Raw genomic sequence first — 72,089 nt, forward strand, 5'->3', positions numbered from 1 at the left:
AAGTACTATCCTCATCTCCATTTTAGAGATCTGTAAATAGAGGAATTGAGAAATCAAGTTCTCGACTAAGCATTCACAGGACTAAACAGGAGGGGAGATGGTGTTGGGATTTGAATCTAGGCTTTGAATCCTAGCTCCAGAGCCAAGCCCTAAACACTTTGGCTCTACCACACACTATACATGCATATATTCTAGTGAGACTGCCAAGAACCTTGTGTGTGTGTGTGTGTGTGTGTGTGTGTGTGTGTGTGTGTGTACAATTCAGTTAAAACACACTGGTAGGTTAAAGACTATTAAAATTGGCTATAAAGTGTCCAGTAGGTAATTTGTAAGCCACTTTGCAGCCCTGATTTTCTCTTCCCTTCTGAGACTTTACAAAAGCTGTTCCATTGCATGAAATGCCCATGGATCTTCCCAAGACTGGCTCTCTTAAATACTTATGAGATATAATTTACATATGATAATATAACCAGATTTTAAGTATACAGTTAAATGAGTTTTGACAAATAAATACATTGCCATAGCCACCTCTCCTACCATGAATATTTTTATCACTTAAAGTCTTTGATGTACTTAATCAACCCACTGTATCCTTTCTGCCTGGGTGATCATTTGATTTCTATTAGCATAGTTTAATTTTGTCTGTTCTAGAATTTTATAAAACAAATTGGATGGTATGTGCTCTTTTGTGTCTGGCTTCTTTTACTCACCATAAAGTTTTTAAGATTCATTCATGATACTGTGGAGTGTGTGTGTGTGTGTGCGTGTGCGCGCGCGCACACGCGCATGTTTGTTTTGTTATTAAGTCCATTGTATGAACTTATATTTTAAAATTAATTTATCTGTGAATGGCTATTTGAAGGTGTTTCTAGTTTTTGCATACTGTAAATTAAAGCTTCTATGAACTTTTTTTTTTTTTCTACTGTTTGTGAATACCTGTTTTCTTTGGAGTAAATATCTAGGAGGAGAATTGCTGGTAAATATATGATTAACCATTGTTTCCTAGAGTGGTGGTGTTGTTTGGGTGTCTCACACCAGCAATCAGTCTGTGATAGTTCCAGTGGCTCCATATTCTCATTGCAACACTTTGCATTGTTGGTCTTTTTAATTTTAACTATTCTAGTGGTTGTGAAGTGGTATCTCATTATGGTTTGGTTTGTAATTCCATAATGACTAATGATGTTAAATATTTTTTCATGTGCTTCTAATTCATTTATCATTTTTGATAAATGTATGTTTGAGTCTTCTGCCCACTGTTTGTCTAACTTAAGAAACATATAGTTCTTTGCATATTCTGAATTCATTTTTTATATCTATGTCTTAACAATTTTTCCCTAATCTGTGGCTTATCTTTTATTTTTGTTAAGTGTCCTACTCCTATTTTGAAGAAGAGAAGTTTTAAATTTGAATGAGATTCAATTTAGCAATCTTTTCTTTTATAGCTAGTTTTTTTTTTTTTTAAGATTTTTATTTATTTACTTGACAGAGAGATTGCAAGTAGGCAGAGAGGCAGAGAGAGAGGTGGAAGCAGGCTCCCCGGTGAGCAGAGAGCCTGATGCGGGCTCGATCCCAGGACCCTGAGATCACGACCTAAGCAGAAGGCAGAGGCCCAACCCACTAGGCCACCCAGGCGCCCTCTTTTATAGCTAATTTTTGAGTAACCTTGCCTTTACCAGGGACATGGAGATATTTTCCATCATTTTTCTCTAGCAGTTTTATAATTTTTTATTTTATGCTTAAGTCTGTGATCCATCTTGAGTAAATTTTAGTGTATTGCTTGAAGGTAGGAGTCAGGAATGAACTTGTACTATATTGAGACTATATCATACTATATCAAGGTCAGAATTTTCTAGTAGTATTTGTAAAAAACATAATTTCCCTATGGAAAGCTTAATTATATGTATGTGAGTCTGTCTTAGATCAAAGGGAAGAAAATAGACCAATCCGTGTATTCTTTACATATACCACACTGACTTGAGTATTATAGCTTTGTAGTAAATCTTGAAATCAGGTTATATAATTCTTTCAATTTTGTTCTTTTTCAAAATTGTTTTGACTATTCAGAGTTCTTTGTATTTTTAAATAAAGTCTTAGAATTAGTTGGCCATGCCTCCTGAGATTTTTGACTAGACGAATTTGGACAGACTTAACAACTTTGCAATATTGTATCTTCAAATTCATGAATAAGGTTTATTTTATCTAAATTAATTTGCCATCTTCAGTTTCTCTCTGTAATGATACTTTGCGGTGTACAAGTCTTGTACATTTTTGTTAAATATATTCTAAAGTATTTTGATTTTAGATGATATTTTAACTGGTATTTTTAATTTTAATTTTCTATTTTTTCCTACTACATATAAATGCAATTAGTTTTGGATATGGAACTTGTATCTCATGTCTTTGCTAAATTTTCTTATTTTTAGTAGATTTCTTAGGAGTTTCTATGTAAACAATCATGATGTCTGTTACTATAGTCTAAATTTAATGCTTTTTACCTTTTTATCTTATTACACTGGCTAGAACCTCTGGTACAAAGTTGAAAAGAAATACTAAAAGTGGACCAAAATGTCCTATTCCTAATTGTAAAGTTATTTAATATTTCATTATATTAGCTATAGGATTCTTATAGGTATGTTTTTTCAGACTCAGAAAATCCCCTTTAGTTTGCTGAGATAAACATTTTTAAACACAAATGATTTGCTGAATTTGGTCAAATGCTTCTCTGCATCTATTGTGATCATTTTTTTTTCTTTATTCTGTTAATGTAGTGTACTTGAATTAATGTTAAGTATTGTACCAATCTTGCATTCCCAGTATAAGCCTCAGTAGACATGATATATTACCATTTTATATATTAATGTAATTTGCTATTACTTTATTTAGAACTCTTGTGCCTATATTAGTGTAGGTATTGGTAAATTCTTTTAAAGATTTGTTATCAGGATTTTGCTAGACTTACAAAATGAATTGGGAAACAAATATTTTCTGAAAGCATAGAAGTATTTGTATATTAATATGGTTAATAAAATTTTCTAGTTCTTCTTGTTCTAGTCTTCTTGTTTTAGTAAGTTGTGTTTTTAAAATAATTTGTCCGTTTTACCTAAACAAATTAGTTTGCATAATGTTCATAATATAACCTCATTTCCTATGACTGCAAGATCTGTAATGATGCAGAGAATTTGTCCTTTCTCTGTCTCTTGATTAATCTATCCCTGAATTTATCAACTTTATTAATGTTGCAAAAAACTATTTTCTTTGTTGATTTCTTCAGCTTTTATCAATCATGCTGATGTTTTCTATTATTTCCATTATTTTGTTTATTTTAGTTTATTTTCATTTTTAGGTTCTTAAAGCATAAAATAAATGATCTGTACTTTAATCTTCTCTACTGCAAACATTAAGGCTATAAAATTTCCTTTGAGGACTGCTTTAGTTATGTCATTAATTTAAATATGTTGTAATTATCCCATTAAATATGTTTTTAAATTTTCTTTGTAATATCTTCTTTGACCCATGGGTATTAGATGTTTATTGCTTCATTTTCAAATATATGTATATTTTGCTGTATGTAGTATTACTGATTTATAATTTAATGTTATGGTCAGAGCATATAATCTTTGTGATTTCAATTCTTGAATTTGTTAAAAATTTTTATGATCCAGCATAGGGTCCATTTTTGTGAATTTTTTTTTCACATGAACATGAAAAGAAAATGTATTCCATAGTTATTAATGGTAGAGTCCTGTAAATGTTGATTTTACTGAATTGATAGTGTTGGTCTAATCTTCTAGATTTTTTTTTTCTATTTCTCTCATTAGTTACTAAGAAAGGAATGTTGTAATCTCTAGCCATAATTATTGATTTGTCTATTTCACTCTTTGAACTTTGCCAGGTATCACTTCCTATAATTAAATAAACATCATTTATAACTGTATGTCTTCCAGGTGAAGTGATCTTTTTATTATAAAATTTCCCTCTCTCCTTTTGGTAATATTCTTGAAGTTAACATTGTTTAATACTCCAGCTTTTAAAACATTAAAACTCCAGCTTTCTTATACTTAATGTTTTCATGGTATATCTTTTTTCAAATCTTTGAATTTTAATCTGATTGTATTTTTTTATAGTCAAAGTACAATTCTTATAAACATCATATAGTTAGGTCTTGCTTTTTTTGGCCTGGTCTGACTGACTATGGGTGTTTGTAGTAATTGCATGTTGGACAGAAATGGAGGTCTTTGTCATCCTTCTACATTTTAAGCAGAAGCAGAGCTCAGATGGGCTAATTCTTAATTTTTACTTGAATTAGTGATTACCTTAACAGGACATCACCCATGATTCCCTTAGATATGGTTAGGTATTCTTTATTCATGCTCCAAGAGCATGGTGCCCCTCTCCCACCGGTAGCATTGTATCACATTCTGTGCGTTTTAATAGTCTGTTACACATACTTGGCTGGAAACATTTTGGGAAACAATTTATTTTTGTTTAGTGTTGTATCCTTGATACCTAGCATGTGCCCTGGCCTCGAGTATGGGCTGAATTTATAATAGCTGAATAAATGGATAATGAATGTGTGCCTTAAGCGATGTGAAGTAAGCAGGTAACATTCAGTATATGTGTATGTATCTGCAAGCTTGTGTGTATGTGTGTAATTTTTTTTAGATCAGAGGTAAGTGGAGATACTACAAAAGACATCAAAGAAGAGATAAAAATATTAATTGGGCCATGCAGTATGAATAAAATATTCAGGCATAGATTGAATAAGACATAACAAAACATTCCAAAATTTCCCTTAGAATACAGTAGTTTCTCAAAAACTGTTCTGGGTTTTGTGAAGGCAGACACCAAGTCTGTGTTGTTTATTGCTATATTCCTGAAGTCTAGGACAAATCCTGGTACAATGTGGGTTTTCTTTCTCCCTCTAAAATCCCATCTATCCACTTAACACACATATATGAGTATATAAAAATATAAGTAAATGTAATTTTAAATGAATAAATGTTAGGGATAGGAAATCTGCAATTATCTGCTGTTATTCAGGAAAAATCTGAGGTTCATAGATGTGAAGTCACTTGTCCAAGGACACACAGCAGGTTAGGAGCAGGAACAGGACTTGAAAACTCCTTAATCAGCACTTGTTTTCTTTCACCATAACATGTCTCTTGTCATCAGCTTTCTGGATAGAATTCTGTTACAATATTAATATTGGCTTTGGATTTCACTTCTGGTTTTTATGGGAGTATTAGGAACTAGATTTAGCCTTCCACCTGAACCAACCCAAAAACTGGATAAAATCTATGAATTGATGGTTTTCAAGGCACCATGCATCAAAGAACGGTGATCCCTGAGAGACAGGAAAGAGATGAGGTCAGCTCTAAAATTGTTTCAGCTTACTGCCCTGAGAGGGCCACTAGGTAGTGGTGCAGAGAGAGAGAAATCAGGTGGAGGTCAATGTGAGGTGACACCAAGAGCTAAGAAGACAGAGTTGAGAGTATGAAGTGACTGAGGTGTCCTGTGTTAATTGGACAGAGGACTGAAGAGGAGAGGAAATACATGGAGAGATTTCCGAAGATCTGCAGAGGGTTGCATCTGACTCTTCGGCAGAGAATTGTTCAGCATGTGATGCAGCCACACGAGGCAGGGGAAGAACAACTCAAAAGGATTAGAGGGGAGAACACCAGCTGTGCACAAATGTACCAGGAAAAGTGTTCTCACCTGACTGGAAAACCTAACAATTCCTAGTAACTCAGTGGATATACAGAAGGGTTGTACCTCAGCAGTGAGGAGTAATTAGCCCCAGACTGAGTGTTACTTTATTATTCCCTAATCTTAAAAGCAAGGCTCCAAAGGATCAAATTGACTCCAAGTGACTGAACACTATCCCAGATGATGCTAATGAAAATTTATAGCAATAAAAAAATCCAGTACTCAATGGGTAAAATTCATAATTCTGGTATCCAATAAAAAGTTACTATGTGTTCAAAGGAGAATACAACCCATAAAAGGAGAAAAATCAAAAGTGACCCACAACTGACACAGATGTTAGAATTAGCTGATGAGGACTTTAAAACCATTATTATAAAGGTGTTTCACACATTCAAAAATTCAACAGGAATGGAATATATAAAAAAGAATCAAACTCAACTTTTAGAGAGAAAAACCACCATATGTGTAGTGAAAAATACAGGGTGGAAATAATGACAAATTATATATTACAAAAAAAAAATAAATGAACTTCACCTTGGGGTAGAAACTATCCATAATGAAATAGAGAGAGGAAAGAGTAAAAACGTTGTCAGAGCATCAGTGAAGCTGTGAGACAACTGCAAATTGTCTATGTGTAGTTGCAGTCCCTGAAGAAAAAGTGAGGGAAGATAGAAACGTTTTTGAAGATATAATGATTTCACTTTCCCCACAAATTCCATAGTTGATGAAAACAATTGATTGATCCATGAAGCTCAAAAACTCTAAGCATGAAAAACATAAAATCAACTACACACAGGTGATTCATAATCACATTGATCAATGTTAAAGGGAAAAGCTTCAAAGCAACCAGAGAAAATAAGACACATTATAAACAGAGGGACAAAGATAAGAAATAGAGCAAATTTTCTATCAGAAATAATGCAAGTAAAAGGATAGTGGAGCAAGATCCTGACAGTTATGAAAGAAAACCTGTCAACCTAGAGTTCTACACTCAGAAAAAATATCTTTTAAAAAATAAAAGTGAGATAATGACTTCTCACACATAAAATCTGGAAGAAATAATTACCAGCATACTTGTACTATGAGAAATATTAAAGTAAGCTCTTGAGGTAGAGGGTAAATGTTTGATATTGAATGAAAATCTGTACAAAGGAATGAAGAGTATCAGACATGATCATGGTAATTACATAGATAAATATAGGTTGTTTTTTTAATTTTTAAATTAAAAATCCAGTATAGTTAACATACACTGTTAATAGTTTCAGGTGTACAATATACTGATTGAGTAATTTTATACATTACTCAGTGCTCATCATGGTAAGTGTACTCTTAATCCCCTTACCTATTTAACCCATCCCCCACCTACCTCCTCTTGGGCAACCATCAGTTTGCTTTCTATAGTTGAGTCTGTTTCTTGGTTTGTCTTTTTTTTTCTTTGCCCTTTTGCCTTGTTTCTTAAATTCCGCATGAGTGAAATCCTGTGGTATTTATCTTTCTCTCATCAGTTTATTTCACTTAACATTATACTGTCTAGCTCCATCCATGTTGCTGCGAATGGCAAGATTTCAGTATTTTCTTGACTGATTAATATTCTATTATGTACATATAATACATCTTCTTTTATTCATTTATTGATTGACATGGGCTGCTTTTATATTTTGGCTATTGTAAATAATGCAGTAAACATAGGAATGCACTTACCTTTTTGAATTAATGTTTTCATATTCTTTGGGTAAATACCAGTAGTAGAGTTACTGGACCATATGGTAGTTCTATTTTTAATTTTTTGAGGAACCTCCATAATGTTTTCCACTGTGGCTGCACCAATTTGGATTCCCATCAACATGAGGGTTTCTTTTTCTCCACATCCTCACCAGGGCTTGTTGTTTCTTGTGTTTTGATTTTAGCCATTCTGACAGATGTGATGTGATATCTCACTATGGTTTTGATTTGCATTTCCTGTTGGTTGGTGATGTGGAGCATCTTTTCACGTGACCAATTATTCATCTTTTCGTTGACCATCTGTATGTCTTTGGAGAATCATCTGTTCGTGTCTTTGGCCTAATTTTGAGTTGTTTTTTTTTGTTTGTTTTTTGTTTCTTGATGTTGAGTTGTTTAGGTATTTTTTATATTTTGGATACTAACCCTTTATTGGATCTGTCATTTACAATCATCTTCTTCAATTCAGTAGGTTGTCTTTGAGTTTTGCTGTGCAGAAGAGTTTTATTTTATTGTGGTACCAGCAGTTTATTCTGGGTTTTGTTTCTCTTGCCTTGAGAGACATATCTGAGCAATGTTGCTAAGAAATTAGTTCACTTCTAGTATTGTCTTCTAGGATTTTTATGGTTTCAGGTCTTAGGTTGAGGTCTTTAATCTATTTACATTTTTTGTATATGGTCTGAGAAAGTGGTCCAGTTTCATTCTTTTGCATGTTGCTATCCAGTTTTTGCAACACAATTTGAAGAGACTGCCTTTTTCCAATTGGATATTTTCATCTCCTTCGTCAAAGATTAATTGGCCATATAATCATGGGTTGTTTCTGGGCTTTCTATTCTGTTCTGTTGATCTGTGTGTCTGTTTTCTTTTTTTGACAGTACCATACCATTTTGATTACCTCAATTTTGTAACATATCTTGATATCTGAGATTGTGATACCTCTAGTTTTGTCCTTTTTCAAGATTGCTTGGACTATTTGGGGTGCTTTGTGGTTCCATAAAAATTTTAAGATGATTTATTCTAGCTCTGTGAAAAATGCTGCTGGTATTTTGATAGGATTGCATTAAATCTGTAGGTTGCTGTGGGTAGTATGGACATTTTAACAATATTTGTTCTTTCAATCCGTAAGCATTGAATATCTTTCCATTTGTATTGTCTTCAATTTCTTTTATCAGTGCTTTATAGTTTTTAGAGTATAGGACTTTCACCTCCTTGGCTAAGTTTATTCCTAGTTATTTTATTATTTTTGCTGCAGTTATAAATGGGATTATTTTCTTAATTTCTCTGCTACTTATTACTGTATAGAAATTAAATGTATTTCTGTATATTGATTTTGTATCATGAGCCTGGCTGAATTAATTTATTCTAGTAACTTTTTGGTGTAGTCTTGAGGGCTTTCTATGTAAAGTATTGTGTCCTCTGCAAATAGTGGAAGTTTTACTTCTTTCTTACTGATTTGGATGCCTTTTATTTCTTTTTGTTGTCTGATTGCTGGCTAGGACTTCCAGCACTATGTTGAATAAAAGTGATGAGAGTGGACATCCTTGTCCTGTTCCTGACTGTAGAGGAAAAGCTCTCAGTTTGTCTCCGTGAGTATACTGTTTGCTGTGGGTTTTTCATATATAGCCTATATTATGTTGAGGTATGTTCTCTCTAAACCTGCTTTATTGAGGGTTTTTATCATGTATGTATTTATCCTTTCTCTTGTTAATATGTTGTATCGGATTGATTGACTTGTGAATATTAAGCCACCCTTGCATCCTGGGAATAAAACCCACTTGATCATGGTGAATGATTTTTTTAAAAAGTATTGTTGAGTTTTGTTTGCTAATAACTTGTTGAAGATTTTTGCATCTATGTTCATCAGAGATGCTGGCCTCTAATTCCCTCTGGGGGTGTGTGTGTGTGTGTGTGTGTGTGTATCTCTTTTGTAGTATCTTTATCTGGTTTTGGTATTGTGATAATACTGGCCTCATAGAATAAATGTGGAAACTTTCTTTCCTCTTCTATTTTTTGGAATAGTTTGAGAAGAATAGGTATTAATGTTATTTAAATGTTTGGTAGATTTCACCTGTGAAGCCGTCTGGTCCTGGACTTTTGTTTGTTGAGAGTTTTTTGGTTATTGATTCAATTTCTTTGCTGATTATCAGTCTGTTCAAATATTCTATTTCTTCCTGATTCAGTTTTGGGAGGTTATGTTTTTCTTGAAATTTATCCATTCCTTTGTTATTGTCCAATTTTGTTGCCATATAATTTTTCACAATATTCTTTTACAAGCCTTCGTATTTCTGTGGCGCCAGTTTTTATTTCTTCTTCATTTCTGATTTTGTTTAAGTTTTTTCTCTGTCTCAATGAGTCTGGCTAATGGTTTATTAATTTTGTTGATATTTTCAAAGAAAGAGCTCTTGGTTTCATTGGTCTGTTTTTGTTGTTGTTGGAAGTTTCTATTTCATTTATTTCTGCTCTAATCTTTGTTATTTCCCTCCTTCTGCTGGCTTTGTTTTGTTTGTTGTACTTTTTCTAATACCTAAAGGAACTTTGTTAGGTTGTGTATTTGAGATTTTTCTTGCTTCTTGAGATAGGTCTGTAATGCTGTGAACTTCCCTTTTAGAACAGCTTTGGCTGCATCCCAAAGATTTTGGACCACTATGTTTTCATTTTTATTTGTTTCCGTTTTTTTTTTTTTTTTTAATTTCCTCTTTGATTTCTTGGTTGACCCATTTTGACTGCATGTAATTTAACCTCCATGCATTTGTGCTGTTTCCAGAGTTTTTCTTGTGGTTGATTTCTCATTTCATAGTATTGTGGTTGGATAAGATGCATGGTATGACTTTGATCTTTTTGAAGCTTTTGAGACTTGTTTTATGGCCTTATATGTGATCTATTCTGGAGGCTATTCCATGTGACTTGAAAAGAATATGTCTTCTGTTGTAGGGTAGAATGTTTTGAATATATTTCTTAGACCTATCTGGTCCAATGTGCCATTCAAAGCCACTGTTTCCTTTTTAATTTTCTGTTTGGATGATCTATTCATTGATGTAAGTTGGGTTTTAAAGTTCCCTACTCTTATTGTATTGCTATCAGTTGCTTCCTTTGTTATTAGCTGTTTTATGTATTTGGGGTACCCCATGTTGGGTTCATAAATATTTACAATTGTTACATCTTGTTGGATTGTTCTCCTTGTGATTATAAAGGGTCCTTCTTTGTCTCTTGTTATTCTTTGTTTTAAAGTCTATTTTGTAAGTATTGCTACCCTGGCTTATCACTTTCATTTGCCTGATAAATGCTTATCTATCCCCTCACTTTTAATCTGCATGTGTCTGTAGGTCTGAAATGAGTCTCTTGTAGATAGCAGATAGATGGGTCTTGTTTTTATCCACTATGTCACTCTGTGTCTTTTGATTGGAGAATTTAGTCCATTTACATTCAAGGTAATTATTGATAGGTATGTATTGACATTTTCTTCCTTGTTTTAAGGTTGTGTTTGTAATCTTAGCTGTTCCTTTCTTCTCTTGCTCTCTCATGGCTTTTATTTTTTTTTAGTGACATATGTAGGTTTCTTTCTTATTTTTTGCCTGTTAGCAGTTTCTGATTATTGGTTGCCATTAAGTTTATATATAACATCTTATGCATATAACACTCTGTAGTAAGTTGTTGGCTGCTTATGTTTGAACTCATTCTTTACTCCTCTTTCCTCCCACCCCATCTTTTAGGTATATGGTGTTATAATGTACATCTCTTTGTTTTGTGAATCCCTTGACTAATTTTGATGGATATAATTAATGTTACTGCTTTTGTACTTCCTACTTTTTCTTACTCCTATTTATGGTCTTTGTTTTCCAATCAGAGTTGCCTTTAACTTTTCTTGTAGGCTGGTTTAGAGGTCATACATTCCTTCAACTTTTGTTTGTCTGTGAAACTCTTTGTTTCTCCTTCTATTCTGAGTGATAGCCTTGCCGGGTAGACTATTCTGGATTGCTGTTTTTTTTTTTTTCTTTCAGCATTTTGAATATATCCTGCCACTCCCTTTTTGCCTACAAAGTTTCTGCTGAAAAATCCACTGAAAGCCTTATGTGGTTTCCTTGGTATGTAACTGTTTTTTCTCTTGTTGTTTTTAAAATTCTCTTTATCACTACTTTTTGCCCTCTTAATTACTATGTATCTTGGTGTGGACCTCCTGGGATTGATTTTCTTGCAGGGTCCCTGTGCTTCCTGGGTATGGATTTTTGTTTCCTTTCCAAGATTGAGGACACTTTTAGCTACTATTTATCAAATGATTTTTCTGCCCCCTTTTCTTTCTCTTCTCTTTCTTGGATCCCTATAATGCAAATGTTATTATGTGTAATGTCATTGTGTTCTCTTAGTCTGTTTTCATTTATTATATTATATTTTCTGTGTTCAGTTTGATTACTTTCAATTACTGTCTTTCAGATCACTGATTTCTTCTGTTTCATTTAGTCTACAATTTATTCCATCTAGTATATTCTTAATTTCATTTATTGAGTTCTTCATCCGTGGTTCTTTTTTATGTATTCTAACTCTTTGTTGAAGGTCTCACTGAGTTCCTCCACTCTTTTGTCTAGTCCAGTGAGTATATTTATGACCATTACTTTAAATTCCTATCAGGCAAATTACTTACCTCCATTTTGTTGTGCTGTCTTGCTATGATTTTTGTCCTGTTCCCCTGTTCTTTATTTCATTTGAAAAACATTCCTGTTTCTTCATTTTGACTGACTATGTTGGTTTCTCTGTGTTAGGAATGTCAGCTACATCTTCTTTTCTTTCAAGTAGTTGCCTTATGAAGAAGAGGTACTTTAGTGCCCTGTAGTGCAGTGTCCCAATTCATTGGAAACTGATACTGCTGGGGTATCTCCTATGTGTGATGTGTATACCCTGCTCTTGTGGCTGAGACACATTTGCCTTCAGGTCAGTTGTCTGCAGTAGCTTCCTTTGCCTGCTTTAGGCTGGGTTTGGTCCCTGTGTTAGTGAGCCATTCTTGGGCTGTTGGCCTTATGCTTCAGTTGTCAGACCAGCCATTTGGCAGATGCAGAAACATCAAACAGCAGGGCATTTTCTCTATGTTGTCCCTGAGAAGTTTTCCTTGGTATACAGGGCCTGTAGTCATGTGAGCTCTCTGCCCCCAGCCCATCCCTAGGGCTGCAGTTAGACTGATGTTCATGGCTACCTTCTCATTCCTAGGGTAGGAATCACTTTGGCATGTGCTGGCCCCTGTCTGGGCAGCTTACACACTGTGAGGATTGTGGCACTGCTTTGGATAGACTTCAAATGTTGGAGGGAGCAGATCCATAGGAAAATGCTGGCACAAGGTGTGTGGTGCCAACAAGGTCTGCCGGGTCCATTATGTGAGGAGACCTGTAGCCACCCTGGAAAAACTCCTGCTGAAGCTGTGACAGATGGGGAGATGTTTCTCTGAAGATCCAGAGTGTGTCCAATAGAAGGCACATGGTCGTCACTTTATAAACTTTATTAATTGACTTCTGTGTTTATTGAACAACAACCTGTGTGACATTGGACAAAACATTTCCCTCTCTGGATCTCAGTTTCTATTGCTATGGAATAGGTGGTTTAACTGGGTCTGTGTTTTTCAGACTTTCATAGGAATTCTGAATCAGTTCCAATGAGATCAGACTTTGATCTTTTTGAAGCTTTTGAGACTTGTTTTATGGCCTTATATGTGATCTATTCTGGAGGCTATTCCTTGCTTCTGAGGGTCCTCAGAAGTGCTTGTGGGCAGGGTGCACTGAGCGCAAGCTAGTTGGAGAGTGTTCTTGCTGCACTGGTTGCTGCTTGTGTTCGTGTGTCTAGTCTGACACATGAACATGGGAATGGGGAGGGAAGTGGCACCCGCTAGGTCTTTTGTTTTTGAAGTTCCCAGAGATCCCTTCCCCTCTAGCACATGCTTTAAGATTAGTGAGTAAATCTTCCCAATACCTCAGGCATTTTTTCAAATTGCTGCTTTTTTGATGTATCTCAGTGCGGCTGTTTGTTGTGCTGTCTCTTTAAGGGTGGGGAGTCTGTTTTCTATTGCCCTCCTAGCTCATCCTGAGCCAAGCTGCTGATTTTTAAGATTCCAGGTGTTAAGCCCTACTGATTTTAAGAAATCAAAAAGTTAGGCCTCTCTGGTTTCCAAAGTAAAAAAGTATGGGGATATTTCTTTGCACTGCAGGTTTCCCATGCCTGGGATGCCTGGTCTGAGAGTCTGTTTCCCTCCCCTTTCCATGCCCCTGGTATCCCTCCCTCGCCACAGACAGTCCCATGGGTCAGTTTGGCTCCCAACTACATCCCCCCCCCTTCCTACTCTCTTTGGTGTAGCTTCTTCTCTACATTTAGCTGTGCAGAGTCTGTTCTGCTAATCTTTGGGTTTTCTGGGTTATTTACACTGATGTGGGTATTATCTAGATGTATATGTGGGACAGCATGAGCTTAGGATCCTCCTACTTTGCCATCTTTTCCACAAGTAGTCTATAGATTGTTTTCTTATTTGAATCTCTTTAAAAGGTGATAATTTGAACAGAAATAAAAATCATATAGTGTGGGGTGTATATGTGAAAGCAAAGTGTGTGAGAACAATAGCACAAAAGTCTGAGAAGAGAAATGAAAGTGTACTATGCATGAAATGGTATAATATTTGAATATAGACCATGAAAAAATCTATAACCCTAAAACAATTACTAAAAATCTATAAAAACTAAACAAAAATAAAATTAAAGCTAATAAAAACCCCACAGTGCCACTTTACAAGAATATCAGTTAATCCAAAATAAGACAAAGATCAGAAAATAGTAACAAGGGACAGAACAAATAGCAAAATAATAAAATAAAACTTAACCGTATTAATAATCACATATAAAATACATCAACTAAAAGGTAGAGATAACTGGATAAAAAAAGCAAAAGCAAACTAATTACCTATGAGAAATGTACTTTTAAACTAGTCGTTAATAGAGAAGGCTAGGAAAAGATAATGCATAGTGGAAAAAACTTACAAAGATAGAAAGGATCAATGGAACAGAATAACGAGTCTAGAAATAGGTTCACACTTAAATTTAAGGATAATTGTTTTTTGGAAAATGTGCAATAGCAATCCAGTGAGGAAAGGATGGTATTTTCAACAAAAGATGTGGGAACAATTGCATGTTAAGATGCAGAAGAACAAGCTTTAATGTATATATCATGCCATATAGAAAAATTAACTCTAAGTGTATCATCAACATAAACCAAAAGCTATAAAGTTCCTAGATAAAAATTTTATTACCTTGGATTAGATACAATACCAAAAGCAAAATCCATAAAAGAAAATAATTGATAAATTGTACTTCATAAATTTAAAAACTTTTGCTTTTTTGTAAGACACTGTTAAGAGAATGAAGAGACAAACCATACATTGGGAAAATATTTTTGCAAATCATTTATCTGGTAGTTTTTATCCAGAATATGTAAAGAACATTCAAAACTCAATAATGAGAAAATAAGTAACCCAACACAAAAATAGGTAAAAATTTTCAGCAGATAGTTTACCCAAGAAGATAGACAAGTAGTAAATAAATATGTGAAAAGACCATCAATGTTGTTGGTACTTAGGGGAAGACAAATTAAAACTGCAGCGAGACAATTGTATGTTCCTTTTAGAATGGTTACAATTTAATGGGGTACCCAAATGGCTCAGTCAATTAAGCATCCAACTTTGGATTTCGGCTCAGGTCATTATCTCAGGGTCATGAGATCATCCCTGTGTTGGGCCCTGTGCTCAGCATGGTATTTGCATGAGCTCCCTCTACCCCTCCCCCACTGCTCATTTCCTCTCTCTCTCTCTCTCAATAAAAATCTTTAAAAAAAAGATTAAAATTTAAAATACTGATTGTATCAAGTATTGATAAGGATGTAGAGAAACTTGAACTCTTCTCCATTGTTGGTGGAGGTGTAAAACGTTTAACCAGTTTGGAAAGCAGTTAGGTTTATGTGAAACTTTTTAGAAACTGCCAATCATGTGGTTCAGTCATGCCACTTAAGAGAAATAAAAACATACATCCATACAGATTTGTATGTAAATATTCAGAGCAGCTTTATTTGTATTATTTATATGCATGCCTACATGGATGAATCTCAGAATAATTATGTTGAGTGAAAGGAGACCAAAAAAAGAATACATGAAGTATAATTCTATTTATATAAAATTCTAGATAATACAAACTAATGTGAGTGACAGCAGATCAGTGATTGCCAGGAATGCAAAATAGTGGAAGGTAGAATTACAAAGGTACATAGTAAGTTCATTGGGCGTAACAGATATGTTTATTATTTTGTTTGTGGTGATGGTTTCACAGGTGACTATATGACAGTTTCTCAAATTTGACTCTAAAAATACATGTAATTGTATGTTAGCTTCTTTAGCTGTTTTATTGATATAATTGATACTGTGAAACTTTGATGAGAAATTCATTTTTATATCTGTTTAGTATGAGAGATACTAAGCAAAACAATTTTAAGCATGTCTAGAAATATTTTTTATGACTTAAATATCTGCATGGAAATAAGGCTGAGTTATACAGCATGCTTTCAGACCCAAAGATAGAGAACAGAAGGATATAGGTTCAAGAAACCTGAAACTTTAGCTCACTCAGGCACTTTTTCAGTATGGGTAGTTGGAGCCATGTATTTTCATAATGATGAACATAATTGTTGAGTTGAATTTTAAGTCTTGGGACTAAAATAGCGATCAGTGGGAACTATATGGAGCTCAATTTTAAATGAATGAAATTGTAATTATAAGTTGCTTAATATAATAATTATTGAGGGAGATGTACAGTAATTAGTTTATAATACTAAGATTTTACGTTGTGATTTTTTTTAATACCTTTCAAAAGAGAAGTAGCTGTGGGCAAGCAGAATTGGGTGTGGAACCTGAAGTATTTTTAGGATTTTTCTGCATCAAACCAGGGCTTGTATGTTGGCACGAAGTGCGAGTGACAGAACATTTGGGCTCAGGAATCACAGAGAACAGTGTGCAGTAGTGAAAGAGCTAGATGATAAAACTGGGTGGTGAAATGTATGACTTTTGAGTGGGATGTCAATATGTAAAGGAGTATCTGTGTCAAAACATACAAGTATTCCTACTGATTTGCTAGTAGTCAACTGACAGGTTGCAACAAGTAAGCAAAGCTTTACATCAGCTTCTCGGACTGTCCATAGTCTCAGGATGTAGAATGTGAAGTAGTACCAAGGAGATTTGGGAGTTGGGCAAACTTGGGTTGGAATTCCATGCTCACCACCTATTGGCTGTGTAATCATTAGCAAGATGTGTGGTTTCCTTATTTAAAAAGTGGAAATAAAACCTATCTTTTTAAGGTAGTAGAGCTAGCAGAGATAATGTATATGAAGTACCTAGTACTCCAGGTCACTTTACCCGAACATGGGAATTTGCTCTAGGCTATAAAACAGTCCTGAAACTCGAAAGACCTTTATAACACCCTCAAACCATACTTTGCAGGGTTCTTGTAAGAATGAGAAAGAATTAGAAGTATTCTCTGTAAAAGACCTAGTATGATGCCTTGTACATGGCACAGAGTAAGTTCTTGATAAATGATACTAGTATGTACATTATTAAAGAAACTTGGGTAAGGATCTGAATTAGGCGTCAGAAGACCTGGTCCTAGTTGCAACTGAAGTACCAATAACAGCTGTGTTCCCTCAAGCAACTCCCTTAGCATTTGTCCTTTGGAGCTAATTACCCTAATATCCCTTCTATCTTTAGAATTCTATAGCTTGTTTCCCTTTTACGTTATATTTTTTTTCCTTTTTTCTTTTTAAGTTGAAGTATAGGTGACACACAATGTTCCATTAGTTTCAGGTAGACAGTGTAGTGATTTGACAAGTTTATGTGTTGCACTGTGCTCACAAGTGTACCGTTTGTCACTTTTGAACACTATTACATCATTGACTATATTCTCTATGCTGTCTTTTATCTTCATGACTTATTCATTCCTTGACTGGAAACCTGTACCTCCCTCTCCCCTTCATCCATTTTCTTCCTACTCCCCCACTCTGGCAACCATGTTTGTTTTCTGTATTTTGTTTTTTAGATTCCACACACATGTTAAATCATATGGTATTTTTATTTTTTGTCTGACTTACTTCACCTAGCATAGTACCCTATAGGTCCATCCATGTTGTCACAAATGGCAAAATTTCATTATTTTTATGGCTGAGTAATATTCCTCTGTGTGTATACCCATACCCACACCACATCTTTGTCTATGGATGGACACTGGGGTTCCTTCTGTATCTTGGCTATTATAAATAATGCTGCAATAAACAGGGATACATATATTTTTTCACTGTTTTTGTTTTCATAGTGTAAATATCCAGCGGTGGAATTAATGGACCATATGGTAGCTCTATTTTTAATTTTTTGAGGAAACTGAATACTGTTTTCCACAGTAGCTGTACCGATTTACATTCCTACCAACAGTACACAGATTCCTTTTTCTCCATGTCCTCACCAAATTTACACTTCTTGTCTTTTTGATACAGCCACTTTGACTGGAGTAAGGTGATATCTCACTGCTTTTTTATTTGTATTTTCTTGATGATTAGTGTTGTTAAGCATGTTTTCATGTGTCTGCTGACCATCTGTCACCTTTGGAAAAAAGTCTACTCAGATCCTCTGGTGTTTTTTAAATGAGAGTTTTAGGGTTTTTTGGGGGGGGGTGTTGTATAAGCTTTTGTGGGGTTTTTTTTTTTTGGTATTTTTTGTATTTTGGATATTGGTTAATATCCCTTATTGGATATATCATTTGCAAATACCTACAACTCTTCAGCAGGTTGTCTGTTCATTTTGTTGATGGTTTACTTTGCTGTGCAAAAGGCTTTTTATTTTGGTATAGACCTAATTGTTTATTATTGTTTTTGTTTCCCTCGCCTGAAGGGATATATCTAGAAAAATGTTCTAAGGCTGATGTCGAACACTACTGTCTTTGTTTCCTTTTAGGAGTTCTATGGTTTCAAGTCTCATGTTGAGCTTCTTTAATCCATTTTGAGTTTATTTTTGTGTAGGGTATAGGAAAGCAATTCAGTTTCATTTTTTTGCCTATAACTGTCCAGTTTTCCCAGTACCATTTATTGAAAAGACTGTCTTTCCCCCATTGTATATTCTTGCCTCCTTTATTGTAGATTAATTGACCATATAAGTGTAGGTTTATTTCTGGGCTTTTTTTTTTTTAAGATTTTATTTATTTATTTGACAGAGATCACAAGTAGGCAGAGAGGCAGGCAGAGAGAGGGGGGGAAGCAGGCTCCCCGCTGAGCAGAGAGCCCGATGTGGGGCTCGATCCCAGGACCCCGAGATCATGACCCGAGCTGAAGGTAGAGGCTTTAACCCACTGAGCGACCCAGGCGCCCCTATTTCTGGGCTTTCTAACATATTCCATTGACCCAACGGAATATTACTCAGTCATGAAAAAGAATGCTATCTTGTCATTTACAACAGCATGGATGGATCTAGAGAGTATACTAAGTGAAATAAGTCAGTTAGAGAAAGACAAATAACATATGATTTCATTCATTTGTGGAATTTAAGAAAAAAATTAAATGAACAAAGAGAAAGTAAGAAAAAATAAACTTTTAAATATAGAGAACAAATTGGTGGTTACTAGAGTAGAGGAGGATGGGAGGATGGATGAAATACATGAAGGAAATTATGAGTACACTGATCTTGATGAGCACTGAATAATGTATAAAATTGTTGCTTCAGTACATTGTGCACATGAAATGAATTTTATGCTGTACGTTAATTATACTGGAATTAAAGTATAAAATTAAAAAAGAATATCTTGAAATTTGGGATTGTGATACTTCCAGCTTTGTTATTTCTCAAGATTGCTTTGGCTATTCATGGTCTTTTGTGGTTTCATACAGATTTTAGGATTATTCTAGTTCTGTGAAGAATGCTGTTGGTATTTTGATAAGGATTAAGTTGAGTCTGTAGATTGCTTTAGGTAGTCTAGCCATTTTAACAATACTAATTCTACTCTATGACCATGGCATATCTTTCTATTTGCGTATTCAGTTTCTTTCTTCAGTATTTCATAGTTTTAGAGTACAGATCTTTCATCTTTTGGTCAAGTTTATTTTTAGGTATTTTATTCTTTTTGGTACAATTATAAATGGAATTGTTTTCTTAATTTCTCCTTCTATTCCTTCATTATTAATATATAGAAATGCAATAGATTTCTGTATGTTGATTTTGTATTGTACAACTTAACTGAATTCATTTATTCTAATAGTTTTTTTGGTGGATTTTTTTAGGGTTTTCTGTGTATAGAATCATGTTATCAACAGATAGTGAAAATTTTACTTTTTCCTTACCAATTTGGTTGCCTTTTATATCTTTTCTTGTCTGATTGCTATGGCCAGGAGTCCAGTGACCTTTTTAAATTAACTTTGTATTGTTTTCTTTTATCATAATTAAAAAGAATAAAAATTCAAACAGTGAGAGGAGAATAAAATGCTTTCTGTCATCCAAATTCTTAACTACTCTCAATGGTCTCTTGTGTCTTCTTTCAGGAAATGTGTGTGTGTGTGTGTGTATGTGTTTACTTTGACAGCAAAAAATATACAGATTCTAAACATACTGTTCTAGATTGTAATTGATTTTCTTTCCAAGTAAAAACTTATCTTGAAGATTTTACCATGTCATATAGGTCTATCTGCTATGTTTTGGTTTTTGTCAATGACACAGTAGTTGGTATGTTATATTCCTAATGAGTGGAAGTAGTATAGCTCATTTAATTAGTCTTCTATTAATGGACATAAACCTTATTTTTTCCTTTGCTTTGAAAAACAATGCAGCACTCATTTATCTGTGCACATTCTTTTTTCCATATGCATAAATTTATAAGATGTGTTTTTTAATAATATGTATTTTTATAAGTTGAATTTCTAGGTCAAAAGGTGTGTGTAGTAAAATTTTGATAATCGCAAAAAGAGGCTCTCCAAAGAGAATGAACAAATTTATATGGCCACTAACTATGTATTTGTAATTATCTCCCCGTATACTTACCAACATTGTGATAACCTAATTTTTACCAAGTAAGTTTTTCGTTAACTCTATTCAGTTCATCCCTATTAATCACATTTTTTTTTTTGCCTGTAGAAATTACTTGGTTTGACAAACATTTAGTCTTGTAAAACTTTATTGTGTGTGAAGTATAATGTTAGATGTTTGGAGAAGTCAGAATTCATTAGATACCGTCTCTGCTCCTGACCAGATGCTAACACTATTGCGGGAGGCAGACACATTCTGGCCTTAGATTACCTTTCCCACCTTATCTATTTGTAATAACTTTTGTGAGCACCGTGGGACTGAAAATGAGCAAATTTCATGAATATTTTAAGTGAGTACTAGAAGTTTCATGAATATGTTAAGTAGGCGTGAGAATTTCCATGAATATATTAAATAGAAGAATGATCAGCATGGACAGTGCAGCCATAGCTCGCTAACCTCTATCTCTTGCATGCTCATTTGCTACCTTTGCATTTTTTCACATTATGGGCTAGTACAAGGAGATCTGATTGGGGATTTATGACTTACCATGTCTCTTTACGCTTCTTGCAGGTTACCTGACTCACTATCCTAAGTGTCTATAACTAGATTAAAACACTTCTGCATCACTCTGAAAAAGAGCTCCCTTCTGGGAAACAATGATGTTTTAATGAGCAGTAATATGTCAAGATCAGGACAACAAGGTAAATGGTAAACATAAATGAGGCTTCTGGAAGCAAATGGATGGCAGAAGTGGGGAGAGGAGATGAGAGTTGGGGAAAGACAATAATGATAATAGCAAAATCCAAGAATGAAGACAAATATTGGTGACATTTAAGTTCTTATAAGCCTTATGTTAGGTTTTTAATTTTTGCCATTATTAATTTAGGCTGAATATGCCCATGAAGTATTCTTTATCAGACACACATTCCTTATTAAATACTTCACAGTAAATAAGTGCTCTGGTGTCCTCTTTGCCCTAGTCTTGGCCCCTGGGCGATGTGATGAGAGCCAGGTCAACTGTTCTGTGCAAGTAACTGGATACCCCATAGGTGAGGAAAGAGAAAAATGATTTTTTTTTTCTTTTGGCACACAAAGGAGAAGGAGGCAGCTGTCTTCCCTCTCTCCTGAAAGATTTCTTCCTGACTCTAGTCCATTCATGTGCAAATAAAATCACTCCAGATACTTAATAGTCCCTTGCCTCTAGGATTTGTGACAAAAGGTATCCCAAAGTCAGGGGTTTATTACTTCTTGAAATGGGAATACCTCGGTAGATAATGCTCTCTTCAAGCACCTTCTGACCTAACCCGGGAACTTACCCTGGGACTTAACCTCTTGACTTTTGGGTCGATTTTAAACTACAGGTCTAGACATATTTCAAGGAGAAGTGAAAGTAAGCTTTCCCTCACTTTAGAGCATATACATTTTTGTAGCTCAGGAGGCTGAAGCTTTTTCCAGGATCATAGATAAATTCTGGGAAGTTTTCTCTCTCCACAACTTGATCAGGCTGTATCCTGGCATGCATTCACTCCAGTTGTCCCTGATCTTTACTGGGATGCATTGTTTTGTGAACAGGTAGGGATTGGGGTCCACAAGCTCATCTAAACTTAACAGTAATTCATCCATCCATCCATCCATCCATCCTTTCTTTCTTTCTTTCTTTTTTTTTCCTTTTCTTTCCCTTTCTTTCTTATTATGTTCTGCTAGTCACCATACAGTGCGTCATTAGTTTTTGATGTAGTGTTCCAAGATTCATTGTTTGCATACAACACACAGTGCTCCATGCAATACGTGCCCTCCTTAATACCATCACTGGGCTAACCCATCATCCCACACCCCTCCCCTCTAAAACCTTCAGTTTGTTTCTCAGAGTCCATAGTCTCTCATGGTTTGTCTCCCTCTCCCTCTCCCCCTCTTCATTTTTTCCTTCCTTCTCCTAATATCCTAGATGCTATTCCTTATGTTCTATAAGTAAGTGCAAACATATAACTGACTTTCTCTCCTTGACTCATTTCACTCAGCATAATCTCTTCCAATCCCATCCATGTCGATGCAAAACCTGGCTATTCATCCTTTCTGATGGCTGAGTAATATTCCATTGTGTATATGGCCCACATCTTCTTTATCCATTCATCTGTTGAAGGCCATTTCTGCTCTTTCCAGTTTGGCTATTGTGGCCATTGCTCCTATGAACATTGGGATGCATATGGTCCTCCTTTTCACTACATCTGTATCTTTGGGGTAAATACGCAATAGTGCAATTGCTGGGTCATAAGGTAGCTCTATTTTTGAGGAACCTCCACACTGTTTTCCAAAGTGGCTACAACAACTTGCATTCCCACCAACAGTGCAAGAGGGTTCCCCTTTCTCCATATCTTTTCCAACATTTGTTGTTTCTTATCTTGTTAATTTTGGCCATTCTAACTTGTGTAAGGTATCTCAATGAGGTTTTGATTTGAATTACTCTGATGCCTAATGATGATGAACATTTTTTCATGTATCTGCTAGCCATTTGTATGTCTTCTTTGGAGAAATGTCTGTTCATTTCTTTTGCCTATTTTTTGACTTGTTTTTCGGGTGTTGCGTTCAAGAAGTTCTTTGTAGATCTTGGCTCTTAGCCCTTTGTAGTGTCATTTGGAAATATCTTCTTCCATTCCATGGGTTGCCTCTTTGTTTTGTTGAATGTTTCCTTTGCTGTGCAGAAGCTTTTGATCTTGATGGAGTCCCAAAAGTTCATTTTTGCTTTTGTTTCCTTTGCATTTGGAGACATGTCTGGAAAGAGGTTGCTATGGCTGACGTCAGAGGTTACTGTCTATGTTCTCCTCCAGGATTTTGATGGATTCCTTTCTCACATTGAGATCTTTCATTCATTTTGAGTTTATCTTTGTGTATGGTGTAAGAGAATGGTCGAGTTTCAGTCTTCTGTATATAGCTTTCCATTTTTTCCAGCACCATTTATTGAAGAGACTCTTTTTTCCACTGGATATTTTTTCCTGCTTTGTCAAAAACTATTTGACCATAGAATTGAAGGTCCATATCTGGGTTATCTACTCTGTTTCATTGGTCTATGTGTCTGTTTTCATGCCAGTACCATACTGTCTTGGTGATCACAGCTTTGTAATATAGCTTGAAATCAGGCAACGTGATGCCCCCAGCTTTGTTTTTGTTTTGTTTTCAGCATTTTCTTAGGGATTCAGGGCCTTTTCTGGTTCCATACAAATTTTAGAATTGTTTGTTCCAGCACTTTCACAAATGCTGATGGTATTTTGATTGAGATGCTGTTGAAAGTATAGATTACTCTGGGTAGCGCAGAAATTTTAACAGTGTTTATTTTTCCGATCCATTAGCATGGAATGTTTTCCCATCTTTTTTGTGTCTTCTTCTGTTTCTTTCATGAGTGTTTTGTAGTTCCTAGAGTATAGGTCCTTTACTTCTTTGGTTAGGTTTATCTTATGGTTTTTGGTCCTATTGTAAATGGAATCGATTCTCTAATTTCTCTTTCTACAGTTATATTGTTAGTGTATAAGAAAGCAACTGATTTCTGTGCATTGATTTTGTATCCTGCCGCTTTACTGAATTGCTGTATGAGTTCTAGTAATTTGGGGATGGAGTCTTTGGGTTTTCCACATAAAATATCATGTCATCTGTGAAGAGAGAAAGTTTGACTACTTCTTTGCCAATTCAAATACCTTTTATTTCTTTTTATTGTCTGATTACTGTTGCTAGGACTTCTAGTACTATATTGAACAATAGTGGTGAGAGTGGGCATCCTTGTCATGATCCTGATCTTAAGGGAAAGGCTCTCAACTTTTCCCCATTGAGAAAAATATTCACTGTGGGTTTTTCATAGATGGATTTTATGAAATTGAGGAATGTTCCCTTTATCTATAATCTGAAGAGTTGTAATCAGGAAAGGATGCTGTATTTTGTCAAATGCTTTTTCTGCATGAATTGAGGTTCTTCTCTCTTTTATTAATTTGTTCCTTAGCATTGATTAATTTGTGAATGTTGAACTGCTCTTGCATCCCAGGGATAAATCCCACCTGGTTGTGGTGGATAATCTTTCTGATATACCATTGGATCCTATTAGCTGATACCTTGTGGAGAATCTTAGCATCCATGTTCATCAGGGATATTGGTCTGAAATTCTCCTTTTTGATGGGGTCTTTGGCTGGTTTTGGGATCAAGGTAATGCTAGCCTCATAGAATCTGGAAGTTTTCCTTCTGTTTCTATTTTTTTGAAACAGCTTAAGAAGAATAGGTATTATTTCTTCTTTGAATGTTTGGTAGAATTCCCCAGGAAATCTGTCAGGTCCTGGACTCTTGTTTTTTGGGAGCTTTTTGATTGCTGCTTCAATCTCATTACTAGTTATTGGTCTAGTCAGGTTGTCAGTTTCTTCCTGTTTCAGTCTGGGAAGTTTATAGGTTTCCAGGAATGCATTCATTTCTTCTAGGTTGTTTAACTTACTGCCATATAGTTGTTGATAATAATTTCTGATGATTGTTTCTATTTCCTTGGTGTTGTGATCTGTCCCCTTTCATTTATAATTTTATTAATTTGAGTCCTTTCTCTTTTCTTTTGGATAAGTCTGGCCAGTGGTTTATCAATCTTATTCTTTCAAAGAAACCAGCTTCTAGTTTCGTTGATGTGTTCTACTGTATTTCTGGTTTCTAACTCATTGATCTCTGCTCTAATCTTAATAATGTCCCTTCTCGTGCATGGGGTTGGCTTAATTTGTTGTTGATTCTCCAGTTTTTTTTTTTTAAAGATTTTATTTATTTATTTGACATAGATCACAAGTAGGCAAGTAGGCAGAAAGGCAGGCAGAGAGAGAGAGAGAAGCAGGATCCCCACTGAGCAGAGAGCCCGATGCGGAGCTCGATCCCAGGAATCTGGGATCATGACCTGAGCCGAAGGCAGAGGCTTTAACCCACTGCTCTTAGAAAATTTATGTTGCCATTAATGGTTTTCTCCAACTTAGCTATTGTGTGCATAACTGTTACCTGAAGTCTATTTCTGATATCTTGCTTATGTCCGTATCCATTAGTTCTGTGGCAGAGGTCACAGTCTCTGAAAGAGATTAAATTAAATTAATTAAATTAATAAAATAAAATAAAATTTAATTTAATACAAAATTAAATTAAACTTAATATAAAATTAAATTAGGTTTAATTTAATTTTAAATTAAACTAAAAATTCAGTCTCTGAATTTTTCCTGTGTTGGATGTTCCTCCTTCTAGTCATTTTAGTAAGAGATGGTTGAGGAAATGTACAGAGTCCAAACTATTGACCACAACCCAAGTAAGATGCACCTGTTTTATAGGGATCTTAGGGTTGTCTGTCTCTTGAGCTTTCAGCTTGTCTTCTGGTGGGAGGGGCCTGCCATGCTGTTACTCAGGCAACCCTATTTGGGCACAGTTGCCCTGACCCCTGTGGTGGGGGAATGGGCTCAGTGAAAACCAGTTTTGGGGGGCTTGTGTTCTCTGGAAGCTTTACCTGGCAGCTTTCTGTGTCTCTTCTGAGAGTCAGAGCAGAAGTGACTGTATTCAGTCCTGTGTCTCAGAACAGAGAGATTTCAGTCTGTTCTCCAGAAAGCCCTCCAGATCACACAGACTCCGTTTTTGTCTGTGTTGCTAAAAACTGGGTTGTGTGTCCCACAGCAGCACTCCCAGCCCTCGCTTCCTGGTCCATGTCTCTGTCCTTTGTGCTTCTAAAACCGCCAGCCACTGGCTTGCATGTATGCCCCCGAAGCTCCAGGTTTCAGTCTAGGGGCTTCCCTAAAGTCCTTTCCCTGTTGTTTGTTACTAGTCTGTGAGTCTGTTCCCCGTCCTCAACATGGGAGGCTTTTGTGCTTCTGTGTTATTTCACCTTCCTGGCACCAGTGCTTATGGTGACTCCCTCCCCCTTCCATTTATCTTGCATCTTCCTGCTTCATACCTCAAAACCGGCCACCGGAGATATTCTGTTGGCATAGATCCTGATATATCTTTTTACATCTCAGGCTGATTTTGTGGGTGTTCAGAGTGGTCTGGTAGATATTCAGCTCAATTCAGGGGACCCATTGAAATAGAGTCCCCTATTCCTCTGCCATCTTGGACCCCTCCTTAACAGCAGGTTATAACAGTCATTGTATATGCCTGGGAGTAAAGGAAGGGTGTTTTGTTTTTGGATACATTTTCTGGAGGGATTTTGGAGTGTTTTGTAGAGGAGCTGGCTCTTAAAAATGGGCATGAATTGTCAAACAGAAAGGGGTTGGAAAATTTTCAACCCGGAGCAGTGCTTCTCAGAAATTCCGGTAGAAGACTCCAAAAAGCAAAAGGGGGTGGCCACAGACTTCGGGGGGCTGGCTTTGGGAGGGTGTCTGTGCTGCCGCCCCCATCACCAGTTGTGGTGGTGGAGGGGATAATTAGAGACTTCTCACTGCCTTAAAGTTTCATTTGAATTTTGCATCCAAGTTAAAAAAATAAAGTTTCACTCTCAAATCTTGGTGACCAGAGTTAAGTTCTTCCCTGGTTTCTCTTCCTTTTGCACATCCTCAAGGAAGAATAGTTCCTCAGTTTAAAAATCTGGGACATAGATGGGTCATCACAAACCGAGACTTAAGGGGAAGGACAGAGAAATGTGAATTGGTTGTTGAGTTGAGATGGGGGAGGCACATGGTGGAAAATGGTGGACCAGGCAGCACATGGTATAGGTCCTTGAATGCTATGCCAAGAATTTTACTTTACAGCTGATGAAAATGTGCTAATAGTCTTGGCAAGGGAAATGCGGAATCACTTCAGTTGCGGGAGGCAGACGGTGACTTAGAGGCAAAAATTCCCTAGAAAGCTACTGAGGGTGAGAGAATTGTGGGCCTGTGTTGGGACCTTGATTGTGGGAAATAAAAGGAGGTACAGATCTGAGTTGACTGGCTATAAGAAGGTAGAGTGAAATAAGTAGAAGATAATGCCAAGGTTTGGACCCAGAACAATGGTGATCAGTCTTCTCAGACTATTTTTCCCTTGATGTTTTTTGCTTTGTTTTTTTAAATCCTCCCACCCCCACATTGATGTTCAAAGATAGCAAGTAGTATCAGATTATACCTACATTTTTTATTCCTAAATTTACCAGAAAGATCTTGTAGTATTATAAAGGTACGTATAAAAAAATTAGTATTCTCCCCATCTCTCTCAGAAATTACTTTGTGGCTTTAAAACCTGTAAAATAAAATTTCCTTAGTAGGTAGTAAAAATATCTATTAATTCTAATGGAGTGTTGTATCTATTCTCACTGGACACAATTGCAAAATTACGCCCATTGTAGTAAAATTCAAGTTGAAATTTCCAACTCAAGAATCCCCCATTCCCCATCAATAAACCCACTCTTGCTAGGTTAAGACTGTTCATAGTAATTTGGTGCTTATCTCTGTTCATATTTCTATGGATATTTAATCATATATACATGATATTTAGATATATAGATATATATTGTATGTATATGGTATATACTATATGTACCATATATAGTAATATATGTAGTTTTTTTAGAAAAAGAAACATAGATATTTCATAGTTTTTTTTACCTTTTTTAAAAAAATTATTTATTTTAATAAACATATAACATATTTTTATCCCCAGGGGTACAGGTCTGTGAATCGCCAGGTTTACACATTTCACAGCACTCATCATAGCACATACCCCCCCCAATGTCCATATCCCCACCACCCTCTCCCGTCCCCCCTCCCCCCAGCAACCCTCAGTCTGTTTTTTGAGATTGAGTCTTTTATGGTTTGTCTTCCTCCCAATCCCATCTTCTTTCATTTTTTCTTTTCCTGCCTCCCCCCAAACCCCCCACATTACATCTACACTTCCTCATATCAAAGAGATCATATGATAGTTGTCTTTCTCTGATTGACTTATTTCACTAAGCGTAATACCCTCTAGTTCCATCCACGTCATTGCAAATGGCAAGATTTCATTTCTTTTGATGGCTACATAGTATTCCATTGTGTATATATACCACCTCTTCTTTATCCATTCATCTGTTGATGGACATCTAGGTTCTTTCTATAGTTTGGCTATTGTGGACATTGCTGCTATAAACATTTGGGTGCACATGCCCCTTCGGAGCACCATGTTTGTATCTTTAGGATACACACCCAGTAGTGCAATCGCTGGGTCATAGCGTAGCTCTATTTTCAGTTTTTTGAGGACCTCCACACTGTTTTTCAGAGTGGTTGCACCAGCTTGCATTCCCACCAACAGTGTAGGGGGGTTCCCCTCTCTCCGCATCCTTGCCAGCATCTGTCATTTCTTGACTTGTTAATTTTAGCCATTCTGACTGGTGTGAGGTGGTCTCTCATTGTGGTTTTGATTTGTATTTCCCTGATGCCGAGTGATGTGGAGCAATTTTTCATGTGTCTGTTGGCCATCTGGATGTCTTCTTTGCAGAAATGTCTGTTCATGTCCTCTGCCCATTTCTTGATTGGATTATTTGTTCTTTGGGTGTTGAGTTTGATAAGCTCTTTATAGATTTTTGGATACTAGCCCTTTATCCAATATGTCATTTGCAAATATCTTCTCCCATTCTGTCAGTTGTCTTTTGGTTTTGTTAACTGTTTCCTTTGCTGTGCAAAAGCTTTTGATCTTGATGAAATCCCAGTAGTTCATTTTTGCCCTTGCTTCTGTTGCCTTTGGCGATGTTCCTAGGAAGAAGTTGCTGCAGTTAAGGTCAAAGAGGTTGCTGCCTGTGTTCTCCTCAAGGATTTTGATGGATTCCTTTCTCACATTGAGGTCCTTCATCCATTTTGAGTCTATTTTTGTGTGTGGTGTAAGCAAATAGTCCAATTTCATTTTTCTGCATGTGGCTGTCCAATTTTCCCAGCACCATTTGTTGAAGAGGCTGTCCTTTTTCCATTGGACATTCCTTCCTGCTTTGTCGAAGATTAGTTGACCATAGACTTGAGGGTCTGTTTTTGGGCTCTCTATTCTGTTCCATTGGTCTATATGTCTATTTTTGTGCCAGTACCATACTGTCTTGATGATGACAGCTTTGTAATAGAGCTTGAAGTCTGGAATTGTGATGCCACCGACTTTGGCTTTCTTTCTAAATATTCCTTTTGCTATTCGAGGTCTTTTCTGGTTCCATATAAATTTTAGGATTATTTGTTCTATTTCTTTGAAAAAAATGGATGGGATTTTGATAGGGATTGTATTAAATGCGTAGATTGCTTTAGGTAGAATAGACATTTTCACAATATTTGTTCTTCCAATCCATGAGCATGGAACATTTTTCCATTTCTTTATGTCTTCCTCAATTTCTTTCATGAGTACTTTATAGTTTTCTGAGTATAGATTCTTTGCCTCTTTGGTTAGGTTTATTCCTAGGTATCTTATGGTTTTGGATGCAATTGTAAATGGGACTGACTCCTCAATTTATCTTTCTTCTTTTTGTTAGTGTAAAGAAATGCAACTGATTTCGGTGCATTGACTTTATATCCTGACACTTTACTGAATTCCTGTATAAGTTCTAGCAGTTTTGGAGTGGAGCCTTTTGGGTTTTCCACATATAGTATCATATCATTGCAAAGAGTGATAGTTTGACTTTTTCTTTGCCGATTTGGATGCCTTTAATTTCTTTTTGTTGTCTGATTTCTGAGGCTAGGACTTCTAGTACTATGTTGAACAGCAGTGGTGATAATGGACATCCTTGCCGTGTTCCTGACCTTAGCGGAAAAGCTTTCAGTTTTTCTCCACTGAGAATGATATTTGCAGTGGGTTTTTCATAGATGGCTTTGATAATATTGAGGTATGTGTCCTCTATCCCTACAGTTTGAAGAGTTTTAATCAGGAAGGGATGCTGCACTTTGTCAAGTGCTTTTTCAGCATCTATTGAGAGTATCATATGGTTCTTATTCTTTTATTAGTATATTGTATCACATTGATGGATTTCCAGAATTTGAACCAACCTTGCAGCCCTGGAATAAATCCCACTTGTTCGTGGTGAATAATCCTTTTAATGTACTATTGGATCCTATTGGCCAGCATTTTGGTGAGAATTTTCGCATCTGTGTTCATCAAGGATATTGGTCTGTAATTCTCTTTTTTGGTGGGATTCTTGTCTGGTTTTGGGATCAAGGTGATGCTGGCCTCATAAAATGAGTTTGGCAGTTTTCCTTCCATTTCTATTTTTTGGAACAGTTTCAGGAGAATAGGAATTAATTCTTCCTTAAATATTTGATAGAATTCCCCTGGGAAGCCATCTGGTCCTGGACTTTTGTTTGTTTGGAGATTTTTGATGACTGTTTCGATCTCCTTACTGGTTATGGGTCTGTTCAGGTTTTCTATTTCTTCCTGGTTCAGTTGTGGTAGTTTATATGTCTCTAGAAATGTATCCATTTCTTCCAGATTGTCGAATTTGTTGGCGTAGAGTTGCTCATAGTATGTTCTTATAATTGTTTGTATTTCTTTGGTGTTGGTTGTGATCTCTCCTCTTTCATTCATGATTTTATTTATTTGCATCCTTTCTCTTTTCTTTTTGATAAGTCTGGCCAGGGGTTTGTCAATCTTAATAATTCTTTCAAAGAACCAGCTCCTAGTTTCGTTGATTTGTTCTATTGTTTTTTTAGTTTCGATTTCATTGATTTCTGCTCTAATCTTTATGATTTCTCTTCTCCTGCTGGGTTTAGGCTTTGTTCTTTCTCCAGCTCCTTTAGGTGTAGGGTCAGGTTGTGTATTTGAGACCTTTCTTGTTTCTTGAGAAAGGCTTGTACCGCTATATATTTTCTCTCAGGACTGCATTTGTTGTGTCCCACAGATTTTGAACCATTGTGTTTTCATTATCATTTGTTTCCATGAATTTTTTTCAATTCTTCAATTTCCTTGTTGACCCATTCATTTTTTAGAAGGATGCTGTTTAGTCTCCATGTATTTGCATTCTTTCCAAATTTCCTCTTGCGATTGAGTTCTAGCTTCAGAGCATTGTGGTCTGCAAACATGCAGGGAATGATCCCAATCTTTTGATACTGGTTGAGACCTGATTTATGACCCAGGATGTGGTCTATTCTGGAGAATGTTCCATGTGCACTAGAGAAGAATGTGTATTCTGTTGCTTTGGGATGGAATGTTCTGAATATATCTGTGATGTCCATCTGGTCCAGTGTGTCATTTAAGGCCTTTATTTCCTGGTTGATCTTTTGCTTAGATGATATGTCCATTTCAGTGAGGGGAGTGTTAAAGTCCCCTGCTATTATTGTATTACTGTCGATGTATTTCTTTGATTTTGTTATTAATTGGTTTATATAGTTGGCTGCTCCCATGTTAGGGGCATAGATATTTAAGATTGTTAGGTCTTCTTGTTGGACAGACCCTTTGAGTATAATATAGTGTCCTTCCTCATCTCTTATTATAGTCTTTGGCTTAAAATCTAATTGATCTGATAGAAGGATCGCCACCCCAGCTTTCTTCTGATGTCCATTAGCATGGTACATTGTTTTCCACCCCCTCACTTTAAATCTGGAGGTGTCTTCGGGTCTAAAATGAGTTTCTTGTAGGCAGCATATTGATGGGTTTTGTTTTTTTATCCATTCTGATACCCTGTGTTTTTTGATTGGGGCATTTAGCCCGTTAACATTCAGGGTAACTATTGAGAGATATGAATTTAGTTCCATTGTATTGCCTGTAAGGTGACTGTTACTGTATATTGTCTGTTTCTTTCTGATCTACTACTTTTAGGGTCTCTCTTTGCTTAAAGGACCCCTTTCAATATTTCCTGTAGAGCTGGTTTGGTGTTTGCAAATTCTTTCAGCTTTTGTTTGTCCTGGAAGCTCTTTATCTCTCTTTCTATTTTCAATGATAGCCTAGCTGGATATAGTATTCTTGGCTGCATGTTTTTCTCATTTAGTGCTCTGAATATATCATGCCAGTTCTTTCTGGCCTGCCAGGTCTCTGTGGATAGGTCCGCTGCCAATCTAATGTTTTTACCCTTGTATGTTACAGGCTTCTTTTCCCGGGCTGCTTTCAGGATTTTCTCTTTGTCGCTAAGACTTGTAAATTTTACTATCAGGTGAGGAGGTGTGGACCTATTTTTATTGATTTTGAGGGGCGTTCTTAGCATCTCCTGGATTTTGATGTTTGTTCCCTTTGCCATATTAGGGAAATTCTCTGCAGTATACCTTCTGCTCCCCTCTCTCTTTCTTCTTCTTCTGGAATCCCAATTATTCTAATGTTGTGTCGTCTTATGGTGTCGCTTATCTCTCGAATTCTCTCCTTATGGTCCAGTATTTGTTTGTCTCTCTTTTGCTCAGCTTCTTTATTCTCTGTCATTTGGTCTTCTATGTCACTAATTCTTTCTTCTGCCTCATTTATCCTGGCAGTAAGAGCTTCCATTTTTGATTGCACCTCATTAATAGCTTTTTTGATTTCAACTTGGTTAGATTTTAGTTCTTTTATTTCTCCAGCAAGGGCTTTTATCTCTCTGGAGATGGTTTCTCTAATATCTAGTATGCTTTTTTCGAGCCCGGCTAGAACCTTGAGAATCATCATTCTGAACTCTAGATCTGTCATATTACCAATGTCCGTATTGATTAGGTCCCAAGCCTTCGGTACTGCCTCTTGTTCTTTTTTTTGTGGTGAGTTTTTCCGCCTTGTCATTTTGTCCAGATAAGATTTGCTTTCTCCTCCTCTAGAATTCCGCTGTTCTTGGTGAGTGAAGTTGGTTTTGGCTGGGTTTCTTGTTGATCTTCTGGGGGAGGGGCCTGTTGTAGTGATTCTCAAGGGTCTTTGCCGCAGGCAGAATTGCACCGCCCTTGCCAGGGGCTGGGCTAAGTAATCCGCTCGGGTTTGCTTTTGGGAGCTTTTGTTCCCTGAGCACTTTCTGTAGAGTTCAGGAGGACGGGAATGAAGATTGCAGCCTCCCAATCTCTCGGCCCAGAGGAGCCGAGAGCTTGGGGTCCCGATCCTCAGTGAGCCCTCAGAGAAAAGTGCCCAACCGCCCCTGCCTCCCTGGCCTCCGGTTGCACCTGCAGGAAAGCAGTCAATTGCTGGCACTTGGAGAAAAGCGCCCAGTCGCTTCTGTCTCCGTGGCCTCTGGCCGCGCTCCAAGTCCACCCAGACTGCGACTGGCTCAAGGTATCCCTGGGCTGAGAGCCCACTCCTCGGCTTTGTCGCTGTAGCCGGCTTCCCCGCTCTAATACCTGCGAGCTCTGTGGCACTCAGACACCCCTGGTCCTTCTGTGACCCCGCGGGACCTGGGGTTACGCTGACCCTGCGTGGGCTTCCCCCTTGTTTAGCCTCTGGAGCGGTGTCCCTCCGTGGAGCAGACTTTTAAAAGTCCCGATTTTGTGCTCCGTTGCTCTGCCGCTTGCCGGCCCCTCCCCCCACGGTCTGTCTTCCGTCGCTTTGGATTCACTTCTCTGCAGGTCCTACCTTTCAGAAAGTGATCCATTTTCTGTTTCTAGAATTGTTGCTCTTCTTCTCTTCGATTTCCCGTTGGATTTGTAGGTGTTCACAATGGTTAGATAAGCTATCTAGCTGATCTCCTGCTACCCGATGTTGTCTCAGCCTGCTACTTCTCCCCATCTTGACTCGGAAGGGCTCATAGTTTTTTTTATTTCTTATGTATTATCCCATTGTATAGGTGTACCATAATATAACTGTCCCCTTTTTGATAAACATTAGGTTACTGACAAGAAAGTCTCCTTTTGAAATAAGCATCAGCTACTGGGATGCGAGTCATGGTGCAAATTAAGTTAGCTGGTGAGTGAAAAATGAACCCATTTCAAATTTTTATTTTGATAACCTTGCTTAACTTTTGTTGCTGAAAATACTCACATGATGATAGTACTGATGGCAAAGATAATCTCTCAGATTCTGCTAGTAAGAGTGAAAATTTAATGTATCTTTGCTGAAAAGAAATTTGGCAGTATATATCAAGGGTTTTAAAATGATTTATCTCCTTGGGTCCTGTCATTCCATTTCTCCAGATTAATTTCAAAGTAATAATTCTGTAGAAGAATATTTGTGGATGTTTAATAGTGTTGTTTATTAATAGAAAAACATGGAAACAAATACTAGTAATTAAGTAAATTATGGCACATTAATATGACTTAATGGTGGTTTATAGCCAATATAGCCGTATTTTCAGATTTAGTTATATAAAAAATGTCTATGATCTGTCAAATGAGAAAAGCTGGTGTGATCTCTTTGAAGATTTTCTTTATATTTTCAGTTTTCTATAGGAAGCATATTATTTCTACATAAAGGATAAACCATACTATGATAATTTGTGCTTGAAGCCACCACAGGTGTTATGAAGTGAAGGTCTTTATTAAAGTTAATAAGGTGTCTGAGGTGTTTTCAGACAGAGGGGCATCGTTTTGTTTCAGTTGCTGTGGTGAGGAGGGCAGCATTGTGGGGAAGAGGGGTCTTACTCTGGATAAGAGGATGAAGGACTTAGTACAGGACTATAGTACAAAAAGTGATGTTTGCCCAGTTGAGGTTTCCTGTGAATTTTTCAAACAGAAATCACATCACCCTCTCACCCTCTGATGGCATCCTCCCATGACTGACACAGACAGGACAAAGCCCAAATCTACCACTTTGAAAACATTTCATAGAATTGTTCTGTAGATGAAAGCGCATTTTGGAAAATTGTTCAAACCTCTAAGTTTTGAGGCTTAAAGGCCAATATGAGTGAAGCTATTTTACTCTTTGAAGTTATAAGGTGAAAGAAGGCAGAAGTCTCAGATTTCCAACAGTTAAGAAATAGTGACCAAGCACAAAATTTTGTGTAGGGTTATTCTATTTGAAACAAAAATTCTCCATGTTACCAATGTCATAATTCTTGGTATTTAAAATTTTTTTTAACTTGAAGAAGTCTAATCTGTAGTTCAGATAAAACTTCTGGTAGTTTAATTCTGTTTCTTTGGACCATGCAGTTAAGACACCTGCCATTGCTTATGGTTGCATTGTCACGTAGCAGTGTTACCTTTCATGGTGGTTAAAAAGGTCTGTAAGATGAGTAAGAAACCAAAAGTATAAAGTGGATGGATGTAATAAAATAGTTTCCCAATTCCCAACTATTCACCAAGTGGTTTTGTGTGTCCTAACCTCTTCCCTCTTCCCAACCTCCTCTTTTCTCTCTTTCTCCATCTTCCCCTTCTTTTTTGAAATCTCCTCCCTCTTTAGCCAAATTGTGTCATTTTAGTGGAGGCTGAAAATCCTAGCATCTCCATCCTGGGGTATGGAACTCAGAGTCTTTTCTGAGCATCTCAAATTACAAGTGTGCAATTCAAAATTGCTTTTTGGCCATTAGCTTGAAGGCTATAGACCTGAAATTGTTTATGGCTATATTTATAGGCTTGTAGAAAATACCCTGCACTGGGTTTCTATTTCTTACAGTCAAAGAGTTCTGACTATTTCAGTGATTATATTGGATTACCAGTCAGAATCAGATCTAGTAGTAGGTATATGGGTTATCCTTGGACATACCAACTTTACTTTTTAACTCTAAAGTAAATATGAGTATTTAAGGAGTAAAGCAGTAGACACTGCAGAAGATGCCAAACTTCAGTTTCTTTGAAACCATTTAGCTGTGGGGAAGAGCTGCAGATGATTAGGACAGGGAGTTGACTTATAAATAAGAAATGAGAAGGGACCAACAATCTCCTTCTACAGCACAGAAGCTGTATCTTGAAAAGGAATAAAAGGAATTAATTTAGAATCCCAGGCATCCCACTTTTCATCTGCTCTCAGAAGCGGAAATGTGATCAAATGCATTATATAGTGATAATACAGAATTTGCCCTTTTCAGATTTTAAGAAAGATAAGCCAAGGATAGATTTTGTACCTATCAGTTCTGCTGAAGGAAATCCTCTTTCTGTCTTATATTTTGTATATCAGGGAGGGTTCCATGAAGCTGTGGGATCTCCCTTTCTTTTGCTCCATAGGCATCAGTCAGGTTTTTCTTCATCTTTCCTACCACCACCACAATGTCACTATCTAAATAGACTATTACCACTTGGTGTTCCTTAGGTTGATTTCTGTCTTTTAAAGCATGTGGAATATATTTGACATTAACATGTCTGACATCAAAATCTAAGTGCTATCAGTTTTAAGAGTCAATTTGTGGACAACCAAGGCCAAGTGGTGACTTTATTTGTACTCAGTAGAATTCTGAATTCCTTGAATGATCATTTTCTCAATTTCTAGTTTGACAGCTTGGTCTGGTCTTCCTCTGAGCAAAGTGTAAGTGGTATTTGGCCAATTGATTAATCCTTGGAATGTGGATCATATATTGCCTCCCAGGTGTAGCTAGTATAGAATGTGGGTGGTGCAATATTTATTGATGGAAAGAATTTTTCCGATTTTACATAGAGGGGAGCACAGATAAGGTATTATGTTAGAGCAACACATCTATAATGTTAGGCTAATTCCTTAATTTATACACTGTTCCTCTTTGGGCTGGGAAGTACATTGGTTAAAAAAAAAATGATGATGGATTACACTGTCAGTACCTTTTTTAAAAAAAGATTGATTTTCCAGTATGGATACTTCCTGAATGATTGCATGGGGAAAAAGCCTTTGTATAATCTAACAGTACCAATTAGACATTGGCAAACATTCAAAGCTGTGGATACCTCTTCTTCCAGTGTCTGCCAGTGTTTGGTGCTGGCAGAGAGAGTTATTCTGAAAAGATGGTGGTAGGTAAATAGTACTTCCTCCTACCACACCCTTGAGATGAGACAGAACAGCAGCTCTGTGTGATCTCACAGGAAACAAAATGGGTTTTAGAATGAATATTCTCCAGGTCCTGGAAGGGGACAGTGGGAAGGGCCAGGAGCACTCTGGAGCTACTGGGTTTATATCCCTCTGCAGACAAAGCAGTTATGCTTTGTGGGTCCTCTCAAGCCACCTTTGTCTGACCTTGATACAGATAAGTGATTCTTTCCTTACTTGTTTAAAAATAGCTTTACTGAAGAATAATTGACATAGGGATAAGCTACATATAAAGTATACCATTTGGTAAGTTTTGACTTAAGTGTGTACCTGTGAAGCCATCACCACAATCAAGTTAATAAAAACTTAACTTCTTGAAGTGTCTTCATGCATTTTTGTAATTCCTCTGACTCGCTCCTCCCTGCCCTCCTCCACCTCCATCACTTGACAATGACTGATCTTTCTGTTCCTGTAAGATTAGTTTTTATTTAATAGAATTTTATATGAAAGAAATCACATTGTACAGTCTTTTTTGTCTTTGTTTCACTTAGCATAATTATTTTGAGAGTCATCCATATTTTAGCTTGTATCAATAGTTTATTCTTTCTCCTTGTTGATTTATATCTCATTGTACGTATATACCATAGTTTGTGTATTCATTCAGATATTAATGGACATTTGGGTTGTTTCCAGTTTTTGGCTATTGCAAATAAAGATGCCGTGACCTTTTGTGTATAAGCCCCTGTATGGATATATGCTTTCATTTCTTCTGCATAAATACCTAGGAGTGGAAGTATGAGTCTTATGGTAGGTCATGTTTAACTTTTCGAGAAACTGCCATACTATTTTTCCAAAGTGGTTGTACCATTTTATATTCCCACCAATGGTGTATGAGATTTCTAACCTTTCCATATCATTGCCAACTCTTAGGATGAGCTTTATAATTTAAGCATGCTAATAGGTGGGAAGTGGTACTCATTATAGCTTTAATTGTATTACCCTAACTCTCTTACTATAATGGTGGACTTACTTCTCCTTTCAGTTCTATTAGATTTTGCTCCATATATTTTGCTTCATTTATTTGTTTTTGCATGCATAATTGTGTAAGGTTGTTATATCCTCTTCATGAAATTAACCTGTTTATCATTATCAAATAACATTTTTTTATCTTTGATAGTATTCTTTATTCTGAAATCTCCTTTGTTTGAGAAAATATAGCCGCTCCAGCTTTCCTTTGATAGTGTTAGCATCGTATATTATTTACCTTTCCTTTATTTTTAGTCTATTAATGTCTTTATGTTTAAAATATCTTCCTTTTGGTAGTATGTAGTTTCACCTTGCTTTTTTATCCAGTCTGACTTGAACTGCCTTTTAATCAAGGTATTTAGACCATTTAGATTTAATGTAAGTATTGATAGATTAATTATAAATCTATATTCTTTTTCTTATTTCATCTTTTCTTTCCTTTGAATATGATTCCACTTTGTCTTTTGTTGGCTTGTTAACTGTAACTTTGTTTTATTTAGTGGTGACTTAAAGATTTACAGAATACATCTATATTACACTTTTCAAGAAATACTACATCAGTGTGCATATAGTGATGACTCTCAACCATATATTCTCATTTTTTCCCTCCTGGACTTTGTGTTATTTTATCACACATTGTACTTTAATATGTTATAAACACCATCATGGATGGCTACTATTTTTGTTTAAACCAGAGGTTGGCAAACTTTTTCTATAAAGAGCTACTTAGTCAATATTTTAGGCTTTGTGTGCCATGTGGTCTCTGTTGCAACAATTCATTCTAGTTCACAGTAGCCATAGGTGATATATAAATGAATGAGAATGACTGTTTTCTAGTAGTTGTTTATTTAAGAAGTAGCAAGAAAGATTTGGTCGTAGTCTGACAACTATCACAAAATATCACAGACTGCATAGCTTATAAACCAGAAATTTGTTTCTCACAGTTTTGGAGGCTGAAAGTCTGAGATTAGGATGCCAGTACGGTTAGATGAAGGCCTTCTTCCAGTTTGCAGACTTCTTCTTGTAGCCTCACATGGCAGAAGGAGCACGAGATCTTTCTGGAGCCTCTTTGGGAAGGCATTCATTTCGTTTATGAGATCTCCACTCATGACCTAATCATTGCCAAAGATCCCACTTCCTAATACTATCACCTTTGGACAATAGGATTTCAACATGTGAATTTTGGGGTGATACAAACATCCATACCACAAAATAGTTTGTGGACAGTAATTTGTTGATTCCTGGTTTTAAATAGTCAATTATCATTATAAAAATATTACCAAATCTGGAAGAACACCAGATATCTATATAAGTACCTGTGTGTGTATATTCGTATTTTCCTCTTGTACTATTTTCTTTCTGCCTAAAAAGTTCCTTTAACATTTCTTGTATTGCTGATCTGCTGGTATTCTTTTAGATTTTGTATATCTGAAATATTCTTAATTTTGCCTTCATTTGCAAAGGTTATTTTTCTGAGTACCGAAGTTTAATTGACAGTTACTTTCCTATTGTGTTTTAAAAATGTTACTGCACTATTTTCTCACTTGTGTTTCTAACCACGACTCTGCTGTCATTCTGGTCTTTATTCCTGTTTACCAGTAACTTGTAGTGTTTTTTGTGACTGTTTTTAAGATTTTCCTTTTTATTATCGGTTCTGAGCATTTTGATGATGTGCCTTGGTATAGGTTTTTCTTTTTCCTTTTTTTTTTGTGTGTGTATTTAATATTCAGGAACGTCTTGGCTCTGTAGATTTATGGTTTCAATCAAATATGGAGAAACTTTGGTCATTATTCTTCAAACAAGAGCTAAAAAAGCATATGAGATTGTGGGTAGTCATCACTTCTAGCTTCCACAGAATCGTAACCACCCCCATAGTTGTGTGAATGAGAATTGCAATGATGATAAACTTGCAACAATAATCCTGTTCTGTCTTAACACTGAGGTTCTCAAGACTATTCAATTTGGAGACACAAGGCTGTCACCAATGTAAGGTTTGGGCTCAGACCCTTCTCAGACAACGCCATTTCATGGAGTATTCCCCTGCATCAACACAGTAGTTAGTAAGGGGTTTGGGAAACCTCTGGCAGTCTGGGGTTCTACAGCCCTGTGACACCTCCCTTTCTCTGTCTTCTGTCCATCATCAAGCTTGGATTTGAAAAATATAAAACACACATCTTCCTGTCAAGTGCTTCCAAATCCACTATAAGCAAGGGGCTTTAAGAAGCTCAACAACAATAAACCTCCATTCATTTCATCTCAGTTAATTAGGAATCAGCCAGTAGGCTGACAAGGGTAGGCTGAAATTTACCTTGGTTTTGAAAAGGCTTTCTTCATAGACAGTAAAAATTAATTGGATAAAAAGATCATCAGGTGAATGATAGGGGGAAAAAAAGAAGAAGAAAGAGACACTTAATTGCTCTCATGGTAAAAACAGCCTTTTACTAGCAAATAAAAGCAATCTCCTAGCAGTAGAAAAAGCAGAAAGGGCTGGGTGTTTAGAGCCCTGAATGCTCACCCTATGTCTTCCCTAACTGCTATGGCATGAAAGCACACAGCTTTCCTTCCTTGGACTTAGTTGGCTCCTCCATAAAATCAGAAGTTTTTCTCTGTGGACTTTTATAACTTAATACAATGATAGCAATTGATGTGCTCAATTTAAAATAAACCCTAGGTCTTCATTAAGCGAGGCAAACATTGTAGTAGGAAGAACAATTCCTTTCCAAGATGTCTAGATAAGTCACCATAACCTTAGCATGCCAGTCTCTCTCAGTTCCTGTCTGTTTCCACTTTTGCCAGTGATCTTTTCTAGAGTCCATTCTGACCTGGTCTCTTCTCTTTTGGTGGCTCTTGGGCCCACAGGATAAAGTCCAAACTCTCTAGAAAGGTACCTAAGACCTTCCACAAAATCTTTTGCCTTGGCTTTGCTCATCTATACACAGGTCTTGAGTGCCAGCCTGGTGGGTTAGGTACAGTTCCCAGAATGCTCTTCACTCCTTCAGACTTGGTATATTTGCACACACTGTTGCCTTGTTTTGCCTGGGAACTGCTACAAATCTTCTAAATCTTAGCTCAGGCAACTGTTCTGTAAATTTTCTCTGAGTCCTGCACATAGAATTGGTGACTTCCTCATCAATGCTTTCCTTGGTTGTAGTCTTGCAGCAGTATGTTTGCCTCCATGGATGGACTGTGGATTCCTTCAGCGCAGCGTTTTGTCCTGTTTCATCTCTATTTCTGAAATCCAGCATGGGAATACAAAAGGCCTTACTGCATGGAGGAATGAAAACAGCATTTAGAAGTAATACAGAGGCAATTTTATAGCTGTGTCATAATTTTGAAATGTCCTTCTCTGAGATTGGCTTTTCTCTGATAATCTGAATTAGTGAAGGGTACTGACATTTCTGAGGATTATCTAAGAACCATTAGTCAGGAATATTCTGTCTGGAAAATTGCATTTAAGATGAAGAAAGGGTTTAGTTAGTGGACTGAGACTACATGTTACAGAATAGTCATTTTGAAAATGTCATGGGCAATTTTTTTTAATAGCACTTTTTTCAGCCCCAGTAGTAGAGCCTGGTTCATTTGTTGTTAAGCAGAATCATAGCTATGTTTCTGGCAAGTCCGTTAGGAATAGTAATGAACAATTCTGGAAACAGGTGAGCTTCCCCAGAGACTATACAATTTTGGCCCGTGAAGGTGAGGTGGTCACATAGAGGCTTAAGGCTACTTGATGTGGTTGCTGAAAAGGGAATTCATGTATAGGTGGGAGTACTTTTGGCTCAAAACATTTTTTTTTTTTTGATACTCTGAACTTCCAGATTTCTAGATGAGAAAAGTATGGCTTGAGAAGGTGCTCCATATCTATTCAGTGAATTCAGGGCTTCTTTTCAGTGGATGCCAATAGCACCCTCATCCCCAATTGTAGAAAAGCCTCTCCACACACCCACAAAGTTTCCTTGGGAGAAAAGAAAATTGCCCCATTAGGAGCCATTGAATTAAAGGACTCTGGTAGTAAACCTTACCTAAGGGAAGCGAAAGGCTGTTTAGTCTGTAAAATTTTTATTTTTGATATTTGTGTTAGAATTAGACTCATGCATTTTCGGCATTTGCCTGTGAGGTAATAAGTCACTGTGCTAGGCACTGTGGAATTGTAGAGAGCTGAAGAAGAGCCCTATGGTCTTGTTAAAAAACTATAAATAATTCTTGATGACCTCTGGACAGAAAAACAATGTGGAGCGGGCTGATGTCTAATAGCTGTACAGATTATATAGGATTAATGAGTACAATGTAGTGGTTGTGATCACAGAGTCGGGACCATGTCTGGGTTTCCAGTACTAGCTGCAGTATGTTCCCGCTGTCCAGCTGGAGGAAGGAGAGGGCGAGCCACATAACAGCCTTATGCCTTGGTCTTTTTGTCTGTAAAGCAAAAATGATAATAATGGACTATATCCTAAGTTTGTTGTGGGAACTGGATGAGTTAATAGCTGCAAGGTGTTTAGAATGATGCCTGCTGCATAAAAAGTACTATTAACTTATTTTTAAAATCTGGAGCTCCTGGGGGGCTCAGTGAGTTAAGCATCTGCCTTGGGCTCAGGTCATGATCCCAGGGTCCTGGGACTGAGTCTACATTGGGCTCCCTGCTTAGTGGGGAGTTTGCTTTTCCTCTCCCTCTGCTTCTCCCCTCATTTGTGAGCATGCTTTCTCTCTCTCTCTCTCTCAAATAAATAAGAATTTTTAACATATTTGTTGAGTCAAAGAAACTATTGACTGAGAAATGCATCATAAATGCTAATAATTATAATGTAATAAAATTACCAATTAGGAAACAGACTCATCCTGATTTCAGGGGTATAAAAATATGAAAAAAACTACATCTTAGATTTGATGTAATATGAATGTTTACTGTTATTATGGCTTCGTAGTCATATCTGTATTTGAGTTCTTGTGCTGTCACTTGTTAGCTGGGTCACCTTGAATCAGTTATTTTACTTCTTTGAGCTCCTTTTCTCATCTATAAAATGGAAATAATAATTGTCATCTCACAGGGTTGTAGCAGGCATTAAAGGATGTCATTTATGTAAACCATTTTAGCAAAAATAAGGTGTTCAGCACATGGTAGCTATTATGGATAGCTATGGATGTGTAGAAAACTGGAAAACTAGTGCTTGGCATGTGCCATTTTGTCATATGAGAGCATTTTATAGGAGGTGCTTTTAGATAAGATGGGAGGTGCCCTGTCATCAAGGCAGGACATGAATGATTTTCTCTGTCAGTTCTAGATAGTAGGGTCAATTTCTCTTCCCTCTCATTTCTTGAGTTTTATTTTGTTTTAGATTTTATTTATGTTAGAGACAGAGATAAGTTGGGGGAGAGACAGAGGGAGAATCTCAGGGATACTCTCTGGTGAACTAGGTGTCCAGTGTGCAGCTCGATCTCATGACCCTGAGATCATGACCTGAGCTGAAGTGAAGAGCTGGTGCTTAACTGACTGAGCCCCCCAGGTGCCCTTTCTTGAGTTCTTAATATATGTTCAGCCCTGCATATGTGGTGTTAGAGCCATAGTCGACCAAGTCAGAGGATGTAGCCATTAGATGGGAAGACAAGATCAATGGGAGTGAAGAGAAGGAAAGGGAGATGACCATTTGTTTAGTGCCTTCCATATCTCAGAAATTTTACTGTGTGCTTTGCTTACTTGTCGTAATACCGTAATACCATATATCAGTCTTAGTGTTCCCATTGCAGATGAGGAAGTTGAGGCTTGTAGAGGTTAAAGAAAAAATCTGGGGCCATGTACTTAAGAAACAGTAGCACTAGGTTTTCCATTCAAGGTTTTCTGACCACTAATGCCATAATCTATTACAGTGTGGGTAAAATATTTTCATAAGAATAAAGACAGTAGATAATTAAATGCTGTGACATAGGAATTAAGAGGGGAGCAACCTCCAGTTGAACTGTCAGAGAAAGCTTCATGCAAGAGGGCACTTTGACAGGAAGATAAGATTTGATTAGGCGGAAGGGAGACTCCTAACTGTTACTTAAGTATTTCAGATAGGAGGATATTTTGGACAAAGGTGACATTTCAAGGGGTAGTGAGGAGACTTGGCTGGCTGGATCAGAGGAATTGAATTTTGTGAGTCCAAGGATAGTGTGTTGCCTGTTCTCTATACCTCAACACCTAAAACTGCACTCAGCCCATAGTAAGAGCTTAGTGATTGGGTAATACTACTGAACTACAATTGAATGGATAGTGGGAAATAAAGCTCAAGACATAGCGTAGGATCATAGAAGGCCTGAAGGTCGAGTTGGGTGGTTTGGACCTAGTCTGTTGGCATAGAGAATCATGATTTTTGAGGAAGCCAGTGGCAATAATAATTGTACTTACAAAGTGTTTACTATTTATCAAGCGGTCTTCCAAATACCTTAAACATAATATTTCATTTACTCTTTAGAGAAAATCTATGAGCTAGGTATTATTATGTTCCATTCTGTTTTTCAGATGGGAAACTGAGGCATAGGGTAGTTAGGAAACTTCCCCAAGGTCAGACAGCTATTAGGTGACAGGGCTGGGATTTGATACTGGGAAGTGATCTACTTCTGTGTTCATATTCCTAACCTCTATACTCTCCTGCCTTTTAGTGAAAATGGTTTAAGATGTTTCTTGCCAAGGGTCAATTTTTCATATCCCCTTGCAGCCTATGAATCTATAAATCAGTGGCATGAATGGACATGGAGGTAAAGACCTTGGCATAAAAGTTAAGAAGTTTCTAATCCCTGTCTGCAGTGTGTTGTACCCACTCCCTGCCCTGAGTTATTCTCCTTTGTGCCTGACAAAAACAGGGAGACAGGGAAGCAACTATCATTTTTTTTAACACGTTGGTACCTTTGATAGCCGACTTAGTGATCCCAAGGAAGATTTAAAACAAGAGAAGTCTCCACAAATGTCAAATTTATTATTTCCCTTATGATGGTATTTAAATATTGTTAAATTTCTGGGTCCAAGGGAAAAATGAATTCCAAGGCCACATGTTATTTTGAAAGTAGGGAAACCAGGCATTGAGTCTTGATCTGGACAAAACAATTCTCTCAGAAAGTCCAGAGCTACTAACGGGTGTCTGGTGAGGAGAGTTGATCCTGGCCCCTGGAAGGTACTGTATATTTACTTGTTAGAGAAACAAGTAGGGTCATAAAAGAAATGGGGATTTAGATATAAAAGACATGTATTTTAAAGTGATATCCTGTGTCTATAGGCCACATGACCTTGGGGAAGTCACTTGACCCCTCTTAGTCTTGGTTTTCTCAGCTGGTCAATGGGGATAAGATTACAGGATGGTGGGGAGGATTCAGTGAATTAAAATGAGATACTTATATACACAGCGCCCTGTACACTGGTATGGAAACAATAGAACCAGTTTTTCTTAGCCCTCTGTCAGGGTGAACCTCATACCTCTCTTGTTTTGTATAGCCAGTGCCCACACAGTAGTTGTCAATGTGTTATTGCCTTGTAGTAATCTAACACATAGTATTCTATGTGTCATGGTAAAGATGACTATATGTGAAATGGGCACACAAAAAATTTTTACTACTTTTATTCTTTTGAAAATATTGTATCAACAAATAACAGGCCTGCCAGAAGTATCATTTTAACTGGTGCATAATGAGAAGGAAATAGATTCCACTTCTAAACTTTGAGAAGTTTGATTAATCCTGTTTTGATAAGCCAAAAGGAAGAACTGTGTGGGAAAAAAAAAATGGGAAATGAACAGTCTTCCAGAGCAGACTCCCTTGACCTTTAGCTGGTAGGACCAAGGCAATCAGAAGGGACCGTCAAGTGTAACATGACTTACAAGCTCAACGGGGTGGTTATAAAAATTAAGTAGCAAATACACAACATCTCACACATGGTAGGCAATTCCAAATGGTAGTTACATATCCCTTTTAAATATTTAGTAATCCACTCACTCATCTAACACGGAGACCCTACAATCACTTGTCAGTAGAAAGCCAACATGCTGTATTAGAAAGTGGGCTAGGAATGTAGGTGGAAATTGTGGTGGTCCTCAAAGGGCATGCTTTTTTTTTTTTTTTCTTTTTGTAGACAATAAGGCATTTGAAGATTTTTTTAGGAAAGAAGTGATAGGAAGTGTTCCATTTTCACTGCATTTACCCAAAATAACTGCCACTATTTCTCTCCCTCCCATCTCCTTACATTCTCCAATGGTATTCTATGACGTAGTGTAATTTTTGTTAAGCGTTTGTTACCATTAGCTAATTTGATCCCCAAAGCGATACACTAGCACATGTATTATTACCATCTGCTTTTCACCAGTGAAGAAAGAGGGGCTCATATCATCTGACAAAGATTATCTAGCTGGTAAGAGACAGAACTTAGACTTGAACCCAAATATTAGTGTTCCAAGCCTTGTCTTGTTTCTTCTATACTTCACTACTGCAATGGAGAAATAAAAACCAGTATGGGGCTTGCATGTCATCTACCCCCCTGGGAAACATACAGAACAGCCCTAAACACCTTGCTTATTAGGCCATCAAAATAACCATTAGACCTGGAATAGTCTTATCTTTAGGTTTTGTTTTAGTACTATTTATTTGGTGATTCTTCTCCAAGTCTATTTCTGATGGCTCTTATTTGATTCAGAGAACCACTGAGAAAAGAAGCCATTTCAAACCGTTACTATTTCACAAAATAGCACTGTGTTTTACCAGTGCCAGTTTTGCCCCTGGCCTAATCCTAATGCCTTAAAGAATGTGTTTTCTGGACCCATATCTATTGCAGGTAGTGTTCTGAACACTTTAGTATTGTTAGTAAATCCTAGTTTGGTTTAGCTTTGCTACTAGATCATGGTTAGTTTTTCATAGGGTTCACTGCACAGAAATGGGGTACATTTTGTTAGTTACAGGTAATAGATATCAGCTTTTGATTTATGCTTTAAGAAGTGGGTAAAATCCTCATGAATTTTGTAGTCTCATTGTCTCATTTACAGATAAAGACACTGAATGGAATAACTCAGGGTCTGAAGGGAGGTAATGGCAGAGGTGCAACTCTAACTTAGGTGACCTCGTTCCTGGTTACCATTGCGACGTTAAGAATGGCCCAGGGCCAGCAGGATCAGTGACATATGTGAGTTGTTAGAGATACAGCATCTGAATCAGAACCTGATACAGAACAGAACCTGAATCAGAACCTGAACTGTAGCAAGACACCCAGGTGATTTATATATATATATATGTTTAAGAAGCACCATTTTATACAAAATTGAGCTTTTGCTTTTGTAGGTATGTATGTGCATGTGTGTGTATGGGCAACAGGAAAGGAAGTGGGGAGAGAGAAGGGAAGGAGAAAGGGAGAGAGAGGATGACTGATTCTGGAGGAAGCATGAATGCGCTGGAGGTGATGAAATGTCCACGTGATGGCCTTTAAACACTTGACAAATGGGGTTGACATTCAGAAAGGAGATCTAGGAGGAATATTGATCTACAGGGCACATTTTTATAGGTGATGGATAAAACGTGAAGAGATGAGATCATTTAGAGAGAGTAGGAAGGAAACACTAATATTTAGAAGTGGGTAGACCCACCTAAAAGAGCTGTCAAGGAATGACCAGGAGTTAGCATGAGGACCTCAGTGTCCTACAGGCAATGGAGAAGTGTTTCTAATTCTTTGGTTAGTGTTGTCAGATAACAAAGATTAGAGAGAGAAAACTGAAAAAAACTCTCCTTTATATTTGATAGCTGGATATTTGGCCTGGGTCCCCAGCTAAGAATTGTGTCCTCCCAATTACAGCATGGGGCAGATGTTTCCAATGTTAACTTCAGGCTATTCCTGTCTTTGGTGGTAAAACCTTGTGCCAGCAGGTGCTTCATCTACCATGTTCTGCTGCTGTGCCTGGTCTCCAGCCTCTCTGTCTCTGATTTCCTGACTCTTGACTTGCCGGTAGGTTTCTGGACTCAACTTCTCACCTGGCCCTTTTTCTGCTCCTTTGTGTATTTCCTTTTTCAGAGTACCTGTGCCTCCTAACTTAGGTTTGCCTGGGCTAATATCGAATACCAGACTGTTTCTATTCCCCTCAACTCCCAGCATGCAGGTTGAAATTATTTGAGCTGTTAAGTCTCTATGAAAAATAACTGGGACACCAAACCTTCTCAGTTTAATGTAATGGGAACATCTCTCCTCTTAGAATAAGTAGATTATTGTTTAAAATAAGCCTTGGGGAGCAGATGGGATTCTAGGAAGAAGTCCAGATTTGCCCTTGGTGCTAATGGCTTAGCTGATGAACCAGGAGGGAAGTATTAAAAAGTTAAGCCATTTACTTCAAACAATTGTCTGTATGTAATTTTTAATGTGGTTTTTGGGCATCAGCATGATTCTGGAAGGAAACAGAAAACATTTTGCAACTTTTTAAAACTGCTGGTAGAATTTAAGTTCCTAGTAACTGATTATTGTAAGTTACTGCATAAACTCTCTAGTAGCTGGTTGTCTGCTCTTTTTTAGGCTGGATTGGAGACTTCAGCCAAATATAGCCCAATGCATTGAGATGACCCCCAAACAATACTTTTTTGTGCCAGGCACTGGGTGCTTTCACAGATTATTTTGCTTAGTCCTTACAAAAACCTGTTATCTGCATCTTGTAGGTGAGTCTCCACAAAGTTACACAGTGTCAGTGTTAAACATTATACAAACTCAGTCTGTATTGATTCTGTGTCTAATGGAGTAGTTTTGAAACCTGGGTCTGAGTCAGTGAGATAAAATATTATAGAATAAAGGAGTATTTTAATATTTCCTTTATAAAATATCACAAGCCTATTATATTTCACCAGAGGCAAGGTGGCCCTTTTATCATTCAAGGAACAAGCTATAGGATGGTGACGAAGGGGAATGTCCACACAAATCAAAGATCCTGGGGCAGCTGGTCTTCACTCAGCTGTGTGCTTAAATTAAGGCTTGGCTGGCTATTTTCTGCACCTGGAATGCTTATCTGCCCTGCTTACCATCTCTCTACATCCAGTCACCATCTTTAGTAGTTGTCTTTGTGAAGTCTTCTTTGAGGCCACTTAGGTGCGTGAGCCCCAGCTTCTCCCTCAAAATTTAGAAATGATAGAACCACTCACATTTGGGTGGTTCGGTCCATTAAGCATCTGCCTTCCACTCAGGTCCTGACCTCAGGGTCCTGGGATGGAGCCCTGCATAGGGCTCCCTACTCAGTGGGCAGCCACCTTCTCCTTCTCCCTCTGCCTGCTGCTCTTCCTACTTGAGTGCTCGCTCTCTCTCTCTCTCTCTGACAAATAAAAAAATAAAAAATAAAAACAAAAACAAAACTAAGCCATGAGATCATTTGGTGTTTGAACCATGTGAGAGAGTAACATATGTGGCAGTTTTGATAAAGAATAATAGGAAAATATGAAACACTGGGTACAGCTATTGGCCTACTTGAAAACTAGTCCAAAACAAATTCTGGTTTATTGAACTAAGAAAAATGATGTTAGATAGTTTCAGTGACCAAAAATGAAAAAAAAAAAAGTGGCTAAAACTAAAGAACACACTTAATTTTTGAAAGAAATGTAGAAAAAAACCTGTTAAAAATTATTTTAAGATGGTGAACCAGCCCCCTGAGTTTCATAGCTATTTATCTCATTTGCATGGAAACTGCTTTTAAGTGTAAATGACACAACTGGGTAGTGAGAGATATTGGAACATTTGAGGCTACCTTGCTGTGGTTTAGATACGGCAATCTGTTCTCTTTATGTTCTTATAGAAGTTATCTGATATTTCTCTTGAAGCCATGATTAAAATGGGCATTTTATCAGAATGACTACACCTGAAACTTTCTGTAATTATGATTCAACTTAATAAATATTTGCTGTCTTATAAGTATAATCCATGGTATTAGGCACAGTGTAGACCCAGAAAATTCACACAGAATTGTCATTATCATGAGTTCCATTTCAAATGTAAGTCTCGGATGCCTGGGTGGCTCCTTCATTTGTGTCAGAGTCTTGGTTCCAGCTCAGGGCATGATCTCATGGGTTTGTTGGATAGACCCCTGCATGGGTCTCATGCTCAGTGGGGAGTCTGCTTGAGGATTCTCTCCTGTCTGTCCCCCCACATGCTTGCTCTCTCATAAATAAATAAATCTTTAAAATGTTAAGTCATATGAGGGGAGACACAGTTTTATTCAGAATTTGCATGTGTACCCGAGGCACAGAGCACTGGTTTCAGAGGCCAGAAATAATATAAGTAATTTTAGGTTGCTTAGAGACTCTGTGTGAAGGCATAAGTCAGAAATTAGGCAAGGGTGGGAGCATTTATTCCTGAATACACTGTATTGTGTATGGAGAAAACTGCCAGCACAGGATGGTGGTGGGTGGAGATTTAAGTCTTTCTCTAGGGTCATGGTAGACTTTGGCTTTAATTGCTTCTAAACTAGGTGAAAGTTTTTGTGCCTTTCTCATTGTGTAGAATGAGAATGGACAGAATAATCACTGGACAAAAAAACATGCAGGAAATGTTGAAAATCTTACTGAAGTGAAATAAAGGCTCCTGGATGGCACAGTTGGTTAAGTGTCTGACTCTTGGTTTGGGCTCAGGTCATGATCTCAGGGTCCTGGGATGGAGCCCCACATCAGGAGCCCCACATCAGGCTGTGCACTCTGTGAGGAGTCTGCTTGAGATTACCTCCCTCTGCCCTTCTTCCCATTCGTGTGCATGCACTCTCTCTCCCTCAAATCAATCAATCTTAAAAAAAAAAAGGCAACTAAAATGGAGCGTTCGATAGGAAGATGGAGGAGGAAGATCCAGTAGAAGGGAAAGTCTTGGTGCCCGAACACACAGCATGTTTCTTCTGTAAATTGTGCAGCTGGGTCGGAAGGATGTTCTTGCTCACCTCCTTCTATGGCTAAGGTGTTTAATAACGTAATGGAAGTGGAAATATGTGCTTTATTAGCCTGTCTTCTATTTGGTGTGTGATGGTGCCTTTGGCATCATTCCCTTCAACCGGTGGTGCCAAGGCTTGCAGACCCAGGGTGGGCCTTGTATTCTTCTGGAATGACTGGCACAGTCAGGTGCTCAGTACTCAAGCATCAGTTTCAGGGCCACTAAAAAGAGACTAGTCAGAAGTAAGAAGATAAGATTAGAGGCTTGGCTCCCTCATTAATTACATATGTGATCTTAGGGAAATGCTGAGTTCAGCTTCCTAGTTACTGAAATGGACTGAAGAATAAACTGTCTACCTGATGTAAGGCTCAAATGAGATGATTTCTGTGAAATGTCCTATAAGCCACGAATTGTCCTATAAAGTTTGCTATCTCTATTTGTGAACAAGTAGATATCACTCACTCTGGGGCAAGGTGTGGGGTGAGGGTGTTTCATTACAAATTATATTTCCTTTAAAATGTGAAATTATGTCCACTGGTAAATAAGCAATAAATCCGTTTTAAAACATTTTCTTTTAAATGACACTACACAGTGTCCTAAAGTTTCATCCGAGTGTGTTCTCAGCAGAATTCTTTGCAAAAAAAAGGACTGATTTGTCAGATCTGTATCATATTTCTATTCCATTGGAGTATAATTTATCTTTATGTATTCCCACATCTTTCTTGGTTTTATTCAAGTTGGTCAACTATTAAAAATGGGCTTCTCTGAGATGTCTCCTTAAAGACCTATCAAAGAAGAGCTGAAGAACATCACAGAGCAAACAGACACTGAGGGAGAGGACAATGAGCTTTCTTCCCTGGGTTTCTAGTTGTCTCTGCTGGGCCAATTAAAAGTTGACCAAAGCAATAAGAAAGAATAGAGCTGGAAGAGGAAGAACTGAGGGAGAAGGTGTTTAGATAGCTCTTAATCATAAACTGAACTAGAACAGTTTGCTTATGTTTGGGAGTTCTTCCAAACAAGGCATTTCAAATGGAGAGCTTGAGAAAGCTCAGAAAGAAGTTCATTGCAGTAATACAGAAGGAAAATGCCTGGCTTAGTAAAGTGAGAAATTTCTGGTGCATTGGGTAACTGAATATGAAATCTTCAAGAAGCTATAAAGACTGATTTAATTGTGCCTCTAGTGTTATGGGAAATAAGTTATTGATGCAGCAGGTTTTATAACTTGAGCTGATTCTACAAGCTGGCTCTAAAATGTTAGAAACCAGACAAGAGTGTGAAGACTAATTAATAAGCTAGACGGATCCCTAAGGTGTTGTCTGGGTCTATGCAGAGTTGCTAGGGAAGTTTGAAAATGTGTGAAGTTCTTGGCTTACTGGTCATTAAAGTATCAGAAGTATTCTGTCCAAGTCAGCTTTGCATTGGTGTGAGAACGCCAAACCAATTGGAACAGGTTTGCTCCCCTCATTTTGCTTCCTCTAATTATTTCCTGATTGAGAGGTGCACAGATGTGTGAATGGCAATGCATGAACCACTCTGACAGCTACTGTAAAGAAGAGTTGCTTATGAAGATAAAATATTTGTAGTGAGCAAGCTTCTGTGCCTTTTATCTGGCAGGTGGCTGTATAATGCCTGTACCAGGGCTGGTGTGTTAGTTAACAGAAACCATGTGCTCGGACGGCATGCAATTTTTTTTTTTTTTTAGATTTTATTTATTTATTTGACAGACAGATCACAAGTAGGCAGAGAGGCAGGCAGAGAGAGAAGGGAGGAAGCAGGCTCCTTGCTGAGCAGAGAGCCTGATGCGGGGCTCAATCCCAGGACCCTGAGATCATGACCTGAGCCGAAGGCAGTGGCTTTAACCCACTGAGCCACCCAGGCGCCCCATGCAATTGATTTTTAAATGTTCTAATAGGAAATACTTCCAGACAAGCTTCAGTTGAGCATGCATATGAGAATATCCTGAATAATTGTGAAAGACTTAGCTTTAACAGATCCAAGTACGTTGGGCCCTGGGATGGGGCAGAAGGGCTCAGTGGCTGTTCCTGAGTCTTAGTTTCCAATGCTTGAGCACAGGCTCTGGCTAGTGACGGCTGCTGCGTGAGCAGAGCATCCAGGACACGTTGAATCTGTCATTTGAGAATAAGAGTATTAATAATAGCAATAGCTTAAGTAATAAAATCCCCTCTCTGGTTACCATACAGTGGAGCTGCTGCTTCCCAAATCCCTCTCTTAAGATGAAACAGTAAGTTGAGAGCAGTGACCTCTCCACTCTGCCGTAATCCACATCGCTTGCCCTCTAGCACCTCTGCGTGTACCACTCCCACTTTGCTTCCTTGTGTGACCCCTTTTCAGACCCCAGAAGTGAACCTTTGTCATTCTTTCTGTGTGTCCAGACACCTCAAATATGCCTTCTGTTCTTTTATTTTTTTAAATTTTATTTATTTATTTGAGAGAGATCACAAGTAGGCTGAAAGGCAGGCAGAGAGAGAGAAAGGAGGAGGCAGGCTTCCCGCTGAGCAGAGAGCCCGATGCGGGGCTTGATCCCAGGACCCTGGGATCATGACCTGAGCTGAAGGCAGAGGCTTTAACCCACTGAGTCACCCAGGCACCCCATGCTTTCTGTTCTACTCCCCCATGTCTCAAATTCAGAAAATGGGTTTTCCTGCTTTCTCTTCCATGAGACCCAGACTTCATCCGTCAAATGCCCTTACCCCAGACTCAGAATCGGCACCTGGAGCTTCTGAGGAGACAGCAGGTGCATCCAGTTCCAGAGGCAGCAGCTGATCAGAATCTCTTCCCAGAGGTGGCAGCGGCAGTGGTCTCAGCTGGAGCAGCTCCATGATGAGATTTGGGGTGTTATTCCTGGCTGTATAGTCTCTCAGAAAACCTGCGAGCTTTCCTCTGATAAATGTATTTGCTGCTAAAAATAGCAAAATACACTTTGTTATTTCTCACTAAGAAAATTTCAGCACAGAGAACGCACCTCTGTGATGCTGTCCCTGGCTCTTATAGAATGAATCCATTCTCCATCTCCATCCCCCCCTGACTCCCTGGGGAATCCTGTAGTTTCATTCAGCACAGGACAGGATCATCCTTGTCTAGGGATCCCTTCTCCCTTTCTCCCACCCCCAGCCTAACACCTAATGCTTGGTCGTTCCTCTGCAAATGTGTTTCTTGTTTAGAAGTCACACCTGGTCTGACTGATACTAGGTTCTCTCTTGGTCCCCAGTGGTGCTTGCTTACACTTCATTTGTTTCTTCCCATTTACTGCTTCCAGACTGGCCAGCTGCAGTGCTCCCCCTTGTAACAGCCTGAATGAACTTGTTGAACCCTGTGTTATTGTGTTACTGTGTGTGTGTCCATTTTTAACTGGTAGTGGTAATATGGCATCAGCTGAGGCCTAGGATGTTGAAGTAAATAGATGAGCATTTTTAACCTCATCTTGCTGATGCCCCCATGTACCCTCATGTGCAGGTTTAGGATTGCTGCCCAGGCTGTGAACAGCCTTGCAAGCATCTCCTTGGTTTCCTGATCTCTTTGCAGGCCCGGAAACTTCATTCACTACTGTCCCTTGCTCTGTAATGATATCACACCTTTTTATGGGATATAAGATCTGCTGTCTCCATCATCTACCCAGAGCCAACCATACTTCCTTACCTCACGAAGATCTTTTTTTTTTTTTTTAAATTTTTCTCCCTTTTGGCAACTTTATACCATAACAATACTTTCATATACTTAGGAACCAAAATAAATAAAAAATTCAAGGAGGGGGATGATCTGTGTTTGACGAAAAGCATCTGCAAGAAGCTGTAATCTTTTCCTCATTGTTTTAAATATCTCTGAAATCTTGGCAGTCCAAGAGTCAACAAAAAAGGGAACAGGGGGAGCATCCAGCGGAAATGCTGCAGTTTCACCTCACTCTCCTCTCTTAATTACTTTCAAGGTGAAACACAAAGGGACCATAAAATGGTGGAAGGAAAATGAGACATTTCAAGCCTGTTCTATTTTTGCTTCCTGAACTCAATATATCTTCAAATTGGAAGGCAGAAGCCAGGTGTTAGCATGGTATTAGCCTAGGGAGATGTGACAGTGGAGGTCGGGCACTAAAAGGGCATTAAAGTATGCATATTGCATGAGGGATGAATTGGCAGGAGCATGTGAAAAGAATTATGGCAGTTAATATCCAGAGCATGAGCAAACACTGACATGGGAAAATCGTTACATATCTGCAAATATAGGAGGGTTCTAAGGCAATGGGTTAAAAAAGAGATTAGCTTTTTTCATCATAAATAATGGAAGATGCATTGGGGGGAAATCACCAGAGATGAGTTGCATTGTATAGTTTAAGTATTTTCAAGTTGAATTTTTGAACAGTGTTATCGTGATTGAGACTGTGTTTAAAATAATAACAATAATAATAATAGGGGAGGGGCCCCCTGTGGTGTTTCCTGATTTTGTGGCACACCTTCCAAACAAGCTCACTTATTTTGTAAATCTGTATCTATTCTGCTGGATAGTGAAGATCCAAGTTTATCATGCAGAGCCCGAGGCACTATTAGATCCTAAGCACTAAATGGGAATTCAATTATGTTCTCTCTATCCTATTTACTAAAGCAGAAAATTGGAATCATTACTCTTTGAGCAGCATCTCTTACTTGTGGCTAGGGAGAGGGCAGCATCCTTTCTTTCCCCAGGAGAATGTATCACTCTCCCAAGGGGGTATACGAAAATATGTATTTAACATCACACAAATTTTAAAATTAAAATGTCACAAAAAGCCATTATTTTGTAATATAAACTACATCAGAAGAGCTAAAGGAAACTTCTTGGCTGATGAGAGCATATAGAAAATAAAATTTCCTCTCTAAGTGATTACATCATAAACAGAGGAGCAGAAGCTCTGTTAAAAAAAAAAAAAAGATTTTTACATTCATCAAGAAAGAGCAAAGTTGAAAAAACATTGAGAAGCATGGTCCTAGAATAGGGTGACATACAACATGTCCCATGGTGAGGATCTCATGCTTACCATTCACTTAACTGGAAAATTCAACCTAATAGAGACTTCCAGGCCACCACTTTGATTAACAGAAGATCAACTGTCATCCTTTTGATGTGTGTGTGTATAATTATGTTATACATTTTATATATTTATTATTACTATTATTGTTGTTTTTATTTCTGTGTAACTGTTCTTGGTAGCATATAGACCTGACCTTCATGTAATGGTTTGTTTAAAGCCAGAGGGGTTCTTGATGGCACTGTGGAGTTCTTTCTCTGCTAAAGGCAGTTTGCTGATACAGAAGAAAGAGAAATTATTGAGAACAGATGTCTATTTTCATTTGATTCTTAGCAAAATAGGGTAATAAAGTGCCCACTAATGCATGGAATCTGTTACAGCTATTCTCTCGCTTTGCTTAGAGGAAGCACGCAAGTAAGAAATGTCTTTTCTTTCCTCTTTTCATTTCTCACTAAGCTTGTTAGGAGAAGAAATGACATTAAGGAATTCTGTGTAAGTGTTAAATTTGTTCCTGCTTTCAAATCTAGCCCTGTTAGAGTTAAAAAACCATTATAGGAATCTGAGAAAAGGAAGAAAAGGATGTAAGCCGTGTAATTATCAGATAGCTTGAAAAATCGTGTGTTTTCCTTAAAACTCCAAGATCTCATGCTAAAATTAAAATGTAGAATCCCTAATATATGGTTAATTCAAAAAAATTTTTTTTTATCAGCCGAGTTTGCAGGCACCATGTTACAGTAGCTTAAGATTCGTACTTTTCTCTTTTGCTTTTTTTTTTTTTTTAAATTTCAGGAGTGTGCTTTCAGTAAAAATAATTCCTAAATGTCCTTTTGATGATTGGATTTGCTGTGTTTGGCAGAACTGAGTCCTCTGATATGCATGTAGAACCGTAGGGAATCCTTCCATTAGATGTAGCAGGGACCTGGTGCTTCGGCAGGCTCTGTGCTCATTGTTGGGTTTTTCAACATAGGATTGGGAGAGATACAGAAGAGGCCAACGATAACAATAAAGAAATTAAATGATCCGGATTCCAATGTTGAGGCCAAAAATTATATGGCTCATATTCTTGGAAGAGAACAGAGGCTCAAGTCACCATATGAGGCTCTGGACCAATATTTGTCACTAGCATGCTGAAAGATGCTAATAAACTTTTCATGAAAAATGGCCAGTTTCATGACTAGGTAAGCTGTTGTTAACCATCCTGGCCTGGAAATGGCATGTAGGAATATTTCTAACATTGGCTATGCCAGGTATTATGACATCAAGATGCAGAGAAAGATGTCACATCACAGTGTGAATGTGCTTTATTTTACTAGGCCCTTGTGTGGGCAGGGCTTATTGGAAGGACCTGGAAGCTTGTCTGTGGAATGTTCTTTTCACCCTCAGACATGTAACATTGTAAGTAGAGAATTTAGTTCACACAGATGCCTATCAAAACCATCAATAATAATAATAAATCAATATTTGATCACCCGTATTAGAAAAAGGGCTCTTTTCATTTTTTCCTACAAAGAATGGTACTACAAAATTGTCATATGAAGAGGCAATCAGAGTAAACAGCAAAAAAAAAAAAAGAAGGAAGTGTTATAGAACTGGATCAGGCCATAATTCAGTAAATAAATGCTATTTTTGTGATTTTGGTGATGTTTGTGGTATTTGTCAACTTAAAATTTACCATTTATTGAAATTTCTTTTTTTTAGCCTACGTCTGTATTGAATTTTATACCTACTTCCTATTTGTTTTTATTCTTTTTCTTCAAAATGGCCCCTCAAATTGTATAAGATTCCCATTTCCCCAAACATGGATTTGCAACCGTGAATCTGCTATTTTATTTTATAATGACTAAACCCAGAGTTTTTGTCTTTCTAGATATGTGTACAGAGTTTTGAAACACACCCTGTGGAGGCATTTCTCAAATGTCTGTGGACAGCTTTATCTGTTCTGTTAGCATGTTCATTGTTTGTACAGTTTTCCATTAGTTAGTCTGGGTGGGCTCATGACAGGGCTCATGATTAAGTAGCTCATCCAATATTTGGTCCTCAGTGCTGTCCAAAGGAATTAATTCAACATAATTTATCAAGAAGAAATACATCTTGTTAATTCAGATGAGCCAAAATTAGAGTAAATCTTCCTTGTTCTTAAGAGACAATAATTGTGAATAAAATAAAATGGAAAAGGATGTAAGGACTATCCATCCAGTAATCAAAGGAGTCGTCTTGTTTGCATTGGTTACTGATAGGTTTCAGCAGGGTCTTATCTCAGTATCATTTGAAACATATATAACTATACCAACAACAAGATAGAGTATGTAATTCATCATCCAGCAGCTGTTTGCCCTCTGAACATAATGGAGCCATAGGACTTTGGTTCCCAATGAATGATTTCTCTTTGGGGCTTGGTGAGAATTCAGACTCTTCTGGTACAGATATTAATCTTAATTGAATATACATGATGGCAGAACACAGACAACAGAACAGAGAGGAAAGGGCAGCTAAATAGCTCTGCTTGAGTGAGTTTCCACTTAACACTTGCTGGAGGGGAGAAGCCAGTGAAGCAACAGTGCTGTATTTGTCATGGATCCAGGGGTGATCGAGATGCTGCTCTTCCACAGATGGCAGGCTCTGGAAGTCATGACCTCAAATTAGAATCCCGAATTCCTTCATACTGTGTACCAAGGACTTGGAACACCCATGAGCCCACCTGTGCAGTGAACTTACTAGGTCTGCTCCCTTCTCTTTACCTTTATGTTCAGAGCATCCATCTGGCCTTTCCTACTTCTCTCTAGACCATGTAGCCTAACTTCATTTCTTTTTACCATTGTTCTGTTCCTGTTTGTGTTGTATTGTTGCTGCAGTGCCTGTCATTGAGTAGGTACTCGGACATTTGTTAAATTTAATGATCATTGTCATCTTACATCAATGGCAGCAAATGAAATGTTATTAATGACAGCAATGAAAATTCTATAACAAAGAATAATAATAGTGGGTACCACATCATAAATGCCATACTGTCTTCTTGAATTTTCACAGAAACTTTTTAGAATAGTTATAATTGCTTCTATTTAATATTTCAGAACACTGAGACTCAGAGAATACAGTAATGTGCTCCAGATTATGCAACAAAGATCTGTTTTGGGGGAGGTGGAATCTAAGCATCATGTTATTTCTAATTCATCTAATGTAGAGTAATACTTTGTATTATATGTCATTTAATTATACTGCATTTGATAAATCATTTATGTGTATGAATATGAACCTATTATGTTTCTCTTACCATAATATAGCTCAACAAAGGCAGAGATGGCTCCTCTTTCATATTTGTATCCTCAGATACTTATGCAATCTACTAGTCTAGTAAATTCATGAATGGACTTTTGTTTTCTCCTAAAATCTTTCTGGGCATTTTGTCTGGTGGGTGTCAGAAACTAGCAGGATGTGCCTTGATTTGAGGCAGGTTAGTTCAATTATATTTAAAGGATTTAATGTCCAATACTGTACGTAAAAACATCAGGTCAGAAATGGTGAGACTCTTATTTTCAGTGCAAAAGTGGGCATACATTAACTTTGTGATTAAAAAGAAATGGACTCATTACATGGATTATAGCTTCACAATTGACTACCTATCTGTGTACGAAAGGGTTAGGTTCTTGACAAGTATCTCAGCATAGGTTTTCCTGAAAACAGAGCCTGAGTAAAAAGCTTGAAGGTAGGTGGTTTATATGGGAATATGATCCTTGAGCAGGAGTGAGGAAGGAAGGGAAGGAACACAGAAGGGAAACCAATAAAATAGCCATTGTTACAGATGATCAGTTGCTTAATCCTGTGGGGAAATATGTCTAAGAATTATCCACCTGAGGGAAAAAAGGATACACATTTATCCATTAGTTCCTCTCTCCATTGGTCAAGGATGACCCCATACGATGTTAAATCTCCTGCTTCTGGATTGTGGTATGTAGGCAGGAATAGGAATGGGAAATTCCCAAGTGATTAAAAAAAAACAAAAAACAAAAACAAAAACAAAAACCAAAAAACTAGTTTATGTAGCAGTGACTGGAATAAGAGATGAAGCTGAGAGGATTTTGAGTAACATTCAAGAAATGTCAGATCTGCTTGGGTCATTAAAATGCTTTTACCAAGGTCGATTTACACTCAAGAGCTAAAGAAAAATCAGGATATATTGAGCAGGTTAAAAAATGTACTTTCGTATCATATTGACAAGAACAAGTCACCAGTTTATAGGGAAGTAAATATAAAAAGTTGATATAAAACTTTCCAACAGTGACCAATTGTTGGACCGTAGCAGAAGCCTATTAGCTATGTTCATCTCTATCTTCTATATTAAAATCAATTTCGCATATGAAGTTTCTGTTCTCACCAGTGACATGTCTGGTGTTCCACCAGGATGAGCCACTTCCCTGCTGACATCTTTAGTGTTTTTAGTGAAGTGAAAGTTGACACGCTTTTGCTGCTTCTTTATCTTTGTAATGTAAATGTTTTCTAGTAAAGTATGTTTAACTTAAAATCTAGTATTTAAAATTTATACATTAAAAGAGTGGAGATATGTGTGAGTTCCTAGAGTAAAATCTCTGTACCTCTGAACAATGCAGAGTAATGTGAAAACTGGGGATGCTTTTGAAGATGAAGAAATCCCCTCATATGCTATGAATGTGTTATGCTGGTTTTTTTTTTTTTTTTCCATGACCTGGCAGCCTTCTTGAATAGCCCTGCTTTCTGATACAGCCGAGTGACTGAAGTAATCTGCATAAAGCATTCAGTGCAAGACTCAATATATTTTGGGTAGGATCTTGCTTAAGCCTAGAGTACTGGATGGGACCTAATCACAAATCTGTTAAACCTGGAGAGGTTGTCTATCACAAAGGGAAAATAAAATTTAAAAAGGGGAAAATAGTAAAAAGCAACTCAGAGCAAAGGTACGTGTGAATGATGGAGAGTATCTGAGGAAGGGAAACATTATTAGATCATGAAACGTACTGAAGACTCCATACATTCAGTAAAAATATACCAATTTCTGGTCATTGTAGTGAAAATGTCAAGGATAAAGAGATGATAAAAGCTATCAGAGGGAAAAAGATTGTCTTCAAGAGACCGGCAGTTAGATAAATGGTAGATTTCATAGTGGCTGGGTGCTCTCTCCACTGAGCCAGGCAGGCACCCCTAGATCCCCTCTTGGACTTCATATCTGGCTTATTTGAATCCCCAGAAGTTTCACAGCTCAGTTATTTTTCTAGGTCCTTTGCTACAGTGAGAAAATCCTACTTTCACATCTAGGATTTTCTATAAGCCTGATTTTTTTTTTTTTTAAGCTTAGTAAATTAGGTCAAGATGACCTGTTCACACTCATGTAGTCAGTGAGAAAGAAAATAGGATTCTAACAACGGGTTCTCATTCTCTAATGACACAGTGGCTTCTAAACATTGCCTAGGCAACAACCTCATCTGTTCAAATGGAAATAAGGTGCTGTTTTGATGAACAGAATAATGACCACACAGCACTTGTGTCCCTCACCTTCTCATTCACTCCACCTGTGTCCCTTGTTCCAGTAACAACAAAGAGGATTGAACTGGTCACTCATAAGCAAATGAATTTACTGCTTTGAGTCGTCCCTGCTCATGGTCTTGTCTGGGGAGTAGGGTCCAAAGTCGGGGGAGCGGCTTGTTATAAAGCCCACTGAATACTCAGAAGTTGACTATCACATCTATGACACCTTCTTGTATAAGACCTACTTACTTTCTTTGTTCCTGAAACTTAGGACTGGTTTATGTTGTACACATTCAACCTGGAGGGTCCAGTTATTCTGACCTAGCGAGTTTGGAATCACTTCATACCAGGTTGGGAATGATTCCTTATTTTGACTTGTCTGATAACAGTCTACACACGTTAATTGACAAGAGGGCTTGCAATTGCATGCTAACTACCCAAATCAGTTTTCTTCCTTTCAGTGTCATGGTCATAGTCACAGTCACAATAAAAGACCTCACATATCTGGGTAAGGATTCTGAACCCCATAGTTTTTGCCTTCTGTCTTCCTGCTGCTACCCAAACTGGGTTCGTAGTTCTCTTTTCTTAACCTTTTTAAGTTTCCCAAGTTCTTGTGGTTTAAAAAGAGGAGAAACATTTCTTTATGTGCGTGGAATAAGGCAATATTCACTTTCATCTTCTATTGTGTTATCTTTCCAGAATTTAGTCTGGCAAACCCCCAAAGTTTCTAGGATTTGCTGAGCCCACTAGCATACATAGATGGTGGATAATGACTATTTTCAGAGTCGAGTTAAAGGAGTTTTTTCACATCTCTTCTGAAGAGTTACCAAGGAATGCATGAAGCTTCTTGACTTTTTCTTTTTTTCTTTTTCTTTAATCTTCACTAAATAGTTGTTGCCTGGAAAGCAAAGCCAACCCCACAAAGCAGAAATGAGAAACCAATAAATGGTGATTTATTATTAAAAAGGCAGAAGTAAGGGGGTAGTGATAAGGCAAAATCTGTGTGTCTTCATAATGCCTTAAATCTATGTAGTTTGGAAAATATTTTGCTTTTATCATCATATCGGGGTAAAGTGCTCACTCACTGGCTGGTGAAAACTCTTTATTCTTCTGAGTATTTTTCTCACCAGTGTTCCCACGTAAGGCCCATGAGGGAAAGACTACTGATCAACTTCCAACTCTGTCAAGGCAACTAGAGAGAAGGGACATAGATTGTTTCATTTCCAAACCTAGAGAGATGAGAAAGTAAACAGAAAATAATTTTAATTTAACAGAAAACAAGGGAAGAGATGACAAAGGTGCGGGGACAATTTGCAATGGAGGGCAGTTTGAAAACCCTGGTTCCTGGACCAAATAACTAACCCATGCGGTTTTTAGTAAAACTTCCTTGGAGGCACTTTGACTTCGCCTGCCATGAGGAAGGTGTCTGCATGTTCATGATTAATGTGGTAGAGTCATGTGGGAAGTTGGAGCTGCTGCAACCGTTGTTGTTTTCAGAACAAAATTAAATATCAGGACTGGAGATGGAGGCAGTAATTCAATCACAGGGGACAGGATGGTGCAGGTAGACTCAGTACTTTAAAAATGGCTTACCCCAAATGATCCTCCACTTCATAATATGCAATACAATGTTAACTGTAGTCGCTATGCTATACATGACAACCCCATGACATATTTGTTATAATTGGAAGTTTGTACCATTTGACCCCTTTCACCATTTTGTCGACCTCCCAACACTCACCTGTGACAACCACCAATCCCTTCTCTATCCATGAGCTTTTTTTTTTTTTTTTAGGTTCTATGTGTAAGTAAGATCATATAGAATTTGTCTTTCTCTGACTTTGACTTATTTCACTTAGCATAATGCCTTCAAGATCCATTCATGTTGTTGTAAATGGCAAGATTTCATTCTTTTTTAGAGCCAAGTAATATTCCACCACCCACACACCATCATCTTTAGTCTTCCATCCTTTGATGGACACCTAGTTTGTTTCCATATCTTGCTGTTATTAAAAAAATGCTGCAGTGAACATGGGGGTACATATATCTTTTTAAGTTATTGTTTTTTAAAAAGATTTTATTTATTTATTTGACAGAGATTGATCACAAGTAGGCAGAGAGGCAGGCAGAGAGAGAGGGGGAAGCAGGCTCCTTACTGAGCAGAGAGCCCATGCAGGGCTTGATCCCAGGACCCTGAGATCATGACCTGAGTTGAAGGTAGAGGCTTAACCCATTGAGCCCCCCAGGTATCCCTAAGTTATTGTTTTTGTTTTCTTTGGATAAATGCCCAGTAGTTTAATTGCTGGATCATGTGGTAGTTCTATTTCTAATTTTTTGAGGAAAACTCCATGTGGTTGCACCAGTTAACATTCCTATTAACAGTGCATAAATGTTCCCTTTTCTCTGCATCCTCACCAGCACTTATTTCTTGTTTTTTTTGATAATAGCCGTTCTAACAGGTATGAGGTGACACCTCACTGTGGTTTTGATGAGTGACACTGGGCATCTTTTAATGAACCTATTTGCCAGCTGTATGTCTTTGGGAAAATATCTACTCAGGTCATCTACCTATTTATTAATCAGGGTTTGTTTTTTGCTGTTTTTTTTTTTTTTTTTGCAGAGTGTAGGCATTCTTTATGTATTTTGGATATTAATCCCTTGTCAGATATATAATTTGCAAAATTTTCTCCGAATGTAATAGGTGGTCTTTTCATTTTGTTGATGGTTGCCTTTGCTGTGCAGAAGGTTTTTGGTTTGATAGAGTTCCAATTATTTTTATTTTCTTATGTTTTCACTTTTTCTGTCTTTGTTTTTAGGGTCACATCTCAATTTTTGAAGTTGGGTATCTGGACAAAATTTTCCTTAGATTCTTGTGTTCTGTTAGGCTATAATCACTGACTTAGGAAGGAATAGTTTATCTGTATTATTAAAGAACAGATTTTCTTTTGGCTATTCTGGTAGGTCAGGTCAAGATAATTAAGGACTTGGAAGTTTGGACTTTATCTCTTTGCTTTCTACTCAAATAATACAGGTGTGACCACCCAGGTACCAAACCTGTGTGAGGCAGATTCCAGGAAAAAAAAAAGTGCTGCTTGGAACTCTATGAAGTGGAAATGTCCAACATTTTTTTTTTCTTAGTTACTGTAAGGATAAGCATCATATAACAGATTGATTTTTTAAAAACTAAAGATCTGTAAAAAAGCAGAAGATTGATGAGCTCTTCTCCACCCTGAGCAAGAAAATAAAGAACTTTCTTTATGAATGGCAGAGATGCCAGAGGGAGGGGCTGGAGAAAATAGGGCAACTACCAGGTGTGCTGCTTCCTCCCAGAGCATGCAAGTCAAAGCCACAGTGGTAAGCCTTCCACTTGGGGCAGAGGAAGTAGGATCCCTTCAGGGAATCCAGCCTGTCTCTTGTTGACTGTTCAGTGTGTCTTCTCTCTCAGATTCAAATCCCATTTTAGGGGAAGGTTAGTAACTTAGCCAGAATTCAAGTCCAGGCTTATCAGACATCCAAATCTGTGCTTTTAAAAAAAAAATTTTTTTTTTAATTGTTCCTCCTCCAGGGTCCACTAGTACATTTTTAAAAATTATACACAGGATCTATCACTATGCCACAAGCCCAAATGGTAATTAATAAATGAGAAAAAGAATGTAGTCACTGTCTTTCTCTAATGACTTCAGTTACCCAGCTTGAAGTCCTGCCTTATTTTGTGGACTTCTCCCTATTCCTTGCCCTTCACATCAATCACTTGATAAATCCTGCTGAGCTTTTTCTCAATGATGTATTCTTTCCATCATTACATTCCCGTTGTCTCTTCTCTCTCTCAGATTACATTGCCCTTACCCAAAGAACTCTCAATGACTCCCTATTCCTTACAGAATAAAAACCAAACATGTAACCTGAAATTCCAGTCCCTTCTCTATCAGAACCAAAGCTCTGATTTTTTGAAACTTTATATTTCTTTATATTTCTTGCTTGAAAGTAGTGCTTTCTCTAAACTCTATTCCAGAGAACAATAAGAGCATTCCTCCCTGGTCTCCTGTTTAGGGAGAAGAAGCTGAATAGATGAGCCTCTGGACCCCCATTGCTGCTTCGAAAATAGCAATTCTGTTTTGCTTATTGTGATACCAAGTAAGATTGTGTTTAATGTAGAGTTTCCATGGATTTATAAGTCTTGAAAACCATTGCTCTTACAGAAAACTGAGACCCTGCTGTTTTCAGTCCATGTTCCAAGCCTTCCCGTGTCTGAGTTCTTGTGTTCATGTTCCCTGTATAGTCTCCACATATGGCAGTTTTATGGTGATTATCACCAAAAAGATAGTCTTACCAAGGAGAAAGCCATCAAAGCAAGGTAGGTGTGTGCACGGAGGACATTCACAAAAGGAGCTTATTTCTCTTCCACCTGCTTGTCCTTTCGTCTCTCTTCCAGGTGTGCACCAGTGCTGTGACTTACTCACGGCATGCCCAGCCTTCTATCTCCACATAACACTGCTATACTCATCCTTTATGGCCCGTCTCTGAGTCCCCTCCCACAGAGAGCCTTCTACAGCCACAGCCGAATGTGGCTGAATCTCTCTCCATCTTGCCATATCTTTTTATTTCTCCTTCTGTTATGTTACTGAGCATTTCCCACATGGGGTTACTTACCTAGTTGTTTATGTTCAAGGCTCATTCCTCCCACAATACTGTGACCTCTGAAAGGCGTGATTTGATTTTGAGTTTGTATGTCCCATGCCAGTTGTCATGGCCATCTTCAAATTGCCTAATTAAGATAGCCAATTTGGCCATTTTTTTCACTTATTATAGCTGAAAACGCTATACTGACTACATCAATTGTGACACATAATATCAGCACAATAGCACATTTCAACCTTCTGAGACTCTCAGAACAGCTAATTTAATTCTCTCTGGTGTTGGGAACAACCTTTAGCAGTAATCCACACAGTCATTCTGAAGCTGTAAAACTCCCTCTCCTGCCAGCTGTATTTATAGCATGGTCAGTGAGGAACATTCTTTCCCACTGGTGTTGAGAAAGTTTCAGGGCAGATGTGGGCATTATTAATAAATCTCTTCAAGGTTTATGTCAGCTCCCCTTTGGAGAAAATGATTTGCACTTCATTCAATGTAGTTTCTTCTAATTTTTTTTTTTGGTGAGATTTATATCTAATTCTATATACTAAATTATCTTTGCTAGACATAGATTTTTCTCACAGTGTGCAGGGTTTAGAAAGTTTATAAAATAACTCTTCTTTTCCATTTTATGAAAGAAACCCCATGGTCATGTTGGTGTTCTTGTCAGTATTTGTGAGACAGAGATTATGTTAAAATCTGCTTGATAAAAATGAACCCAAGGTTTGTGGTTGATGGTAATTGAACAGAAATATTAGCAGTGGAACAGGGATGACATCAACTCCTGAAAAATGATGATAAAAATTTAACTTACTGGACTAAGGAAAAAGCTAACTAGAACGACTTTTTTTTGCTTTGGGAATCTAACGATTCAAGAAAAGCTACTAAAGATTCACTGTTCCAACCAGGTTTGCTTATCCAGGGAGGTGATTTCATTGAGAAGAATGTAATATTTATATTGGGTTTTTCCATCTGCCGTGTCTTGGAAGTCAGTCAGTGGGTATTGATTGCGTGTCTCCTGAGTGTGGGGAACTGTGCAAGCCTGGATGCTCGAGGTTCATCTGAGCAGCAAAATCAGTAGACTGTGAGTCCCTCAGAAGCTGACTGTAAGTTCATTTGTTCATCAAACATGTATCAAATGTCTTTAGCATCCTCAGCACTGTCTAGGCTCTAGTTGGAAAGCCTTTGTAAGAGCAGAAAGTACTAGACTACAAATTAGCACCTTTAGGGAAAGACATTTTAAAGTTAATTCAATACCTGTTTATTGAGTATTTGTTTTGTGCCGGGTGAAGCTGGGGTGGGGCAGGAAACTGGATTCACAGTAGTGCTACAGGGTGCTGAGAGCTTTGATGACTTCTTTAACCAGAGCTGGCCACAGGGTAATCACTCGGCAAACGTTTGCAGGATAAATGATGAATGAACAAATAGTTCTAAGACGATTTCCAAAAAAGTAAATTCATTATTCTCCTACAGATACAAAAATGAACATGTGCTAACGATTTTTAACTCGTGAGGGAATCAGGTAAATGTGATGGACAAGCAAATGTGATTCAAAAGAAAATGAAAAAAAAAGGGGGCATATTTAGAGATCAGGAATATTGAAATATGTAAACGGTGGCAAAACTAATTTTTCACGAGAGTGGGTGGAAAGAATTGAATCTCTACAGGGCAAGACAGAACTTGCATGTTTGTAGGTAAGAATAATCTTGCATTGCTATCAGTTACAATTTATACAGTTGCAAAATAGCCTAACGACAGGAAAGAATAGAATGAGATAATCTGGAGTGGTGTTTTCTAGACAATACACAGTTTTTCATGCAAGTGCAATATTTTTTTCTACTGTATAACTTGAATGGGGTGTGGCTTGTGAACTTCACAATAGAAGGGAGTTGGTGGTGGGTCACCCATAGGTGTTTGAATACCAGACTCCTGGTCCCATGAAGAGCCCACCATAATGGAGCTTATTTTCTGTTTTCTTTATAAAGAATGAACTTTACTTTCCTGTGAGATAATAATGTGGTAAGGTAATGTTTGACATGAGGTTACAAAGCACCTCCACAAACATTATTAATTAATTCTTACAACCACCCTGTGTGGTAGTTGGGGAGAAGAGAAATATTTTTGTTTTGCGATGAGTATAATGGAAGCTCACAGAGAAGCTTTCACTAAACCAGGAGGAAGTATTGGTCTTGGAACTCAAACCCCCATTTTCTGACTTTAAACTTCTCTTTCCATCACAAAGAGCCAAGATTATCTCAGCAATAAAGTATGAGAAAATTCTTTATGTTTACTTATGTTACAGACTTTGGCCAGGATTTTTATTGGGAAAATAAGGCATCGGATCTCTTAACCCTATACATAGACACACCAGAAAGGTACATTTCCTAATCTCTTCATTCTTTCTTTAAATGACCCTGGAGAGAAAATGTTTGAATGTCATCACTAATGACATCACTATGTCATCACTACTATCATTGTATCTTCCATAAGTACTCTATATGACCATATGTGTAATGACATAAGTCAAGAGTCAGCAAGCACCTTCTGTCACCCTTAGATATAAAAGAGCTAGCTATTTCAGTAGCAACATGAGTTTATTTGGGAATAGCAGAAGAACTGCAATTCGGGACAAGTGAACTTTGGCAAACTACAAGGAAGTCTAAAGAGAAAGAGAAGGTCAGCTTCTATTAGGTTTTAGAAGGAAATTGGGAGGTTGTTTGGAACAAAAGGAACAGGAGTTGGAGCTTGTGAGGGCTTCCATTGGCTGCAAGTGGTAGTTAGGGCCATGTTGCTAGGGTGGGGAGCAACCTTCCTTCTTTGTCCTAAGGGTGGGAGATGAAGTTCCTGTGTGGAAACTTGGAGACCTCATCAAGATAAGAGTTATCTTGCTGATGGTTTTGCTGACTGCAGCGTGTGGCTCCTGTGTGAGAACTCCCACTTCAGGGCTTCCTGACTCCGTTTTTTTTTTTTTTTTTTAAATTAACATATAATGTTTGTTTCATAGGTACAGGTCTGTGATTCGTCAGTCTTACACAATACACAGTGCTCACCACAGTACATACCCTCCCCAGTGTCCGTTACCCAACCACCCCATCCCTCCCACCCCACTTCACTCCAGCAACCCTCAGTTTGTTTCCTGAGATTAAGAGTCTCTTATCTTTTGTCTCCCTCTCTGGTTTTATCTTTTCCTGACTCCATTTTATTTTTTAAAGATTTTATTTATTTATTTGACGGACAGAGATCACAAGTAGGCAGAGAGGCAGGCAGAGAGACAGGAGGAAGCAGGATCCCTGCCGAGCAGAGAGCCTGATGCGGGGCTTGATCCCAGGACCCTGGGATCATGACCTGAGCTAAAGGCAGAGGCTTTAACCCACTGAGCCACCCAGGCACCCCCTGACTCCATTTAATTAAATTAATTAATTAATTAATTAATTAATTTATTTCCTGACTCCATTTTTTTTTTTTTTTTAAAGATTTTTTATTCATTTATTTGACAGACAGAGATCACAAGTAAGCAGAGAGGCAGACGGAGAGAGAAGGGGGAAGCAGGCTCCCTGCTGAGCAGAGAGCCCGATGCGGGGCTCGATCCCAGGACCCTGGGATCATGACCTGAGCCGAAGGCAGAGGCTTAACCCACTGAGCCACCCAGGCGCCCCTCCTGACTCCATTTTAAACGAGGATCCCTTTACTCCTTTTTACACTCCCTATACCTGGAAGGAGGAGGTAAAAATGCACATTTTGTATCTTCTCTCCGGTCTCTTTCTGTTACTATCTGGAGCCGTGTCTTTCACTTTCATTGTTGGTATTATTATTGATAACATTTATTAAGAGGCTTTGTGGCATATTTTCTCCAGGCACTGCATTAATTTTTAAAAATTTTATCATCTCACAGTAATCTTAAGGGAGAGCTATTTTTTTTTTAAAGATTTTATTTATTTATTTGACAGAGAGAGAGATCACAAGTAGGCAGAGAGACAGGCAGAGAGAGAGGGAGAAACAGGCTCCCCGCGGAGCAGAGGGCCCGATGCGGGGCTCCATCCCAGGACCCTGAGATCATGACCTGAGCCGAAGGCAGAGGCTTAACCCACTGAGCCACCCAGGCGCCCCAGGGAGAGCTATTTTTATACCCATTTTACAGATGATAAAATGAAACCTCAGAAAAGTTAATTAACTCAATCCAGATCACACATAGTGAGGGGTTCTGACCCAGTTCCAACTCCAGAGCCTGTTCTGATCATCGTAATTTACCATGCAAATGAGTGTTTACTTTAGGCTGTGTCCAGTGATTTGTTATTTTATTGTATGCGTGATAATCATTGAGAAGAGTCCTAAACACACATGAAATTTTGACACAGTGGGAGACATCTGGTAAACCTCAAATAACCACAACAAAATGCCAGAAGAATGAAGCTTACATCAAGTGGGTCCCATTGGAGGGAAGGGGAAGGAGACTTTGAGCTGCATTTTAGAGAAACATCAGTGGTGGAGCGGGATGATTTTTTAAATTTATAATAAACCTGTGCTTAGGCAGGGCTTTTCCCTTGTTCAGGACTTTCCATGAGAAAGCTGAGGATCCCCAGATGGGCCTTTCCTTTCTTCTTCTGTCACCTCACGTACACTCCCTACAGCACGGTATCTTTGTTTAATTACGCAAGCAATAGGGTTCCTCTAATTTCTCTCAGAAGATATTTTCCCAATCTCAGTCTTCCATGCTTTGCCATTTCCCTTGGTGAACAGTCTGCGTTCTCTTTTGGCTTAATTTTCTTTCCTTAGTCTGGCTCCTTTCCTCTGTTATAATTATCCCCACTTGAGCAGTAGTATTTTCTGCTAAACTTTTTTTTTTTTTTCTTTCTCCAAAAGCCACAGGGAAAGGTAGTCAGTTCCCGTGCTGGCCTTTGTCATTTGGATGAGCAAGCAGTGTCCCCTCCAGGCCAATCTCACCCTTGGTGTCCATTCTTCCCATGTTGCCCTTCCTTTGCTTTCTCTCTCCCTGCGCAGGGGAGCAAAGAGACCAAATCTCTGGTCATTTACGTTCAAGCCTGTTGGAAAGAACCAAGCAAGCACAAAATCAACAAAATCTCTAAATCGCCCCATTTTTAGGATTTTAAATTACCAAGTTATGAAGTAAAATTCTTACCTTTTTTTTCTGCTTCCCTTTTTCTCTGGGCCCCATTCAGAGGGCGGAATGGTCTGATTTAGAAGTATTCTGTATACTTTTGCTTTTTTATTTTGTTCAATTTTAGGCTTTTGGGATAAAGACTCAGAAGGATTGGGTCCTCTTTCCTGTGGGGCCCCTCTGCTGTTTAACAGAGACACATCACTAAACTTCGCTGTTCGTCATCTAGCGGGTATGAAGAGGTTCTTAACTTAAAAATGGGAAAGTCCTGGGGGGAGACAAGATGGCGGGGAAGTAGGAGGAGGCGCCTTTTCAACCTGCACCTTAAAGTGAGCTGATTACCTACCAAAGAACTCCGATCACCCATGAAATCAGCCTGAGATCAGAATTATACACGTCTGGATCTCTACGGGGGCCAGAAGACGCCAGTGGGCAGGTAAAGTGGAGTGGGAACGTCGGACTGATATCGGAAGATAAACAAAAGGGGGAGGGAGCCACCAGAGGCGACCGACTGGAAAATAATACCCCAATACGAGAGTGCCCGGCATCTGGGGACCAGCATTAACTTGGAGTCTTGTTGAAAGCACTCAAAAGAGCAAAGACTCGAGCGGGGAAATTGTGGGAATCGGGGCGGATAGGGATAGGGGCTTAAGTCCCCAGACCCAGGGCAGCTTCCCCTGGCGCTGAGCCAGAGAGTGCGGCGGAGAAACCTGGTCTTTGTCCCGGAGCTGCCAGTGCGCCC

This window comes from Martes martes (assembly GCF_963455335.1).
Source record: "Martes martes genome assembly, chromosome: 10".
Taxonomy (NCBI): Eukaryota; Metazoa; Chordata; class Mammalia; order Carnivora; family Mustelidae; genus Martes; species Martes martes.